The sequence below is a fragment of the Prionailurus viverrinus genome, chromosome C2 (assembly GCF_022837055.1).
Source record: "Prionailurus viverrinus isolate Anna chromosome C2, UM_Priviv_1.0, whole genome shotgun sequence".
Lineage (NCBI taxonomy): Eukaryota > Metazoa > Chordata > Mammalia > Carnivora > Felidae > Prionailurus > Prionailurus viverrinus.
This window is the reverse complement of record NC_062569.1, coordinates 103,912,358-103,984,446: the sequence shown is the minus strand read 5'-3', so window position 1 is coordinate 103,984,446 and position 72,089 is coordinate 103,912,358. Positions and strand designations below refer to the sequence as shown.

The 72,089-nt window shown below is 37.5% G+C and overlaps 1 protein-coding gene and 1 long non-coding RNA gene across 2 annotated transcripts; one reads left to right on the top strand and one right to left on the bottom strand.

Annotated features, from left to right (window-relative positions):
- Positions 1 to 2,071: 2,071 nt before the first annotated feature.
- Positions 2,072 to 22,463, bottom strand: LOC125175477 (uncharacterized). Its single transcript, XR_007155825.1, has 3 exons — positions 22,305 to 22,463; positions 21,409 to 21,627; positions 2,072 to 2,220 (listed from the first exon to the last, which is right to left on the bottom strand). It is a non-coding gene; the product is annotated as an uncharacterized LOC125175477 (long non-coding RNA).
- A 9,571-nt stretch (positions 22,464 to 32,034) lies between these two features.
- On the top strand, positions 32,035 to 71,874 carry LOC125175475 (T-cell receptor-associated transmembrane adapter 1). Its single transcript, XM_047876070.1, has 6 exons — positions 32,035 to 32,355; positions 45,347 to 45,457; positions 53,305 to 53,341; positions 60,852 to 60,913; positions 63,877 to 63,965; positions 69,393 to 71,874. Exons 1-6 carry the CDS (start codon positions 32,349 to 32,351, stop codon positions 69,672 to 69,674), a joined length of 588 nt encoding a protein of 195 aa, XP_047732026.1. The 5' UTR covers positions 32,035 to 32,348; the 3' UTR covers positions 69,675 to 71,874.
- The last annotated feature ends 215 nt before the right edge of the window (positions 71,875 to 72,089 follow it).

The window sequence follows — 72,089 nt, the reverse complement described above, 5'->3', positions numbered from 1 at the left end:
TTACTACATGTTTGATTTGATTTGTGAATTTTTTCCTTTTATAATTTTCTTACTTTTAGTTTGGCCCTTTCTTTGCACTTAAATAATTCACTTTAACTTTTTTTTTTTTTGTAAGGCTCGTTTCATGGTAATAAAATCCTTTAACTTCTGTTTATTTGGAAAACTATCTCTCCTTCAGTTTTGAATGACAACCTTGCTGGATAGAATATCCTGGATTGTAGTTTTTTTTTTTTTTCTTTTCAGTACTTTGAATATACCCTGCCACTCTCTTCTGGCCTGTGAAGTTTTTCCTGAAAAATTAGCTGACAACCTTATGGGATTCCCCTTGCATTTAACTGTTTCCTTTTGATGATTTTAAAACTCTATTATTATTTTTTGCCATTTTGATTATTATGTGTGTTGGTACTGACCTCCTTGGGTTAATCTTGTTAGGAGCTCTCTGTGATTCCTGGGATCTGTGTGTCTGTTTCCTTCTTCAGATTAGGGAAATTTTCAGTATTATTTCTTCAAGTAAGTTTCTTCCTCCTTCTCTCTTTTCTTCTTCTGGGATCCCTATAATGTGAATGTTTTGTGCTTGATGATGTTACAGAGTTCCCTTAACCTATTCTCATTTTTTATTATTCTTTTTTTTTCTTTTTGCTGTTCAGCTTGGTTGCTTTCGATTACCCTGTCTTCCAATTGCTGATCCATTCTTTCACATTTTCTAATCTGTTGATTTGCTCTCCGTATAGTTTTTTCATTTCGCTATTGAATTCTTCAGCTCTGGCTGCTTTTTTTTTTATATTTTCTATGTCTTTGCTGAGGCACTCATTGAGTCTATCTATTCTTTCCTCAAGCTTAGTGAGTATTTTTATGACCATTTGAACCTTTTATCAGCAATATTGCTTATCTCTGTTTCATTTAGCTTTTTTACTGTGATTTTGTTTTGTTCTTTCATTTGGAACATATTCCTCTGTCTCCTCATTTTTTCTAACTCTCTGTGTTTGCTTCTATGTATTAGGCAAGTCAGCTATGTCTCCTGATCTTGAAAATAAATAATGGTCTTATGTAGAAGAAGTCATGTGGTACCCTGTAGTGCAATCCCCCTGGTCACCAGGACCAGGTACTACAGGGTGTTCCCTCTGTGAACTGTGTGTGTCTTCCTGTTGTGGCTGAGCTGTGACTGCTTTGCCTGCTGTGGGCACACTGGGCAGGGTTTTCTTTCTGCATTGTTGAGAAGAGTGGCTGCAGCTAGTTGCAGGTTGGTGGGCAGGGCTAGCAGTCAGCCTTGCTGTCCGAATTAGCCTGTGTGCTATAGTTTTATGTGCATTGAAGGGCAGGGCTTGCTCCCTGCACAGCCAGTTAAGAGGCCCAGCTGTGTGAACTATAGATGCATTGGTGTGTGTGTGTTATCTCCCTTTCACTTGGGGCAGGAGTTACTTTGGAGTGGTGCTGGTCCCAGTCAGGGATGTCTGCCAGATGTAGTGGAACAAGAGCTGCTTTGGTGGGATGCTTGAAGAGGTGGGTGGGTTGGGTGGTGTGGGTACATCATGTGGGGGCAGGGCACATGATGCTAGCAAGATAGGTGGAGATTGTTAGTGCTGGCTCCTGCTAGTGTTTGGCTATCTGGGCTGGGGGAGGGGGAAATGGCACCTGCCAGCACTTTTGCTCCTGGAGAAATCTCCTGCAGATCCCTGCCCCTCCAGCACACATTCTAAGATTAGTCAATAGCTCACTATATACATATATGCCAGGTGCTTTTCAAACTGCTACTTATGTGCTGTGTTGTGGGCTTAGCTATTTGGTATGCCGGCTCTTTAAAGGGCGGGAACTCGGTTTTCTTATCATCCTCCTGCTCTCCCAGAGTTAAGTCCTGCTGAAAGCTCCTGGAGTTAAGCTCTACTGGTTTTCAGAGCCAGGTTTATGGTGACTTGTCTTCCCAGTGCAGGTCCCTAGGTTGGGTGGTATCCAGTGTGGGGTATGATCCCCTCACTCCTCTGTGCTTTCAATGTCCCTTCTGTTTGTGATTAGTCACACCCAGGGTTTGGTTCCCAACAACATCTCCACACCTCCTACCCTTTTCGATGTGGCATTCTCTCTATGACTAGCTGTAGAAGATGTTTTCTGCCAGTCTTCAGGTCATTTTCAGATAAGTTGTACAGGTGTAGCTGTTGCCTTGGTGTGTGCATGGGATGAGGTGAGCTCAGGATCCTCCTACTCCACCATGTTTCTGGTTCCCTCCTTTAATGAAATTATATAAAAGTTTATTTTGAATGCAGAAGTAGAACAGTGAAAATAGCAGACAAACTGCATATCAAAAGGGGAACAACATTGCTTGAGGTGGGAACTAATTAGAAGAATGTTTTATTTGCTGATATACACATTCTTTCTTTGCTATTTCAAGTCTTAGAAAATAAAATAATGAACTATTTATGCTAAATAACTATTGTCTTCCAAATTTCAACCAGGGCAGGTCTTGTGTTGAGATATAGGTACTGAAAAAGAGATGGGGGTTAGAGAACCTACTCTGGAAGCAATAGCCTCAGAAACTACAAGAGATTCCAGATTAGTTTCAAGTGATCTCATATGCTTTCATCTGTGTGAAAGCCTTTTCTGACTGCTTCAAAGGAATTACCATTAGCACAACATTTGAATATAAAGTTCAGTGTCTGTCTCTTCCCCCCCCCCCCCCAAAATATTTTGGAATCTCTTTCCATAACTGGGACATCACCATTTCTGCATCTCTCACTTAGCTGAATATCACACAGTCCCCTTGAGGATTGTTATTAAAACATTTAACAATTTACAAAATCACAGAATTTTGAAAAAAAAGGATATAGGCCAATTTTTCTCTTGATTTAAAATTATTCACAAATAGAGTTTTTGGATCAGCTGGAGCTCCCCCAGCACTCAGTCACATTTACCACTATGTTTGTACTACAAGTCAACTTGTTCTAGAAGATCTTGGTTTGGTCACATCACTCTTTATAAACATAGAAAGCCTCTCTAGCTCTCACCACAAAGATGATTTATTATTACTTATGATAAACACGTAATATTTGCATACTGTGAAGTATTTAAATAAATCACATTAAGATAGGTGGACAGCATTCTCAGAAGATAATTGTAACATATTTAAACAAATAGAACATGTAATTCTTGCACTGTTCCTGTAAAAAAAATCATTTCTTCATCCAAAACTAGGTTTGGTTACTAACTGTCTGTGATGATGGAAATATTCTGTAATACCTGTACTGTTTAATACACAATACATAAATTCAGAGAAAAGTGAGCCAGCCTTGAATGCTTCATTCATTCATTCATTCATTCATTCATTCATTAGCTGAGAGTCTTGTTTGGCTCAGGCACTGGACACACAATGTCAGGCAAGACACTGCCCCTACCCATAAGTTACATGAGTTGATAACTCATCAGACAAGTGGGATACTATACAATGAGTTGGTTGCAGGGTACTGAAAAAGGGCACAGAGAGACAGACATTTAACCCAGATGAGTAAAGGGGGTTGGTGATTTACAATTTGGAGCATGTTATGCACTTCAATTAATTTTTCATAGTAGATAGGCCTCATTCTCATTTTTTAAATGAGGGAACTTAGTTTCAAAAAGCTCTGTGATTTACACCCCCCCTCATGAAATCTATCCAACCAGATTTTGTTGCAAAATTCATATGCTTTCTATTATCCAAAAATGCTAATCAGCAGCTCTTCAAAGAAGATTTTCAAAACCACCTAATTTCTATACTTTTTACTACAAAAATAAAGAAGGGATTTTTGAGTAAGATTAAGGGTGAGGCAACTACTACAGTATTCTATATTAAATTAAATCCAAAAATGATTAATGGTATATGCATAAGTATATCATTTATAATTGATTAAATTTTATGTTTGTGGTTATTCTATCAAAAAATAGTGGACATTATACATTATGAATGTGGTTAGGAGGCAGTAATTCAACTTAAATAATTTCTACTCATAGAATATTTCTTGGGAAGTTTAAGGAACCAAGTTTTTTCATATGTCTTCATGAGAACACTTCAGTATAGTCTTTTTGTATTTCCTCATGAAAGCACTTGCTTTGACGTTACACCTTAGTCTCTGGTGTCATTCCCTAAATCAGTTGTTCTTTTTTTTTTTTTTCAATTTTTCCATCTGCTGTTTAAACCTCACCCTACATTTGGGAAACTGCACATAACTTGTTCATCACATAACTCACTAAATGAGACTGAACACTGCCCAGATGATTTTTTTAAGAAGTGGGTAAAATGTTCAATTTATCAATATATTTCATTTTTGTCAGGGAAGCATCCTTCTCATCAAATTAGGCTTGTGTGTTGCTCATTATAAAATGTCACCAGAAATTGTGTGAATGGACTGAATCTTTACCAAGGATTCAGCCATGATTGATTGTGGATTGACCGGGAGTCTAAGGCAAAATGGAAAATACCCTTTACGATATTTGCTGAATGAAAAATTTTAATCTCCATCCCACTTTTCTCAGTTATTTTTTTTTTCAGTAAAACCAATGCTGACATGCAACAATTGCTTATATATATTGAAAATTTTGAATTTTACAATTTCTCAATTGTAAGGCTTCTCTAAATTCTTGATATTCAGGACATAAAATATGAGGACAGATTCACTCAGATTTTAGCTAAGTATTCTCCCTTTATACTTATACTACTGAAAAGTGAGTTTGTGGGGCTCAATTCTCGAGTTTTGCAAAGCTACATGATGGAAGAGTTTCTTAAAACAAACATCTTTCTTCAATGAATTCTTAGAAACAGGGAAATTAAGCAAGAATCTAAAGGTAAGTAGAAACCACAGATAGTTAAAACAATCTTTGAATGGCAGAAATCAAGTTTCTAAGAAAGGAAGGTGGGAGGAAAGGGATAGATAAAGAACAAACATTTTTATTTTTGGCACCTCTATGCTCAGAAAAGGAAGAAAAAAGCAGATTAAATTTGTGACAGTTTCATTGTCTGTTGGGCCACAAAGTCAGTACTAGGCCTACCAGAGAATACAAGCTACCTTTATTATCATCTTTCATGGCTCAATATGCTGTATGGGTTCAGCTACATGGCTCTCATTTGGGGTTGCTCATGCAATTGCAGCCAGATGTTGGCATCAAAGATTGAACTGGGCTAGGTTCTCAATAGGGCTTGCTTGCATTGCTGGCCATTGACTAGGAGCTTAGATGGAGCTGTTAACTGCAACACTGCATGTTCTTCTTCATGAGCTTGCCCTTTTCTCAGCATGGTGGCTGGATTTAGAAATAGAGTTTCACAGGAGAAAGTATTCTAAGAGGCTCAGGAGGAAGCTGCAAGGCTTCCTATGACTAGTCTTGAACATGCATAAGATCACTTCCACCACTTCCTATTATAATCAAACAAGTCACTGAGGTCAAACCAGATTCAAGAAGGTGGAAACTTATGGTAAATGGCAAGGTCACAACACAGAAGAACATGCTGATTAAACAGAGCAAAGAAGAAGTGGATAGTAGGAAGACAGATTTTATTATATCCATCTTTGGAAAATACAATTTGTCACAGTCTTCTATCTCGACACAATTCACATCATTCTCACAGGCAAAATATAATTACTCCCATGTCCCATCAGCTCCCAATCCAGATCTCGTCATGATATCAAATTCAAGGGAGGATAAGACTCCTCAGCTCTGGATACAGCTCTTCAAGCACAGTTCTTTGGGAATAGTTCTTTTCTATCTTCTGTATCTTCTCCTCTACTTTGGTTCTGCCTGCTAGCAGCTATATACCTAACCACCGCCCCCAGAGTAGAGAGAAAGGAGAAGGGGTACAGCCCCCAGGTAGAGAGAAAGGAGAAGGGGTACAGAATGTTGACATCTAGAACTGCCCTAAGAAAGCTTTGTCCTCCTTGGGCCTGGCAGATGCTTAACACTGCCTCTTTCTCTGTGTGCACTTTGTGGAGTCTTCAGTCTCTTATTTTGGGCCCCTTCAAGTACCACTCTTGTGTCTGGGCTGTCCACTCCTCATACACTCAGTCTGTCAGTATCTTATTGTCTTTCTCACCAGTCCTTTTGGGCAGGAGTGAAAATGAGTGGCTTCTGATGTAGCTGAATTAAATAATGCTTCTTCTTAGCCCATGTGATTTAACCAAAAATGATAAGGAGGCATATTTATTTAAGAACAAAGATAAAGTGTAACCAACCACCTTCTCTTCCATTTTCCCACCTCTGGTCTCATGGTAGAATGGTTTCACTGAAGGAACATTATTTCCTTTGGGAGAACATACAGCTCACCGGGCATTCAGGAAGTGTTAATGGTTTATCCTTGCCCACAGCTCAACTCTACAGGGCCTGATATCTCCTAGCTTTTGGAGAGGTAGAGAAGTGGGTTTGGGTTTCAAAGAAGCATGAAAGAGAAGTGAATGTCATTAATTGTATTGGCTCTGGTATATATCCAGGACTCAGGACTTTTACAGGTTTCCCCATCTTCTATTTCCCTAGTTCCTAATCAACAAAACCACGTCTTCACTGAACAACACTCTCAAGGATCAGATCAAAGATTGGGCTCACTTCTCATCACATTATTCCTCAAAGCCCAGGCAGAAGACTAGGATCCAATTATTAAATATTCAATTACTTCATTTAATGAAAGTAATTTAATAAATTAGACAAAGTGGAATTTTAATCCGAAAATGCTGAACCAAAGATGGCTAATTTAAGTTATATTCATAAAAATGCAATCCATCAAGAAGATAAAATAGTGATGAAAGTTTTACATAGTGATTAACCTAGCATAAAAATATACCATGTTTTTTAAATGTTTATTTGTTTTTGAGAGACAGACAGATTGTGAGCAGGGGGAGGGCCAGAGAGAGAGGGAGATGCAGAATTTGAGGTAGGCTCCAGGCTCTGAGCTTTTAGCACAGAGCCCGATGTGGGGTTCCAACTCATGAACTGTGAGATCATGACCTGAGCCGAAGTTGGAGGCTTAACTGACTGAGCCACCCAGGTGCCCCTCATTTTTTGATTTTTTAGAAGTTTCTTAATTTTTCTTTATTCTGAGAAAGAGAGAGTGCACACAAGTGGGGGAGGGGCAGAGAGAGAGGGAGAGAGACAGAATTCCAAGCAGACACTGCACTCAGTGCAGAGCCCAATAAATCAGAGCCCCATGTGAGGCTTGAACTCATGAACCATGAGATTGTGCCCAGAGCAAAAATCAAGGGTTGGATGCTTAACCAACTGAGCTACCCAGGTGCCCCTCCATCAACTCATTTTTAAGTCCTTCTTCAAATACTAGTTTCTCAGTCGGATCTTCTTGTCACAAGGATTAAGCACAACATCTTACATATACCTTTGTCCTGGGCTTATTTCATTGTGCTTTCGGGTACAACTGATTATTTCCACATCTGCTTTCTGATAGATTATAAAGGCAGCAGCAATCTCATCTTTGTATTCCCAGTATTTACCCCAATTCAGGGTGGCTATGGGTGCTCAGAGAACAACTGTTGAAGAATAGTATGGCAATGAAGGTAGAACCCCCTTTATCAGTGTAGAGCAGGGACAACAATAAGAACATTCTCTCATCTGTGAAGATTCATTAACACAGCTGAGGCACAACTGGGGAGAAGACGGTCTTCTCAGTGGCTAGCTCTTTGATCCCACAGCAGAACCATTTTATGGAGATGATTTAATTGCTCTTAAAATATACTTGGGAGTGCCTGGCTGGCTCAGTCAGTAGAGCATGCAACTATTGCTCGGGGTTGTAAGTTCAAGCCCCATGTTGGGTGTAAAGATTACTTAAAAAAAAAAAAAGTACACTTACCTGAAGTGCTCTATCACTTCCCATCTGTGAAGGAAATGGTATCAGAGAATAAAGTTAAAAGCAACTGAGTGGAGAACATAGGGGGTTCAAGACATTTCAAGAGTGAGGTTGACAAGGAGAGGGTAAATACAGGCCCAGCCACAAAACATAGTGTTATTCCCCTACTGACTAAAATACAGCTTCCAGACAACCACTCAGGTGCGTGGGCGCAGACAGCCTCCACCTCATGTGCCTGTGTGGTTTGAGGTGCTCCCACCCACACTCGCTTTCTGGGAGCTGTCCTGTGCAGCTGAGAGTCAGCTGACCCAACAGCATTGCTGCCCCCTGAGACAATGGAGCAGAGAGTGGTCTGTCTGTCTAGGTGCTAGGCTTAGATCCTTCCTGTCACCCGGTCACTATGAAACTGGAATAGGGGTGGGGGAATGTCTCCAGAAGACTTACTAGCCACATTCAGCACACTGGTTTTGGAAAGGCCTCTGAGAAGCAACTTGTCACTGTGAGCAGGCAATATACTTGTTTACATAATCTGCTCCATGTCTCACTCAGCCCCCAGGTATGAGCACCCTCTTTACCTACGCACCTCCCGCTTCTACAATGGTGGTGACAGATGGGAATTCTCATGAAAAATTCTACCAAGAAACTCCTATAATACAAAAAGAAAATGAACAGGGGAGCGTGAGAGCAAAAGGCAAATGTGTATAAATTTAAATTAATTGATTCATCTAAGAAGTATTTGGAGGGCCTACAGGTGATGAATTCTTCCTAACTTGCTCTGGGAAGGCTTTTCAGAAACAAAGTCTAATGGAACCACCTCATGCAATGGTAAGGGGTTGGTAGTTTGATGTAGTCAAAGGGAAACAAGCTGGTGAAGAACCAGCCATAGCCAAATCATATCCTTGGGAAGAGTTTGTTCCTTGTCATTTTCCATTCTTGTATGGAAAAAGCCCTAAGAAATAATAGCATGAAGTGGTCCCTTCTGAGGTGATATTTAAAAATCAATCCAGTATAAATCGATCCAATCCTGAAGCCCACATTGTCTGTCTTTGACAGCTAAAAGGTAATTTAAAAGATTTAATAATTTAATCAGTCTCTCAGTGGACCATGCAAGAGGGAAAGACTATTTTACTTTATTTTATTTTTTTAAAGGCCATTTTTTAAGTTTAGTTATTTATTTTGAGAGACAGAGACAGTGTGAGTTGGTGAGGGGCAGAAAGCATCCCAAGCAGGCTCCACACTTGTCAGCACAGAGCCCACCTCAGGGTTTGATCTCACAAACCTCAAGATCATGACCTGAGCCAAAATCAAGAGCCAGTCACTCAACTGACTGAACCACTGAGGCACCCTTTAGAAAAGTCTATTTTAAAGCAAAGCAAGCATCTTTAAAAATCTTTCACTGTCACTCTCTCCTCTACATCTTTAACCCAAAGTATCTCCTCCCTTCAGGTCTCTCTCTTTCTGCATTCAATCCTCTCAAACTCCTCCCTTCCCCAACTCTTGATACTTCCCCTAAATGAACACAACTGTAGTCCCATTTAATGTCCCTCTATCAATACCATTAATATCATCCATTTATTTAGAGCCAAGGAGTACTTAGGAGGTAATTCAAAACACAAAATCCTTAGAATCCTTAAGAAAGGATTAATATGTGAAAGCTCATGAATTAATCATTTGTTCATTACTAAAATACCTACATTTTGAAACTAAAAAGAAAACAAGAAACCTTGATGAGGAGTCATACCGTAAAATGCACAAACAAGAGAATAAAATTGCCTGACATTTTCCCTTAACATCAGTTTTGGGATTACTTTGCAAGGTGGACCTTGTATAAGAGTATAAATCTGATAAGGCACTGTGCTATAGATACGGCTGGATTCAAACAAGTAGCTGAGAGATAAAGTTTAACTTGAGCCTTCACCATTCAGCTGGATGACAATACAGACAGTAATGATATGGTCACTGTATTGTTTTTGTTCACTACGTTTACACCAGTAACATCTGAAGTCAGGTTAGTTTATAACATACTTGATAAAATAATGGATGAAAATTTCAGCAGGAGTTTCATTGAGCTTGCTGTTGGGTGGAACATACTTGCAGATGTGAGGAAAGTTGGAGTTAAATATATAAGGGGCAAAACTCCCCAAGTGGATGTTCACATGGCTACTGAGAATCCTGAATGTGGAAGCAACATACTTTGCCTCAAAGTCTGCCTTTCTATGTTCTACAGAGGTATAAAAATCATAAATTTAAAAGACTTACATATGAATTTTTTAAAGTATTTTTTCACAAAGATATATGTTTTCTTGGCCAGGAAAAGTTGATGATTGGAGTTTTTAAACTGAAGGATGAATTGGTATTTTTTCCTTCATTAATGAACTAAAAAGTCACCATGGCAAAGGGTAAAACTAGGAAAGGTACATGAATTTATTTCTCACTTTAGGGATAAGTAGTCACTCACAAATTTAGCTTATTCAGCAGATGATTTTTCAAAGCCGAACCTTCAATACATAACTTCAGTGCACTGCGAAGGTATAGGGGCATAAGACAAAACAAATTCAAACCGGAAAACATTGAACAGTTACATAAGAGTTTTGACAATAGAGAAAATGGATTATCTGGAACTCTTACTTCATTTACAGGGTTGGATTTAAAAATGGTACTATCATTAGTCATCCTTCTTGGCTGAAAAATACTTCTTTGAAGGATTAAAAGAGAATGATTGATGGATAAAAAATGAGCAACTCCGTTAGCCCATCATATGACACAGGAAATTGACTTCTCCATAAAAATGTACACATCCAAATTTCTGTTACCAGTTGCCTGAAATCCTTGTTCTTCAGAATCCTGGTCATCACCCCACGGTGATTTTCCTGACCTTGTTTACAAGCACTGAAGTGAACACTGTCATGTACCAGTGTCTAGGGCTTCTGAAACAACGTGTCAGTCTGGGGGGCTTAAACAACAGAAATTTATTTCATCACATTTTTGGAGCTAGAGGTCAAGGTGTTGGCACAGCTGATTTCTTCTGAACCCCCCCACCCCTTAGTTTGCAAACGGCTGTCTTCTTCCTGTCTTTACATAGTGTCCCTTCAGTATGTCTCTGTCCTAACCTCTTCTCATAAAGACACCAGTCATATTGGATTAGGGGCCATTCATACGACCTCATTTTCCTCAATTCCTCATTTTACTTAATTACCTCTCTAAAAGGCCAATTCATTCTATTTATCAGCATATTAAAAGAAAAAGGCATCATGACCAAGTATGACTTATCTCCAGAATACAAGCATCACTCAATATTAAGGAATTTGTTAATTTACCATATTAATAGATCAGAGGGAAAAATCATTTCACTATCTCCAAACATATTGAAAGATCTTTGGAAAAAAAAAAGATGGACATCCATTGCTGATAAAAACTCTCAACAAAATAATAAAAATGATGAAAAGCATATACTTTGGTACTTATAGTAATAATTTTATTTAATGGAGAAACTCTAGAGGCTTTCCCAGTAAAGTTAGGAACAAGGCAAGTTATGAACAAGTAATAGAACACTATTTCTACTGCTATTTAGCAATATATTGGAAGCTTTAAACTAGCAACATTATATTTCTTAATGTGGGTCACTACAAGGGTAATGATTTTATAATCATTCTCTAAATTGTACATGTGTGCTTTGTACACTCTTTTGAATATGCATTATACAATAAAAGGTAAAGAATATAACATTAGAAAACCATATACACATACATTTAAAAAAGCTATCTGATATAATTTATGTCCATTTGTACATTTAAGATTTGTGGCTGAAGGACATAAAACCAGGCATTTTCAGCAAATGAAAGGAAGCCCTGTAGATGTAAAACATACAGCATGAGATGTAAAATGGTACTGTGGCCTTTTTATTGCTGGTGATAAAAATCTAAATCAATGGCCGTTGATGTATTGTCAAGAAAAACAGCACAAATATTTTAAGATTTAAGTATGAAACTTTCATCTGCCAAAGACAGCCAGTGAAAGTTAAATTCAGGTTTCAGCTTCAACATTTAAAGAGCTTGGAGGTCATTACTCCAAGCTGCCAAGAAAATCAACACCTTTTCTTGGAGCCATCGGTGAACTGAGTTTACAGTACAAAACACTGCCCTGAAATCTGGAGAGGGGTAAATCCAGCGTCACGGTAAAATTTGCTTACCTAGAGTAGAGGCCACTAATGGCATAAAGTGATAGAAATATTTAAATGGTAGTTTTAATGGATTGCTAGAAGTTGACTATGGATTAATATGAGAGCGAGTAACTCCTGATGGTCTAAGTTTTAGTGGGTACTCCTAAACACACTTTTGTGTACTTTACATCCAGGGACCCCAACATGTTCTTATAGTAAAGATCGGAGAAAGATAACCCTTTTGGCTTTGGCAAGGAGAGTAGAAGAATAATTTGCGTGAAATACACCTGTCTAGAATCTTCCTCCTAACAAAAGTCTACTTTTCATGGGGACAAAACCAAAAAACAAAACAAAACAAAAACCTTTAGCAGAACCGGTTCCAGAACTCTGGCAGAAAGACATTCCTCTCACTCCAGTCCCATCTAGCCCCCCTGCCTCACCTAAGGAAGGTGGCAGGGGCTTGGGTGGGGAGAGCTATACAAGAAGAATCACTTGTGAAAGTCACAAGCCAGAGATGCAGCTCACTGAAAGGCTGAGACTTAATTGGAGGGTTATAGAATGCCCCTCCACCAACACCTTACCACCACACCAACAGGGCTCCAAAAGAACGGCAGTAGATTACAGCTGAAAAACCTAGAAGACACAGATTCCATTGGAAGTGGAGTACTTAGGGAAGCTGGAGTCAACATGGGAGACAGAAAGTGGGGACACTAGAGAAATCAGATGCTTTGTCAGCTACAGAAAACATTAAATAACACCCAACTCCTAGTCGAGTTCACATAAATCCTCACATTGAAGGCTTATTTAGCTGAGTTTCTATTTCCCAATACAATACATCTGGCTTTCAAAAAGACATGACAAAAGCCAAGGGAAAAAAAAAATACAGCCTAAAAAAACAAATCATCAGAACCAGATTCAAATATGACAAAGATGTTGGAATTATTAGAAAATTATAAAATAATTATGGTGAATACGTTAAAGGTTTTAATGGAAAATGTAGACAACATGCAAGAACAGATGGATGGATAATTTAAGCAGAGGATGGAAATTCTAAGAATCAACAGAAAATGCTAGAAAAACTTGACATAGCTGAATAAACAATCAGTGTGCCTGAAGACAGGTTACTAGAAAATTCCCAAGATGAAATGTATGTAAAGAGAATATGGAAGAAAATGAAACAAAATGTTAAAGAACTGTAAGACAAGAAGAAAGAGAAGGAGGAATCGAATATTTGAAATAATGTTATGGAGAATTTTCCAAAATTAATGACAGATGCCAAGTCACAAATTCAGGAAGCCCAGAGAACACAAAGCATGATAAATATCAAGAACTACACCTAGCTATATGGTAGTCAGACTGCAGAGAACCAAAGACAACTTGAAAATCTTTTTTTTTAAATTTTTTTAACGTTTATTTGAGACAGAGAGAGACAGAGCATGAGTGGAGGAGGGGCAGAGAGAGAGGGAGACACAGAATCCGAAGCAGGCTCCAGGCTCTGAGCTGTCAGCACAGAGCCCAATGTGGGGCTCGAACTCACAAACCGTGAGATCATGACCTGAGCTGAAGTCGGTCACTCAACCAACTGACCACCCAGGCACCCCCAACTTGAAAATCTTAAAAGGAGCCGGGAGGAAGAAAGCAAACAAAAACCCACCTTACCTATGGAAGAACAAAGATGAGAATAACAGTAGACTTGTCAGAAAACAGGCAAGCCAGAGGAAAATATAATGAAATACTGAAAGTGTTGGAAAAAAAGCCTTCAACCTGGAATTCTATATGTGGTGAAATTATACTTTAAAAGTGAAGGAGAAATGAAGACTTTCTCAGACAAATAAATATGTGGTAAACTCATCACCAGCAGACCTACTGTGCAAGGAATATGAAGAGACTTTTTTCCAGGCAGAAGGAAAACCATATGGATCAGAAACTTAGATTTACATAAAGAAAGGAAGAGTTTTAGAGAAGGAATAAAAAACATTTCCTGGCTGCCCAGTGAGTTGTATGTTCTCCTAAAGGAAACAATGAAACCATTCTACCATGAGAGGAGAGGTGGGAAAATGGGAGGGAAGGTAGTTGGTTATACTGTATCTTTACTCTCAAATAAATATGTCTCCTTATCATTTTTGGTTGAATCATGTGGGCTGAGAAAAAGTGTTATTTAATTCACCTACATCAGAAGCCACTCATTTTTACTCCTGCTCAAAAAGACTGGTAAGGAGGACAATAAGTGTATGTGAGTGTGTGAAGAGTGGACAGCCCAGACACAAGAGTGGTAGTCCAAGGTAAAAATACAGTATATTTTTATTCTTTTTTTCAATGTTTATTTATTTTGAGAGAGAGAGGGGCAAAGAGAGAAAGAGAGAGAATCCCAAGTAGGCTCCATGTTGTTGTCAGTACAGAGCCTGATATGGGGCTCTATTCTACAAACTGTGAGACCATGACTTGAGCTGTTAAATCAAGAGTTGGATGCTTGACTTACTGAGCCACCCAGTGCCCAAAATATTTTTTATTCTTAATTGATCTAAAACATAAGTATTTAGAACAATGATAGTAATAATGTATTGGGTATTTATAACACTATGGGGAAATAAATGGATGACAGTAATGTCACAAGGGGTGAGAAAGGGGAACTGGGAACATTCTTGTTCTAAGTTTCCTGCACTACACATGAAGTGGAATAGTTCTTTTAAAGGCAGATTTAAACTGAGAACAAACTGAGGATTGATGGGGGTGGGAGGGAGGGGAGGGTGGGTGATGGGTATTGAGGAGGGCACCTTTTGGGATGAGCATTGGGTGTTGTATGGAAACCAATTTGACAATAAATTTCATATATTGAAAAAAAATAAAGGCAGATTTAGTTAAAAATGTATATTACAAACTCCAGGGTAAACAATACTTTTATTTTTAAAAAGTATAACTGGCATGCTAAGAGAGGAGTGAAATTGAAAATACTTACAAAACATTCAGTTTGAAGCACTGAAGGCAGAAACAGAAATCTCTGGCAATCAATAGGAAACAGCTACAAAATTGGCTGATATTAATCCGTATATCTCAATAATCACTTTAAAAGTGAATGGTTTAAAGGCACTCACAAAAAGAGACTGTCAGGGTAGACTAAGAAGCAATACCCAACTATATGTGGTCTAGGAGAAATCATTTTAAATATAAAGACACCAATAGATCAGGGTAAGAGTTGGAGAAAGATACACCATGAAGGCACTTATAATTGTGACAAAGGTACCAATGTAGGACTATAGGGGAATCTGGGTGTGAGGCATGTGAAAAGTCTCTGTGCTATTTTTGTCATACTTCCATAAATCTAAAAGTCTTCAAAAGTTAAATTTACAAAAAATAGGCATATAATAAATTATTTGAGTGAGAAATACAGCAAAAGAGTTAAATGAAAAATTAAAGTTAAAAATAAAATACTCTTGAATTAAAAAAAAAAAAGGAGTTGCTCTAAAACGTGCATCTTAAAGATCACAGCATCTCAGGGCGCCTAGGTGGCTAAGTTGGTTGACTTCGGCTCAGGTCATGATCTTACAGCTCTATGTCAGGCTCTGTGCTGACAGCTCAGAGCCTGGAGTCAGCTTCCTCTGTCTCTCTCTGCCCCTCTCTGCTCATGCTCGCTCGCTCGTGCTCTCTCTCTCTCTCTCTAAAAAATAAACATTAGAGAAAATATTTTCAAAAAAGATCACAGCATCTCTTTAGCTTGTTGTGCTAAATATATATATATAATTCAAAAACCAGTCTTCCATAAAATCTGCTCATTGTTCACCAAGAACTGATACTAATTTACCCATTTCTATACATCTGAATTTCAGGAAAGATAAAATTCAAAAGTATGTAACAAAATGAAGTCCATTATAACATTTAAATGTGAGACAATAAGTCACTGTATAATTTAGGATTGTCTCGGTTTAGTACTTTGATTTAGCACTAAATCCATTCTGTTAGCAAATGAACACTGGGCAGCTCCCATGTCAATGCAACTGTTTCAGGCATTATGGAGAACCACAAAAATACAAGAGAAATAGTCTCTGCCCTGAGAAGTTTACACAATACAATTTAAAGGCCTTTATATACCACTTCTATAATATTTATCCTTTCCTACAAATCCAGGTTCTTTTTATACTAATAGAGTCACTAAATAAGTTGGAGACTTTGCCTCACAGGGTTTTGTTAGACAATGAGTTTGTGCGTTCACCTGTAAGGGAGAAACAGTATTGATTTCCTCTAACCACGTGATAGCTCAGCTGACAATGAGTTATTAATACAGCTGTTTAATTTTAAAAAGTTTATCTACATTTGCTTACCTAAAACTATTTTCTCATTTTTCTTTTGGACATAATTAATTCAGTGTTGTTCAAATACGTGGAAAATACGTTCTAAAACAGCTGTGAAATGCCAATATTTACCCTTAGCCACAATTCTCCAAATGATTTGTTAGCCTTTTATATTGTCTGGATGGTTCTAAGTGCTTCAATCTGGCAAGTTTTTGATATCAAATGAGGACATGGATTATGAGCAAAGTGATATCCCTATGCCGTGATCTCTTTCACGCAAATAGTTTTGCTTTTATTAATAATGGGGCAATATTGAGCTTATTGTAGAATTATTGATTGCTAGCAATTTGTTTTGATATTTCTAATAAAAGTCTTCACTGACAGAAGAATGATGACAAACAGGAACAACGTGTGTGAATATTTACTAGAACAATTAGCAAGGGGTGGCTCTCAAGTATTTAAATGAAAATAGGCAAAAGAGCCTTTTTAAAAATTTAAGTCTTTCTATAGTGAGAACAGGCTAAAGTGGAAAGAGTTTGTACCAATGTATGCAAAGCACTTCAATAAGACTCAATGAATAGTAACTGTACACATAACACTTATATGCTCCTTCCTTCTCTCCTCTTTTTGTCTAGAAATGTAGATGCTTAAAAATCATCATCATTAGTGTTGTTGTTTGCTCACTCTGTAGAGCTTTCTTGGAAATGATGCCAGTTAAGACTCAGTGGTGGCAAGAGGAGGGTGAGGGGCAGAGTGGTGGTTTCCCACAGGAAATCCATCTTGCAGCTTGTAGTAAAACTGATTTCAAGGGCAGGTTAATGAGATTACAGCTTGCTAATCATCCTGAAACCCATCCTTTGCCATTTCCAAACAAGATGGCAATTATCAGGCAGCTTTATCTCATAACACCAAAAGACCTGAGGCCTATCTTTCAATACTGCTGTTGCAAGTGTACTTACACATACACTTCACAAAGAGTTTCAGAAACTGAATGGGTCTGGTAGGATGGAACACCAACCCCACTCGAGTGAAAACCATGCAAGCTCTTTTGGAGTATTCACTGTAGATGAAATCATAGGGAAAATCCCTTCTCTCAAAGTATACTTGCTATTCAATGTAGCAAATATGTAAGAGAATAGTGTGAAATCTTTGAGCTGGGCACTTTGAGGGATACAAAGATAAATAAGTAAGACCTGCAAGCTGTTGGCCATAGCTAAAGAGAAGAGATTAAATGATTGGCAGTGGGAGATGGAACAATTGTTATAATGTAGAAAAATGAAGCTTTTGCTTTTTTTCCCACCCCTATCCTTAGCTATCAGATGACATTTTGTCTAGCTCCACAAATACCCAGGTGACTACACTGCCCACAGCTCTCTACTACAGAGCCACATCCAAACCCAACATCACCTGTCTCCAGAAAAGCCTTCCATCTCAAACTGCTCCTCCCTCTCCATAGCTAACCAGGCACATAAACACTAAAGGAAACACCAGTTACTTTATCCCAGCTTACAGAATTATTCAGCCACATCTATGCATCCATGCTGAGTTCTACAGAGCAGTTTCCACTGGGACTTGTAAGACCAAAACTGACAACTCTCATCCTGGGGTTAACAGCAAAATTCTTGCTGAGTCTTTGAGACAGTGGTTCTGGATGCGTAGGGTAGTGGGTTGGGGAAATCTCAGAATGGTGTTCCTTTGACTTTTGAAATCTCTTAGTCAAATTAAGACAATGAAAATCATACTTGTGCTTAATAGGCAAGCCTGTTAAATCATGTCTTGCCCCACACTTCCCACAGATGGCAATCTATATTTGTTGAATGAATAAATGCATGAATGAATGAATACAAAGAGCAACTGGACTACCAGTAGGAACAGCAATCATAATATTTGTTGTTATCCTCTCCTGCATTCTAGGCTGTTTTGAAGTGAAAGGAAAAGCATGTATTTCCTGTGGGAAATTTATACCGGATATCCAACTAAATGACGGAATGTCATTCAGGACTGCTGGTTATAATGGTTACTTTTTAAAATCAACACGTATTTGCAGAGCACTTCCTATGTGCAATCACTCTCTAGATACTGGGGAAGCAGCGCTGAAGAAGAGGGACATGGGGCCCGACTTCCTGGAGCCTAGAGACTGGTGGAGGAAAGTAGACCATAAACAAAAACATAAGCAAAATAATTTCCATTCTAATGTGTTACACAGGAAATAGGATATAATAGAGTAGAGTGTACCTGGGGAGATGAGTGTCCTACTTCAGCTAGAGTTCTAAAGGAAGGCTGTTCTGAATATTTAAATTTGAGCTGAGCCACTGAGGAGGAGATAAAAGAAGCTTTATAAGGAAACATTTTACCCTCTCCAAGCAGTGCAAAGGCTGGGGGTAATAAGGAGCTTATCTTGATCAAGGGGGTAAAAAAAAAAAACAGGCTAGTGAGGCTCTAGAGAAGGGTTGGCACATTTTTTTCTCTCATGGGTCTATCAGTGACTATTTTTGGCTTTTCAGACCATGTGTTCTCTGTGGAAAGTACTCAACTCTGCTTTGCAACACAAAAGCAGCCATAGATGTCTATAAACAAGGTAGTATGGCTGTGTGCTAACAAAACTTTATTTGGAAAAACAGGTGATGGGGAGATTGCCCTGTGGGTTGTAATTTGCTCTGCTCTATAGAGCAAGAGGAAAAGTGTTACGTTGAACTTGGAACTCTGTGCACAGTCCAGACAATTGGGGCTTGAGGGCATAGTAAGGATTTGCAATTTTATTCAGAGGGCAATATAAAGCCATTGAGAGCTCCCATGAAGCAGGGAGTGACTTGGTCTAATTCAATTTTTTAAATGTTATTCTGGATGATGTATGGGCAATAGATCATAAGAGTCATCAGTGTAGAAGTGGAGAGGCAGCGGTCTAGGCAAGAGATCATGATGCTCCATCTACAGGGGGCAGCAGAAAGATGAATTAATAATTAATTAATGAATTAATAATTCTTCTCAAGTCAGGATATGAAAATAGATTGGATGTGAGGGTAAGAGACATGCCAAGGTCTGCCAAGGATGAATTCTAGGTTTCCGGGTGATGAAAGCGCTGTTATCAAAATGTGGCAGGTGGAGAAGGAATCAAAAGTTCAGTTTCAGGAACATTTAGTTTGACGTGTCTGTGAGACAGAAGAAGGATGACTGAATCACTACAAGAAAAGATGTACCATTTAGGTCAAAGAGAAGCAAGGCCAGTTCCCAGTCATTCCCACTAGAGTGACTCTGGAGGGAGTGTCCCACAGCCCCTTCTAGAGGGGCCGGGGTGAGAAGCTGCATGAGCAAATGTAACTCAGGACATTTGTTGAAGTGGCCACCACCATTACTTCCTGTGCCAAAATAGACGACGACCTCCTTCTTCAGCATAAGTTGAGTGTCTCCACATCATGTCTGTTTCTGCAACAAGCAAGCCTACTGGGGAGTGAAAGGGGACTGATTGCAGGCAGATAAAAATAGTGTACAAAGACACAGGATGTTAATTGTGACCAGCAAACAAAGTTTGCAGGCTAGTTGTGACCTATAAATGTGCTGCTACACGTGTTTCTCTGCTAAGCTTTGACCACATCCTAAAACACAGTTCAACGTGTCAATATTTCAGAGCTAGTCTGTTTGCTCGATTAATCCAGTCATAGGCATAAGGGGGAAAAAAAAGTAACCATGTTTTACTGCTTTTGCTCAATTCAATTTGAACTGGGTGCTCCTAGGAATACTACTGCAGAAAATAAGCACAGAAATAGGGAACAGGGTAATGAACCATGGGGTCAGAACACGTGCTACATGTCTCCTAATCCAATCCACAGTAGTAGGTGAAGTTTTAATGGGTGTTTTTTGGTCAAATATGTCTAAGAAGCATAAACTTTGAAATATATTTATGGCAGAATAACTTTTTTAATATTAATGTTTATTTATTTATTTATTTTTGAGAGAGAGAGTGAGCACAAGCAGGGGAGGGGCAGAGAGAGAAACACATAGAATCGGAAGCAGGCTCCGGGCCCTGAGCTGTCAGCACAGAGCCCAACACGGGGCTGGAGCTCACGAACCGTGAGATCATGACCTGAGCTGAAGTCTGACGCTGAACCGACTGAGCCACCCAGGCACCCCTGTGGCAGAACATCTTAAGGCTAATAATATCTTTCATGCTAATATTCAGTATGAAATCCCAGAAGGAAAATACTGTATTTGGTGTCTTCAAACTTGTTGAAAACATACCATGATGTGGTAAACACACACACATACATACTTTAGATATATCAATTATATATTTTCAATAGAGTCATCATCTTATCTTATAACTCAGTTTAGATTACGCTGTGTTACCAATGACAGAATACCATTGTAGCTACTTAAACAATGAGGGGTTATTTTCCTTAAAGAGCAAGAAACCCAGAAGTAGGTTTGTGGCTTTATTCAGTGGCTCACAAATGTCAGAACAAACTCATAAAAATTCTCTTGACCTTTTTCTCTCAGGTGCAAGCTAACTTCTGCTGCTACAAGTACCACAGCTGCGTACAAGAAAAGAAAGAGGGAATCGGGAGGTAGTAAGGGGATATCAGCTTCATCCTTGCCTTTTAACAAGGAAAAAAACCAAATTTTTCAGAATTCTTATAGCAGACACTGCCTTGAGTCTCATTATCTTATTAACATCAAGCTATTTGACCACACGTAACTGTTGCAGAGCGTGGGAGAGCAGGTGGAAGCTCTACGAAAGCAGCGAACAGGATTCTTAGAATTGGTTTAGACATGCGTGTTATTTCACCTGGCCTTGGCACATCATTGCTTCAAACAAATGAGACCGCAAGGGGGAAGTTGGATCTTGGCTAGGCAACTAATAAGGTCTGCTATATAGACTGTGTTACAAAACACACTTGGTGTAACTCATTCATCATTTACAAACTGTAATGCACACTCTAATATACTGCCCACATTCCCCTTCAGGAATAAAGCACTGCTCACCCGCTGCTAGGAAGACTGCTAGAAAACAGGACTCAAGCTACCAACCCCCTTTAGGTATCGCTCCGACTGAAGACAGTCACCTCACCACGGACTCAACCCCTTCCCTGGGGCCATCATCATGAGACTATAGAGGCCCTACTGACTCCTCTGCCCCTTCATGCCCCCCCACCCCGTTCTCTTACCTCTTTCCCTCTCTCCCCTCGGTTCTTCCCAGACTCAGAACACCACTGGAAGGTCTTCTTTTCTTCGGAGCTAGAGGCCAGCTAAAGCTTCAGTGGAGATCACATTGCAACTTGACCTTTCCCTCTTCCCGAGCCAGCTTTCCCCTCTTATCTTCTGCTAGTAAACCTCCTCCATGCTAATGTCCGTCTCAGAGCCTCCTTCCTGGAGAACCCAACGTGCTTCAAAAACAAAATAGGAAATTAAATGTACTCAAAACATGTACTTATTTTAGTTTTAAAGTTTATTTGGAATTTTTAAAAGACATAATTTTTTTTTAAAAATCAGAGTTACTAAAGTGAAAATGCAATTTTTAAGACTGCCACATGTCAATGAAATTCTTTGTCATTTCAACAATGGCAAATATGAAAATATTTACCATTTGCACCAACTGTTCATGTCCCTAATTGAAAGACATATGGTTTTGTTTATACAAATGTATTTTTTGGAAACAGCTTTACTTTTCTGAATATAAAATGAATTACTCTTCATTGTAAAATCACAAAAACAAAAATACATTAAAAAAGAAAATAATTCACTTATAATCTTATCACGTATCTGTTATTTATCTCTGAGTGATATCCGTCCAGACTTTCCAAAGGAGTTAACAGCTGTTTCTTTGACATTCGTTTCCTTTAGTCTCAAGGAAAGTCTGAAGATCTGACCCATGTGCCATCCTCCTTGCAATATTAACTGAAACAATTTTAAGAATTTAACTAGAGCATATCTGTATTAAAAAATAATCTGGCCAAGGAATACGTACAGGACCAAATCATACCGCGCTGTTTTGACCAAGTAATCAGTAATTGGTATTGATGAGACAGAGCTGACGCAGAGAAATGGAGCTGGTAGTACACACCTGAGAGAGCAGGCTGCCTTACCCGGAATAAAAGCTTAAAGGATCCAGAGCGAATGCTTCCCTGAGCTGTGGTAGTGTGCACACTTTGAGCTGCATTTCTTATGGCCATGCGTTTTCTCTAAGCAGCATGTGCGGAACATTGCAAGCCATGCCTGGGAGGTACAAGACCACGGCTTGCTGTATACAAGACCACGGCTTGCTGTTCTGTGTGCTGCACTGCATCCTGTTTGCCTTTTAAAAACTAAATACATTTGGTGCTGGGTCAATGTCCTATGAGTTTGCTTAGGCTGAAATGTACAACGACCTCAGCTAGCAGAAACAGACCTTTTTATTATCACACAAACAATTCAGGACTACCTTCTCATTGTAAAAGATTCAAATAATAGAGAACTTTGTAAGCTCTCCACTTCAATTTCCCTCCTCTCTTGTTTTCAGTCACTAATTTCCTTTTTTTGCATAGGTCTCTTCAGGTTTTCCATTACTTTTCAAGTCAGTTTTGGTAATTTGTGTCGTTCTAGGAATTTATCCATTTCTTCTAAGTGTTAAATTTGTAGGCATATAAAGTTGTTTATGTTTCCTTATAATCCTTTTAATTCCTGTAAGGTGTGTACTTACACGTACCAATTTTATGGGTCTTAACCAAGAACCAGCTTTGGGTTCCACTGATATTTTCTAATGCTTTTCTGTTTCTGTTCCATTGGTTTCTGCTCTGATCTTTATTATTTCCTTCTATCTACTCTAAGTTTGATTTCTGCCTTCTTGCTTGTCAAGGTAGAAGGTACGTTTTGATTTAGATTTTTCATCTTTAACTATGTAAGCATTTTATGACCTATATTTCCTTCTAAGCATTGCTTTAGCTACAACTCCTTCTTTTTGATATATTGTATTGTTATTTTTACTCAGTTTAAAGTATTGTACAATTTCCCTTGGGAGTTCTTCTTTGACCCTCGGTTATTTGGAAGTCTGTGGTTTATTTTCCAAATCTTTGGGGATTTTCAAATACCTTTCTACTTTATTTTTCTAATTTATTTCTGTTATGATAAAAAGCACTTTGTGTTATTTCAAACCTTTTAATGTTTTGAAGACTTGCTTTAGGGAATATCGTATAGTCTATCCTGAATATTGTTCCATGGTGCTTGGAAATAAAGTATTTTGCTGCTGCCATGTGGAGAGTATTCTTTAAATGTCAGATCCCTTCTCTTTTGTACTGCTGGTGGGAATGCAAACTGGTGCAGCCACTCTGGAAAACAGTATGGAGGTTCCTCAAAAAATTAAAAATAGAACTACCCTATGATCCAGCAATTGCACTACTATTTATCCAAGGGATACAGGTGTGCTGTTTTGAAGGGACACATGCACCCCCATGTTTATAGCAGCATTATCAACAATAGTCAAAGTATGGAAAGAGCCCAAATGTCCATCAATGGATGAATGGATAAAGAAGATGTGGTATGTATATACAATGGAGTATTACTCGGCAATCAGAAAGAATGAAATCTTGCCATTTGCAACTCCGTGGATGGAACTAGAGGGTATTATGCTAAGTGAAATTAGTCAGTCAGAGAAAGACAAATACCATGTGACTTCACTCAAATGAGGACTTTAAGAGGATGTAAATTAAAAAAAAAATAAATAAATGTCAGATCCTTTTGGTCAATGGTGTTCTTCAAGGTCTATATCCTTATTCATTTTCTCTCTGCTTTTATCAATTGCTGAGACAGGAGCAACTAAATCTCCAACTATGGCTGTTGTATTTTCTATTTCTCCTTAAATTCTGTCAGTTTTTGCTTCATTTTTGGGCTCTGTTGTTATTAGTATGTATTTATAATGATTATATCTTTCAGATGTATTGACCTTTTATCACTATGAAATGTTATGAACAAAACCATCCCTTGTAATAATCTTCGTATTGAGGCCTATTTCATCTCATGTAAGGCTAGCCACTCCAACTCTATATTGATTACCATAGGCAGGCATTTTTTTCCATCCTTTTATAGTTACGTAATTGTATCTTTGAATTTTAAGTATTTCTTTTGTAGACAGAAAGATCTTGTTTTTAGGGGTTGTTTGTTTGTTTGTTTGTTTTTATCCATTCCACCTCTGCCTTTTGAGTGGAGTGTTCAGCTCATTCCTGTTTAATGTAATTATTGATACAGTTGATTTATACCTACTATTGCGCTATTTGTTTTCTACCTAGCTCATTTCTTTTTTGTTCCTCTATTCTTCCACTATCTTTTGTGTTAAACAAAACTTTTTGGATGCTATTTTAATTCCCAAATATTTTAGATGTATTGAGATTTTTTGTTGTTGTTAGTTGTTCTAGGGGTTAAAATATTCATCTTTAACTTTCACAATTCACTTAAAGCTAACACAGACTTAATTTCAATGAAATATAGCCTACTGGCACAACTCCATTTCATCTCTCCCCACTCCTTTGTGTTGTTGTCACATACATAAACCTTCATGCATATTATAAACCTAATAATACTGTGTTAGAATTATGAGCTTAAATAATGTTCTGATGTTAAAAAAATTGAGGAAGGAAAAAAAATTATACATGCTCATGCATAGTCTTCACTTGCTCACATATTTCTGGTGACCTCCATTCCTTCCTGCAGATCAGAGTTACTATCTGGTGTCATTTCCCTTTGGCTTGAAGGACTTCCCTAGTTTTTCCCTCTAAGTCAGGTCTGCCAGCAGTTTATTCTATCCATTTTTGTTCATCTGAGGCTGTCTTTATTTTGCTTTTGTTCTTTTAATGATAATTTCACTAGGTTATAGAATTCTTGGTTGACTTTTTTTTTCTCAGCACATTAAAAATGTCACTCCTTCTTCTTGTGGCCTCTACTTTTTTTTATAAGAAGTTAACTATTAATCACATTGTTGTCCCCTTCTATACAATGAGTTGTTTTTCTCTTGCTACTTTCAGGATTTTTCTTTTGTTTGGTTTTCAGGAATTTGAATGTAATGTGTATAGTTGCACTTTCTTTTATGTGTGTATCTATTTGGTGTTCACTGAGCTTCTTGAGTCTGGAAATAAATGTTTTTCATCAAAAAGGGAAGTTTTCAGCCATTATATTTTAAAATAATTTTCTCCTTTCTCTCCTCTCTTTGAATGGGTCCTAATAAATATATGCTGGAATTCTTGAAATTGTCCTACAGATCTCTGAGACTATTCCTTTTTTTTCAATCTCTTTTATTTTTGTTCTTTGGATTAGATAATTTCTATTGTGATATATCTTTTAATTAAGGCCTCTACTGTTTCAAATATGCTGTTGAGCTCACCTAGTGAAGTTTTAAATTTCAGTTATTATACTTTCCAACTTTAGAATTTCCATTTGGTTCTTTCATCTTGGTTTCCAAAAGCCAATTTCTACTGACTGCTTTTTTTCCCCCTTGAGTATGGCTTGCACTCTTCTGTTTCTTGTAAATCTTGTAATGGTTATGTGAAAATAAAAATTTTAGATAATATATTATAGCCCTTATGCATTCTGTTTCATTTTTCTAAGGCTCACTGCATTGTGGGGTTTTGTTGTTTCCTTCTTTGTTTTAGTAAATTGCCTGAACTTAAATTGCAGATTCTCTCTTCCTCTGAAGCTGACAATGTGTCTGCTCAGGTTTTTTGTCTTGCTTTGTTTTTATTTCTTAGCATTCCTTCCTTGTACTCCCCCATTCCCCTGTCTGCATAGTTTAGTGGCCCACCATGATTTGGGCAGACAGGTTAATTTTCTAAGGCTTCCTTGTTTGAAGTATGTGTGTGTTGAAGAACACCTTCAAAGTTGTAGGTACCTCTCATATCTACCTTGGCTTTCATTTTTCTCTGGTCCTTCTTAGGTCTCCCCAACACCATGCGTCCATGGTTAAGTGACAGGCAGGGATGAGTGGAGAGTTTCTCTCAGCACTGTTATGGCTTTCACCATTAAATTTTGTCTGGAAGATCATTGTTCTAAACCAGGCCTGCAATCTTGGACTCACAAAGTTGTGGGCTTTCCCCATTCATTCCGCAATGAGGCTCCACTTTTAGACAGCAACGTTGGGGCTTTCACACTCATCCTTCCCCATCCCCTTGCTCTTCTCTTCCCCTCCCCCTCCCCCTAAATCATTCTGCCACCCTGGTTTTAAAGCTGTTGGTTTTTCTGCCACTTTTAGGCCAATAAGCTACAAAGCAACAAAAGATGAAGAAGACAGGGAAAGAGAGCAGCTGAGGCCAGAAGACCATGGACTGCTACCATTCTTACCTGAAACTGTAGTCATTTTCTAGGAACAAGCATTTCTTAATTTTCAGATGGTAGTTTTAGGCATTTTCCCCCTTTATACTTGCTTTTATCCTTAGTTTTATTTTACTTTGGAAGAGCCAACTTAATATTATTTAGGATATCTCAAGTATTATTTTAGGGTCAATAAAATTGTCCTAAAGAATATAGTTAAAAATCTTGAAATTAATTGCTCTTATTTACACTTCTGTACTGTGGAGAATAAACCTACTTATAAAATTATAAAGTCCATGTCTGACAGGACAGATAATACCTATCTAAAATTAAGTTCATTCTCAGCACCCCTTATTCACATATTTATCCCTCCAGATCCATGCTCTTGTTCTCCACTCCTCTTTGACCCATGGGAGGTCGACTTTTATGGACTACTTCATGAGGGCTGCCTTTCTCTCTGACATCATTGGGTTTGACTAATGAGGAAAATGGGTGGGAGATTGGAGGGCAGAGAAGAAAAAAATGAGCATGTTTTTCCACAACTCCCTTCTTGCTTGGTCATAACCAGCAATGGATGTGTGTTTTGTTTTGTTTTGTTTTTAATTTTTTTTAACGTTTATTTATTTTTGAGACAGAGAGAGACAGAGCATGAACGGGGGAGGGGCAGAGAGAGAGGGAGACACAGAATTGGAAGCAGGCTCCAGGCTCCGAGCTGTCAGCCCAGAGCCCGATCATGACCTGAGCTGAAGTCGGACGCTTAACTGACTGAGCCACCCAGCGCCCCTGTTTTGTTGTTTTGTTTTGTTTTGACTGAAAGCCATACTTTTGTCAGGCAACCCTTTCTTACAGCTATTTACTTCACTAGGTTGCAGTAGTGGGTATTTCTCTAATACCTTCAAGCCTAGGAGTTGTCATGGCTTTCTCTGTTGTTAACCTGGATGTGTTTCGCCATCCCTTGTTCTTCTCATTAGGCCAGGTTGCACCTCTGCCAACAATTCCTTCATTAAACTCATTCAATTAACCCTTTTGGTGGTTGCATCTGTTTCCAGCCAGGACACGGACCGGTGCACCACTTCTTGGTGTTCTTGCTCCCATTCTATGTTTCTAGCTCTTAGGGTCCTCCAACTAGAGCTTACCTTCTAGAAATGTCTTCATCTCAAATCTCTTCTTTTGATCAAAATTTAGCCTACCATATGTCTTATTTGGTGGAAGATCCACTAGAACTAGTCCTACCGGGAAGGTTATTCCGAGGATGCTAACTGTGTTATCTGTCCTGGGACATCTGAATTTTAAGGGCTTAGCCCTTTATAATTTCAGGCAAAACATTTCTAGACATGTAAATTCATATATAGGTGGTAAAGTTGATATTATCTGTGGTGTCCCTCAAGTAAGCCAGGCTCTGAAAGTGGGAGGAGGTCAGAAGAGCCAGTCAAACAAGAAGAAAAGTTGCTTGATCCAGTGTTTCCTAAAATACATACCTCAGAGCAATAGTCTTGCAAAAGGCTTTGAAAAAATAATAAAATAAAAGGATGTTTCTCTCATGAAATAATTTTTTGAAATACTGAGTATATCCTCCTCTTGAGAAGAGAAATTGTATATTAGCTCACTAAAGCTCTAAAAGTTGTATTGGGTAAATGAACTGGATTTACTTTGAGCCGGTTGTGTTTCAAGTAAGAACAAAATTTTTCGGAATGCTCTGACTTTACTAATAGCCCTCTCTCCAGGGCATTACATAGAAATTTTTGTAATGGGGCACATTGTTTTCTTCTAGAAAATTTGAATACTTAAGCCTTTCACATGTAGGAAGATGGACTGTATCTCCTATTAGCCATTACTGGTTGTTCCTGAATTTTATTTACTCTTTTATTTTAGCCTTTGATTTTCCAAGAATTCTGGTCCTATGGGGTTATGATAAGTATAATAAAAAGAGCTGAGAATCTTATGCCAAATCCACGCATTGTTCTACTGTTTTTTAACTTGTTTTAACTTTTCACTGGAATAATTGTTTTCTGGAGGATCTTACAGTGTAAAGTCAATGAAAATATGAATCATCAGTATAGTCTAATCAGATGCAATTGTAACACCATAATTAATTTGGAATAATTTCATAATTTACAACAGCATAATTGGGAGGACAAGGGTCCCTCCCCTTTTTTCATAAAGTGGTTTGCATACCAGCTTCAGTCGTGCTAAAGAACGATTTACCAGAATAAGGAAAAATCACACAGAGAGATAAGTTCTATTTGCATAAAACAAAGGTATTCCAAAGAGCCTTCAAAATAAGGAGGCATCTTTTATTCCAACTATTTTATTTAGTGCATGTTACTGTAAACAATTTCAACGGTAGACAAATTTATAAAGTGTAAAGTGTAAGTCCCAGGTAATCCCCTGCTAGTAGCTACTGTTAATGGTTTGAAACCCCTTGAACTTTAAAATACATATTCATGTATGTGTGTGTATATAATATATATTTGTGTGTATATATACAGATATAAATAAATATACTGAAGTGATAAAGATTAAAATAAAATATAGATGATCATCCAAAAAGAGATTTGAAAACTGGGCTTCTTTCTATACTCTATGACCCATTTTTCTGAGTGTGTAAGCTCTGAATGGCAGCTGTCATTCTGACGTACTTTTCATTTTCTTTTGGCAACAAGACCTCAATTTTGTTGGCCTTAAAATTCTCCCTTCTTGACAGGTGCCCGTCAGAACTACATACCTTCCCCTCACATTTCCTACATTTTTAACTGCTTCAAGCTTGTCAGGACAGATCTGCTTAGTCCAGCTATCTGCTAAACTTCATTTTGATAACCCAACTCATTAAAAAGTACTACTGAAGCCTCATATTTATTTATTATTTGAACATGACTCATGAAGGCATCATTCAAATATCTGATTGTACTCACTAATGTATTTCATAACACACATAAATCCATACCTAGGCTTTTTTATGTTCTCATAATGTCTCCATGTGCTCAGCCACCTATATTTAATGAAAAGCTATCTTCCCACCCCCCTGGCAAATTTCAAACATATGTGGAGCTATCTAATGCACAGGCACAGACTTTCTGTGTGACCTTGGACAATCTTGCTCTATCTCCTGATTTTATAAATCTATAGAATGGGGAACCTTGTCATGCAGATTGCTTTTCAAAAATATTACAATAATTAGAAATAGTGCAGTGATTTGGATTTATCAACCTAAGTTGTACTATTTTAGAGATGCCAATCATGCATCATGTTCATGAACTCTGTTAAGCCATTAAGGAATCACTCAGCATGTATCACAGGCTGCCTTATTGACCTCAAGGAGTAGGATATACTCTTTCCTGGTCTCTGCCTGTCTCCTCTGCTCTTGACTTCCCCAGATCTCTGCAGACTGGTATATGGAAGGTCACAGACTTGGGGCAGGGAAGCCCTTAGCCAGCTTTGGGTACTGTCACAACTGATTCACTTGGTTTGAATCTATCTCCCTGTTGGACTATCCTGAGACATACACCTCCTGGGCTAACCATAGGATTCCTGCATTTGTACCTGAATTATTTTTACTAAAGCTGACCTTCTTCATATCCAAAGCCAATTACTGAATGCACTTGTTTCTGGATTTGTGCTTTATGGTCAATCAGGGCTTCCTTGCTGCTTTTCTCTCCATCCTCCGCACTGTTTTTGCTCTAACAGGGGGTGCCTGCACATAAATCTCCAGTGCTGAGATCCCTTCTCTCTCTCTTTCTCTGGAGGCCCCAGCTAATACAAATGGGCATCTACTTTGCCCATGGTTCCATGTTCCTGCTTAGGTGATCTACACAGTTCCCTTTTGAGCCTGGGGTTTCTATCCTCCTGACCAGTTATCCCATCTTAAGTCCAAAGCTCAACCCCTCAAAACTGCCACACAGCTGGGCTCTCTTCTTTTGAATAAATCTCCAGTCCTGTGTCCCACCTAATTCTTGAATGAATCCTTCTAATTCTTTGTTGTCCTCTCTTCCCTACATGAACTTGAGACTTCTACTCCCTTGAGCTCTCAGTCTGTGGGTATCCACGCCTGCTTCCTACAACCTGTTACCCTGCTAATGGGCAGTGCTGAACCAAAAGTTCTCTGGCCAAATAGCTTTAGAAAAAGCTCTGTTAAAATGGTTACTCAAGCTCACTTTTTGTAGGACTTACCTAAGCCTTTAATATACTAATATGAATCCATGAAGGTGAAAATAATAGTTCTTCTAAATATACCTGTTGAAGGAGCATTTTTTCTCCAAATTTTCTTAAAGGCCTGGTGTTTTATGAAACACATTTTGAAAATGCTTTTTTAGATTAGACTATGGTCCCTTTCAGTTTTACAGATTCTGATTCAATAATGGTTCACAAGAAATACTTGGGGGAAAGTGATTGAAGTGGAAAAATCTGTGTTTAGCCAACCCCATTCAAAGAATAAAGAAGCACTGTATTTTGATTACTTGGAGGTTGTTTTCTATAATAGAGCAAGGAGAAAGCAGAAGATTAACATTATTTTATTTATTCCATCCTTGTGAGAATATTTATTGAGACTTAACAGCATGCCAGACATTACTGTCGATGCTGGGGTTTTCATGATGGATTAGATCAGTACTCTCCCTGCCCCCAAGAATCTTAGAGAAATCAACAAGAGTAAGATATCCTGCATGTCATTTAATATTTTGTGCTGAGTCTGTGCGTCAGAGGTCTCATTTTTAAGTTTTCCTTCAAGTTCTTAAAGTTTGTGTACATCCCCTTTTGTAGTAAACTGGATTCAGGCTCGTCATTCTTTTATAATTAAAGAAAACTGGGGGAATCCATGAGCAAATATGCATAGGCACACAATATGCAGCAAATATATGTACACCAAAACACATACAAACCATACTCACAGATCCTGCCGAGATCATCTTTATCTGAGTAAAGGTAAAAATAAAACACACCATTGACATATACATGCTATTTTTAGAGCACTGTCCAGAACACCTATATTTTAAAGTAGCCAGGGGAACTTGTGAAAATGCAGATTCCTGGGCTCTGCTCCAAATATTCTGATTCAGTAGGGCTCAGGAATATGCATGCTAAAGTAGTGCCACTTAACATACTTATACACAACAACATTTAGGAACTTCAGATTACTGGTTGTGCACTGAGAGTGGGAGCTTGTTGCCAAGCGGCCCTAGATTGGACAGAGGGACTTACCTCACCCTGGTTGCAGTGAGTGTTGTCAGGATAGAAGGCAGGCACCGGGTCTCCCAGTGCGACCAGGTAAAGAAGGCGCCTGCAACATAGCAATGTTCAAAAAGCACCAATCCCTTTTCCTCCATGGTGCCTCAAAGAAAACACAGCTAACAGCTGTGCACACCTGGGCTTCTCACTGTTTCCTCCCTAGTGTCAGATGTTTTACTTTGTTTCCATGTGAACTCACTTGTGAGGAGATCCCTGGATTCTCTCCAAAGAGAAGGGAGATCCACCCCCAGGCTTTGCTTTCACTATTATTTTTAAATTAGATTCAGGTATTGATAGAAATCCAAATACCAGAATGCAGAGGCTTGTGAGATTGGTCTTGTCATGTAACACAAAAATTCAAGAGCGTACTGGTTTCAGATCAAAACTCTAGAAGCCTCCATCACCACATTTCCTGTTTGTAACTGAACAAAGTACACACGAAAGATTTCAAGACACAGAAGAGAGAGAAAACTGAGGTATAGTTAAAGACAAGTTTTACTGGCACACTACTTCTAAAGCGACAGAGCAACATTACTGAGGAAAAAAGTTTGTGGGAGCATTTTTAATCCATATATTTGCCTTATGGTTACATAAGGATTTCTCTGAGAAAAGAAGCATGCCAGGTAAGCGGTATTTTTAATTCTTTTGTTTTATTCCTATGCCTATAAATTCACTAAATAATTTCCATGTCCCCATCCAAAAAACACTTAACATTTGGGAAGTAAATCAGTTACATGTTATTTTTAAAGTGTGAGATAGCCTTTAGTATAATTAGAAAATACTTTGAAATATTTTACTGAATATAAGTTGATTATTTTCTCTTAAAAGAAAAAAATGGGAGGTTTTATAATATAAAGCTAGTTGTAGCTTTCACTGGTGTTCACTGATAACTATGCCATTTAAAGTATCTGTTATTTTTAAAGAAACTTGTTGATCATGCGTATCCCTCTTTAGTTTAGTTATAAAGCTGGTTAGTACTAACCACATTCTAATTCCTTTGAGTTTAGGGATTTTATTACCTTCCCAGACATTAATCCAATTGTCAATATCAGAGAGCTGACCATTCTGCAAAGGCCAGTGAAAATTCGATTGCTTGCAGCATGGATTACAAGGGTTGAATCCCCATCGATTAGCTGGATGTCTGTTCCATGTTGATAGTTCATTCCTCTTTCATTGTTTTACATACTTTTTATTTCTTTAATAAAAATCTTTTTGTTGTAAAAGAAACCACACATATAAAGTGGGAGAACTATGAAATATACATGAAAAAGAAAAAAATTTCCACAGCTCCCATCACCTTAAAAATTATAAGATATTATGTTGTATTTCCTTCCTACTTTTATTTCTATACATTCTATATGGTTTGCTTTTCCTACATGAAATAATAATGAACATAAAATCATATGTCTAGATCTTTTGCTAACATTAGAACGTAACTACTTCCCTTTTTATGAAAACTTCTGCCTAATCATTTTAGATGAATGTAGACTATGACATTCATTGGGTTAATAACAGCTTCCTTAGTTGTTTTTTTATTGTTTGACATCTGTGTTGTATCCAGTTGTATTATATTTTAAATGACAGAAAGTTGAAAATCTCTATAGCTTTTTCTATATTAAAGGTTATTTCCTTGGAAATTCTAGAGTTGGAATTACTGAGCAAGAGGTTATGAACACTTTAAGTCTCATTACTACCAAAATACTTTTCTAAGACTGCTACCAAGTAACTTTCATCCTAGCGTGTGTCTCCTGAACAGTTTGGTATCATCTAAAAAAAAAAAATCTTTACTGAAAAAGTGTAATATGCTAGCCTATTGATAATACTTACTTTGATTATAATAAGGTTGAACACTTTCACATGGGTTTTTAAACTATAATCATACAATTTGTGCATTGTCTGATTACATCTTTTGCTTAATTATTGTGCTTTATCATACTTTTAAGATCAATTTGTATGAGCCACTTATATATAATGTATATATAAGATATAGCCACTTACATCTTTATCTTATATAAAGATATTATATATAATCTGTGAATTTGCTTTCCAATATTTGGTTTGCCAAATTTTAAAAACAATTAATTGGATTAATCACACAGCTGATTAATCGCATGATACCTACGTAGGATACATACGATTTTCGCACCTGTCTTCACTTTTTTCCAGGTTCATAGATTAGCAAAGAACAAAATCAATTGTTGCAGTTTTGCTATGCCCTGGAAAAAACAGACATGGCAGTACTATTAACAGTGGCCATGAGCTGATGGTGTTGGGGAACTCAGGAAGTGTGGGAAGGCCAAAGGCAGTGAATATGGCATTCAACTATTTCCAGGATTACTTAATTCTAATTTTATGATAGATGTGATAAAATTTCTTTCATACCATTTCCAAGTTTAGATTTTCCCTTTAGAGGTAACATAGGAGTTCCTCCATTGTCGGTTGAGAGCTTCTGCAATTCCACAGAAGAGATAAAAATACCAAATGTTTGCTATTAAAGACTCAGATCTTAAAAGGAGAGGGGGAGAACAATGTGAAAGAAGAGAGTCAGATGATGTTTTACATTTAAACAGGTGAGGTTAAAAAAGAAAATAAGTGTGAAAAAGTGAAATTATTCCTGGTTAAGTAAAACGAGGTATGAAAAGAAAAAATGCAAATCTTTCCTTTTCTTCTACCTACATGCTTTATATTCGCTGCATCAATCAATGGGCCAGTATCATAATTCCTACTGTGTTTCTGCATGCTCATAAAATCAGTATTAGCTGAATCAAATGGCAAAAACAATTCCTGTGGGCTACGCTTAGTTTAAAGAGTGTGCCACGATTTAGTTACACATTGCTGTTTTTCAAAAAAAGAATTTTCATTGTTTTTACTCGGTTTTCTTTTCCCTTGAGCCTCAATCTCCTTTTTTGAGGACAGTAAGCCTTTCCTTTAGAGACTAGGTAGGACTAATTTATGAATCATCTTTTAAACTGAGATGTTCTTTAAATTAAAGATGGGTCAAAGACAATGTGTTTCATCATTTAATTTAGTTAATGTTTGCAGTGATTTTAAGGAAAGTCAATTCGGGAAAGATTGTCACTTACTAATCATAACTCTGAGAAATAAATGTGCACAAATTGCTAGTTAATAATAAATATCATTACCCTCAATCCAAGGGTTTGTAAAATTAAAAAACAAAATAATCATCATCATTGTCATTATCACCAGCATCATTACTGGTCACATTTCTAGGCATTTTAAATTTCATCGAATTTTCTCAGTATTCCCAAACTAGAAAGAAGAGATAAAAAATTAACAGGCCTTCTTAAAACATTAAAGTAACATAGTAGTTAAAATTTTGTTGGATGAAAATTCCCAACAACCAGGGCATCTTCCGAGGATATCACCAAGGTGCTTCTCCAACAGAAAACAGTAAGTACAGAAATAAAATGAAGGAGTAAATATAGGAAAAGAAAGACTCATCAACAGCAGGGATTTTGGCAACACTTCAATCTTAATAGGATTTCTCAAGTTGACCAATCCTAATTAGAGTTTAATTATAAAAGTGCCAAGTAGCCCAGTATTGGAGGAATTACACTGTCTTAAAATCTGCCCCCACCTCACTCTACATGTATGCTCTCTAACAAATTCAGTAAGTGTTGCTGAAGAGCAACCATGATGTACTAGAAAGAGGGACCTTGATGTCACACAGATGGGGATCGGACCTCCAACTTTACAATTGGTTTAGTGAGGTTCAGTGATATGTAAGAAGTCACACAGCTCATAAGTGACTACACTCATTCTTTCTCTGCACTTCAAAGCAGACATTCCAATGCCCTATATTGCTGTCGTCCGTCTCTCCATCATAGTCCTTCCTCAACATACACCACCCACTTTTCAAATAACCCTCTGGTCACAAAAGACACGTATTGAAGGTTGACAGATTTCAAATTTGCCATTAAAAACAATACTTTATTTACTCAAAAGCCTGGGAGTAGATTTGAGAATCCCTTCCAGTGCTTCTATCTATGACTCTAATGCCTTTTATTGATGGGGTGATTGTGATGTAAGTGGTGGGGGAGGGGGGTGGGATTTGTGGATACTGACAATGTGTCACAGAGTCATCAAGAATGCATCTAGTTCCACACCAAACTATCATCACGGTAAGAAAATTGCTGTATAGGTAGAATCCATGGGGATTGTTATATCAGAACTTTTTCTTTGAACTTTCTGGGGCGTCTAAAGTAGATATACACATTCATGGGGTGCAAAAAGGAGAAGGTCACTGCTCTGACAGAGTTTGCAAGCCAAGAAAGAGAAACCGTCATGAAAAGCCATATCTTATATACTATAAACGTATGCACTTGTCTCAGTTACAGACTCCCTGAAGGAGAAACAATTAAGGCATTATATGTATTGCTTTTCTGTTGTTAATTGTTTAAATAAAGGCTTCTGTAGGAGTCATATCTGTCAGCAGAAAGACAATACATTTGCTTTAGCTAGGCTTCCCTCCAGAGTACATGCAAGTGTGAATTCTAAATACAGTGCCTGCCAAGTACTCTTGGCTTTAAGGGAGTCAGAGGTCTTATAATTAAAGCTACTACTATTAACCCTTGGCAGTTGAATGCTATATAGAAACTTAAATTATGGTTTTCCTAGCTGTCATTGCCTCACTAATAACTTCTTGAGGCCTTTGGCTTTTTAACAGTGTAATAGCTAAATTCAAATTGTGTGGGAGTTCTTTTTAAATTGATAAAAGCTTTTTAAATGAAAGTAACTATAATTATGGAATAATAATAGTAAAGATTGCATTTGTTGGGCAAGGATTTTTGAGCACTTTGTGAATCCAGCATTGTAAGAAGCATTATCTGTACTGAACAGATATCCACATGCATCTGGAGATATACTGAATATGGATAAAGGGAGGTACGAAAGTGCGTGTGCATGTGTATTCGCATCTATATGGATCTGCCATTCAAGTTGAAAATCTCCACCATGTAGCTACTCAATACCTTCTCATCTGTGTATGTTTTTTGTTTTTTCAAAATGGGGGCATTTGTTGACAATCAAAAAATTATGAAAGCTGGGATGCCTGGCTGGCTCAGTCATTATAGCATGTGACTCTTGATCTCAGGGTTGTAAGTTTGAGCCCCACATTGGGTATAGAGATTACTTAAAATTAAAATATAAAAAAAAACTATTAAAGCTATCAAGAATGTCATGAAATAACAAAGCTTCTAAATGAAAGCTTCCTGTTTAAAACTCAGATCACATTACACAAGGAAAAAAATCTTGGAAAACAGAAGTCTAGATAGGGAATTGCAGACCCCCCAAATCAATAGGAAAACCAGAAACTATGCTAAGTATACCCTACCCTTCAGAATTTGGCCTGTGTTTTGGCCTTACTGTTCCTGACACATTTTATGAAAATTACCAGGACTTTCCTTAAACCCTTTATGTAAAATGTAGACACATGACATTGATTTGGTTGTTTCTATGTAGTTGAGAACAAATTATCTTCTTGTCCCAATTAATGGACTGATAGAACTTTTTCAGTGCTCCTTTTAATTACAAAGAATAAAGGGAAACTTCTAATTGAAATACAATTTTGTGCAAATGATAGGATATTTTACAGCTAGAATCAGTGTAATTATAAAAATAAGATTAAGGGTTTTGCCTTGAAGTATACCTTTTTACACTGTGCTCTACTTTATTTACCCAAACCATAACCATTTATTGAACCTATACTAAATACTAGACGCTATGAGAACTAGAAAGAAAAAAAACACTAAATAGAAGGTAAATTGTTAGTTCTCTCAAGGATAAGTTCTAGAGATCTATTGTTCTTTTTATTTATTTATTTGCTTTCTCGCCTCTCCCCTAGAAAGAGAGGTAATAGACGTATATGGCACAGTATAAAGGGTAACCAAATAGATCAAGACAAAGGAAAACAAGGAGCAAGGGATACGATTAAGTCACAAAAAATAAGTATATCATATTATCCAAGAGATTTTCTTAAGATAGATTGTGTATCAAATGATACATATAGATAGATGGCCAATAGCAATTTTCACATGAACTAGAAGAGCAAAAATGTGACAGTCCTTGAGGAGATCCTCAGCTCTTCTACCTGAGATACTGAATGACATATTAAATAATATCTTCTAGTCCATAAAATTCTTATAATTAATTAATTCAGTAGCAAGTTTTATACAGCTGGTTCTTTTTCTTAAAACAAGATTTATTTTGCCCTGATAACGTAGACAGAAAATGTACAAAATGTAAGAGAACAAACAGAGTGACAGTGTTTAAATTTTTATTTTCTGACTATAACCTGAAGTTCAGTATTCTGTTGCCATTTTAGGGCAGATTGTCAGCTGAGAGGGAAACCACTTTGATATTCTCTTAAAACATTTTGGGAACATAACTGGGACATGTTCCCAGAATAGAAAGCCATCAAAGCCCATTCTGCTTTCATTCAGAGGTAGATCCAGGGACAACCTATAGGCAGGGTCAAAATTTCCTTCCAAAATCAGTTTTGCATCCTTTCAGCATGTGCATGATTGAATGATCAAGGTTCCAAAGTGTATGTCATAGGATTTGATGCAATAATTCTAGACTGGACTATTTCTTCTTCTTCTTCTTTTTTTAATTACAAATTTTCTAAAGTAAATGTTCTTTAAAGTTTTTACTTAAATTCAAGTTAGTTAACATACACTGTAATATTAGTTTCAGGTATAGAATTTAGTGAGTCATCACTTACATACAACACCCAGTGCTCATCACAAGTGCTCTGCTTTATACTCATCACCCATTTTGCCCATCCCCCCACCCATCTCCCCTCCAGCAACCCCCAGTTTGTTCTCTGTAGTTAAGAGTCTTTTATGGCTTGCCTCCCTCTTCCCCCCACCCCATCTTCATCTGTTTATTTCTTAAATTTCACATATACATGAAATAATATGGTATTTGTCTTTCTCTGACTTATTTCGCTTAGCATAAGACTTTCTAGCTACATCCACATCGCTGCAAATGGCAAGATTTCATTCTTTTTTTGATGGCTGAGTACACACACACACACACACACACACACACACACACACCCCAAATCTTCTTTATATCCATTTATCAGTTGATGGACATTTGGGCTCTTTCCATAATTTGGCTATTGATGCTGCTATAAACATTGGGGTGCATGTGTCCCTTCCAATTAGTATTTTTGTGTCCTTTGGGTAAATACCTCTAAATACCTAGTAGTGCAATTGCTGGGTCATAGGGTAGTTCTATTTTTAACTTTTTGAGGAACTTCCATACTGTTTTCCAGAGTGGCTGCACCAGTTTGCATTTCTACCAACAGTGTAAGAGGGATCCCCTGTCTCTGTATCCTTACCAACATCTGTTGTTTCCTGCGTTGTTCATTTTAGCCACTCTGACAGGTGTGAGGTGGTATCTCATTATGGTTTTGATTTGTATTTCCCTGATGATGAGTGATGTTGAGCATCTTTTCAGTGTCTGCTGGCCATCTGTATTTCTTTTCTGGAAAAATTAGACTGGATGATTTCTTTTTTTTTTTAAGTTTATTTATTTATTTTGAGAGAGAGAGCACACACATATGAGCAGGGGAGGAGCAGAAAGAGAGGGAGAGAGAATCCCAAGTAGGCTCCATGCTGTCAGCACAGAGCCCGATGCATGGCTTGATCTCAAACTGTGAGATCATGACCTGAGCTGAAATCAAGAGTCAGCCACTTACCCAACTCAGCCACTCAGGATCCCCTGGACTATTTCTAACACAAGACTACAAGTCACCCAATTTAGCCAAAGGTAAATTGTTAATACATCTATCAAATGCTTCATTTAAAACAATGCAACTTTCAGGTCAACTTTAAAATAAACTAGCTGTGATATGTGTTCTTAGGTAAACTGTGCTATATTGTGGCATATAACTAGTAGGCTGAAAAAAATAATAACAAATATTTGCCTAAAACAATAATTATAAATAGTTATACTTTGCCCATTCTTTTGCTAACAATAACCAGACAAAACAACTATTTCATGAGGCCATTCTTGATTTATGAAGGTATAACCATGTTTTCAGCATATAAGAAAACCCTTATTTTTCTCTTCTCATAGTAGGACAGTGTACATTTTTAATAAGTAAAAGTAAAGATATTGATGGGTCTTCAAGACAAAAGTTGAGGAATGAAAGCATATCCCACTTCATGCTTCTGAAAGTTATTGTGTGTTCTGTGAGGAGATTATTTCTATTCACCCTGACTCTTAAGTCATTAACATCCCAGTTTTATGCAGGCATATATTTCCTAGGGTTGTAGCTGGCTCATACAGCTTACCTCAACTAGTGGTATTGTTTAAATTCCTTTCCCAGAGAATTCACTGACACTAACCAAACTCCCCAAAGACTGATTTTTAAACAAGAAAATAAAATTTTATGTTTATAGTGGTGGACACCCCATAAATTTAATTAGATACCTAGCTGTTAGCACCAACTTCCTTGTATCAAGTTTCTTAGAAAAAATATAAGAATCTGTAGGTTTTTTGGTAAATGTAGGTTCAGGGCAGAGAGAATTAGGATGTTGTTCATGAGTACTTTCACCAAGATTACAGCGGCCTAATGTGTTACTCTTCTTTTCACAAGGATCTATCTCATAGCTGCTGGGAGGTAGGTCTTTTCTCAACAGCACTAGAGACAAATGTACTATGATCTTCAACTTGTCTTTCCTAGACTGTGAGTGTGCCTAGACCTCATATTTGATCAGAACTTTTCTGTTGGCCCTAGTCATTACATTGTCTGTCTTTATTCCACTTGTCTTTTATTTAGTCGACACATGTTTAGTGAGAACCTACTTTCTGCTGAATAGGTTACAGAAATAATAACAGGAGTCTCACTAGTAGTGAGATGAGAATAAGAATAACGATAGTTTCCAGTTACGAATTGACTAAGTCATGGGAATAAAAGGTACAACATAGATAATATGGTCAATGGTATTGTTTTTTTTTTTTTAATTTTTTTTTCAACGTTTATTTATTTTTGGGACAGAGAGAGAGCATGAACGGGGGAGGGGCAGGCAGAGAGGGAGACACAGAATCGGAAACAGGCTCCAGGCTCTGAGCCATCAGCCCAGAGCCTGACGCGGGGCTCAAACTCCCGGACCGCGAGATTGTGACCTGGCTGAGGTCGGACGCTTAACCGACTGTGCCACCCAGGCGCCCCAATGGTATTGTAATAGTGTTGTGTGGGGACAGATGGTAGATACACTTGTGGTGACCGTATAATGTATAGAAACGTACATCTGAAACTAATGTAACCTTGTGTGTCAACTACACTAAAAATTTTTGAAAACAATACAATAGCTAACATTTATGGAGCATCTTACTGGGGAGGAACACTCTTCTACAAATCTCCTTACATGTCTTAACTCACTGAATCCCCACAAAAATAGGTAAAATGAGGAAATTGAGGCATGAAGACCAAGATTAATATGGCATTCTTTCTGTCCTTTGGGAAGTTCACAGTCAAGTAGGAAGAGATTTTTACACATAGATGATTATCTCAATATTTGTTGAAACGTAGGGGGGTGTAAAAGATGTCACTTGGTGGGGGACAGGCAGCATAGAGCAAATGCTTCAAAGAAAAGGTAGTCTTGAAGGATGACTATGAATCTGTCAAACAGCTGAGGAAAAAGGCATTTCAGGCAAAGGAGCAAATATACAGAGACATAAGGACATGAAATGGTAAGTATGGTATCTATTGAGAATCATGAGTGCTTCAGAATGATTGGAGCAGGGTATATTATTGGGAAAGTATAGCAGATAAGTCCTAAAATTAGAAAACCTAAAGCAACATTTTGTGGAAACAGTTCATGGTAAGGAAAGAAAAGTGTGATGTTCTCTATGCTTAGGGCAGAGATAAGAGTAGGCGCCTTCTCATGAAGTACCCATGTCACAGGCTCCAGAGAAAAGACAAAGGGACAACTTCCTCCACAAACCACGAAGGAGGAGACTACATGAGACAGTGTGTGGGAAGATAGTAGCTATCAGGATGGGGGTTGATGTAGTGTGGCTGAACCAAAAGAGACATAAACATAAAGTCAGGGCCAATTAACTAATAGGATCAGAGGCCAGACCAGCCTGAGAAGGGTCTTCTTAATACTGTGTTTAAAAAATTTTTTTTAATTTTTTTAATGTTTATTTCTTTTTCAGAGAGAGAGAGAAAGAGAGAGAGAGAGAGAGAGCGCGCGCCCTGCAGGGGAGGGGCAGAGAGAGAGGGAGACAGAGAATCTGAAGCAGGCTCCAGGCTCTGAGCTGTCAGCACAGAGCCCGATGCGGGGCTTGAACTGACGAATCGTGAAATCATGACCTGAGCCCAAGTCTGCTGGTTAACTGAATGAGCCACGCAGATGCCCCTTAAAAATTTTGTTTTAATGCTTATTTTTGAGAGAGAGAGACAGAGCAAAAGCAGGGGAGGGGCAAAGAGAGAGGGACATAGAATCCGAAGCAGGCTCCAGGCTCTGAGCTGCCAGCGCGGAGTCCAACAGGGGGCTCAAACCCACCAACAGCAAGATCATGACCTGAGCCCAGCTCAGATGCTTAACTGATTGAGCCACCCAGGCACCCCTTAATATCGTGTTTTAAAACCTGGGCCATCAACGGGGCATCTGGGTGGCTTAGTTGGTTGAATGTCTGACTTCAGCTCAGGTCATGATCTCAGGGTTCATGAGTTTGGGCCCCTTGTCGGGCTCTGTGCTGACAGCTCAGAGCCTGGAGCCTGCTTCAGATTCAGTGTCTCCTTCTCTCTGCTCCTCTCCCACTCACACTCTGTCTCTCTTTCAAAAAATAAGTAATAAAATAAACATAAAAAAAATTAAAACCTGGGCCATCAAGATATCAAAATCCTTTCAGATGTGTATATCTTTTGACCTCACAAATCAAGAATTTTTACCTGAGGGGTGCCTGGGTGGCTCAGTTGGTTAAGTGTTTGACTCTTAGTTTTGACTCAGGTCATGATCTCATGGTTTGAGAGTTTGAGCCCCACATTGGGCTCCATGCTGACAGCATGGAGCCTGCTTGACATTCTCTCTCTCCCTCTCTATCTGACCCTCCCCCGCTCACCCTCTCTGTCTCTCAAAAATAAATAAATTAAAAAAAAAGAATTTTTACCTGAAATAAAAAATTAAGGTTGGATATATAGTTTTAGCTACAGATATTCATCACAACACTGCTTATATAACTAAAAATCACAAGCAACTTACATGTCTAATGATAAGGGATTGTTTAAATAAATTATAGAAAATTCATTCAGTGGAATATAAGGCCGCTAAAAGAAATGAAAGCATATTTTATTTATAGGAAAATAAGCACACTATAAATTATTGGGGTGAAAGGAGATAACAGTATATTCAGTATAATTGAATCTTATGTCTCTGTCCATAATCATTTCTATACAGAGAAAAATAATTCGAAGTATATGAACCAAGGTATTCACAGTGATTGTCTCTTGATAATAGGATTATGGTTGATTCTTAGCTTTCTTTTTTTGCTTGTCTAAGTTCACTAATAGTTTTTAATATTGAACATGGATGATATATATAAGTCTGGCCTCTGGGTAGCAACTAAAGTTCATTTGTTTGTCACCAAATACAGTGACTGTAAAGGGTGAGTGATTAGAATGTACTAGACTGAATAACCTGAAATGATAATTGTGAGCTATCTTGATAGAAAACATAGTGTGTGCCCTCAAATTACCTTAAAATGTGAAAGAATCTAGAACTAGGACTTTTTCTTTACTAGAAGAAAAGAAGTCTTTAATAACAGAATTCATGTATATAACCATTAATTTGATAACAAAGCAGAAATTAATACCTCTGTGTTGTGATATAGCAAAGAAGGAAACTGAGACCCATCTGGGAACTAAGACGGCTTATTGGCCTCATTCTTCATAATTCTGGTTACATTAACCACCTGAAAAGGACTATTATCAATGGGAGGTAGAGAACAATCTTTCTTTGAAAGCATGCCTTAAAAATTCCCTTTAACCCAGCAATTGTATTCCCAGGAGCCTCTTTCTACAGATAAGCTCACATATGTGTTAAATGCCTGTCCAATGAAGCTTGTTGCATTATTGTTTGTAAGAGAAAAACGTTTTCAAAAATCAGAATATCCATCTTAGAAAAATGGGTAGATGAATTATATTAAAACAGCACTGTGTTATTCCATGCCGCCACTACAGATAACATAATGACATGGTAAAAATCCTCCAGACGCACTGGTTAAGTTTTTTTAAAAGGCTAATTAGTATAATATTAGTGACCCATTTATGCTCTAGTGGAGAACCTTATATGTTATTCTATATTTTGCTATTGCTAGAATTGTTAAAATTTAGACTTAGTATGAACTTGTGTTTTTTTCATAAACAGTTAAACACAAAAACCAAATAAACAATTCTAGGAATGTAGGCAGTATTGTGCGATACCTAGAATTAGTAGTATATTTTAAATAGTTAATGATTACTGTGTTGTAGAATTCTCATAAATATTTATGGGATTATATTCATAATGAATAAATAAGGCCTTTCCAAACCATAGTGTTTTTAACCAAATTAATTTGTAGGTTTATTGGAGGATAAAAGACTATTCAAGTCTTCTCAATTTTCTAAGACTCTATGAAACATAAAAATTCCCTTAAAGAAAATAAACCACCCATTTCACCACCACCATCAGTTAGCTTTTCCCATTTACTAATTAATTATTTTAAAATGTTTGTGAATTATGTACATTATATATGATACTACAGAGCAGAAGACAGAAAAGGTCCTATTCTCTGTGGAGTTTATGGTATTCTGGATATTTAAATAACATGGTGCAAAATTAGAAAGGAGGTAGCAGACATTAGTGAATAGATTTGCTGGTGTTTAAAGAGCCACAGACTAGTCAAACAAAAGCAAAGTCTATATAAATAAACAATATGCAAATCATATGCATATATGTATATGTACATCTATATCATAAATGCATATATATTTTATATATTTAATTATATATATGCATATGTTCATTTAAAAATAAATATGGAAAGAAAGAAAGAAAGAAAAAGAAAGAAAGAAAGAAAGAAAGAAAGAAAGAAAGAAAGAAAAAAGGAAAGAAAAAAGAAAAGGAAAGAAAAAGAAAAGAAAGCAAGGAAGAAAGAAAATGAAAGATCTATTAAAAATGAAGGACCACTGAGGGCAGTTCAACAACCACTACAAGGCCAACAAGTACTCAAAGAAAACAATTATAATTCCATTTGGATTGAACCTGGATGTTCTTGATTTTGAACCAAAGTTTTTATAATCAGTCACCAGTTGTCAAATTTTAGCAGCAACACTAAAAATGTCTTTCATCAACACTAAGAATGTGGGAAACTTGCTTCCTTTTCTTCATGCTGAATGCAGGGACTTACCATCAATACCCATTTGAAATGTATAAGAAACCTTTGTCTTTCAATGGTAATTAATTTCTTGGCAGAGGATTTGTTCTTCATTATGAATAAATACTATGGTTTCAATTGTGGGAATACCCAATTCAAAACAAATTGGTAAGCAGCTAATATATTATAGGTATGTTTGTTTGTTTGTTTGTTTTCCAGAAAACCCTGGATGCCACTATTATGTCTGGGTAATTCTAGCCTTTTTGGGATTAGCTCTGATTGTATCACTGATCTTCAATATTTCCCACTATGTGGAAAAGCAGCGACAAGGTAAGACATTTTGAGAAATAGCCACACATCTACTCCCACATGAGTGGAGACTGAGTCACTGGAAAACCTACAGAAGAAGATAATTTTATGAAATGAGATGCAATAGGATATTTTTATCTGTAGAAAATCTAATACTTTTTTTCCACTCTAGGGTTTTCTTTTTACTTTAAAAATACAATCATATTAGAATATGAACAGACTCCCAATCTTCGCTTTATCTCTGCCCTGAGATACAGAGTAAGAAAGAATTGTCCTGGTAAAATGTAGTTTTTCTTCTCCAATTCAACAGTAGTTGAGAAATTGTAATTTATTCTGTAGCAGCCATAAAGATTCTCACTGATATGTGATGGGAAGAGTGAAGACTAACTTTTCAAGCTTCTCCTCATGCCTACTCAAACCCCTCAGCATCAAGTCAGAGCCTCTAATGTGCAGTAGGACTGTATTGGGATCAGGAGAGAACTAGAAAAGCAACAGGCTGACCCACAGGCATTATCTAACACTCTCAGGGTCAGCTTTTCCTTTCGACAGCTGGTCAGCAGTTTTAACCATGTGGTTTTCATCCTCATGGGCATGACTGAAATAGTGTAGTGTGCAGCAATTGGCACAATCTTTGCACACTATTGGCATTCAACACAAGCGTGTTGGGTGGATGGATGGATGGATGGATGGATGGATGGATGGATGGATAGATGGATGGTTATGCAAGTTTACCTATTTCTGGGAAAGGTCTTAATATGCTAGAGCCAAAATTCTATTGGGGGCAGGACATTTCTGTGGTAATAATGAATAGAAAACAAAATGTCAATGCTTTTTAACAGATGAAAATAAGATGAAGTTAATAAAATTGCATTAGAAACATGTGACCCAGAAAAACTGCAGGGCGCTAATTTAGAACAACAGTCAGATTCTGGGGAGAGGCCTTGATCCTCTTATGAGTGTCTTCAGTGTTGCTAACACAAATATAAAATATAAAGAAGAAGACATTATTGTCACGCCTCTCAAAAAAGATAAGAAGCACTAGAAAGTGAAGTGGCATAGTTGAGGTCACACATCTACTCAATAGCAAAGCCAAGGATCAGGGCCCAGTCTGTCTAATTCTCTGTCCAAATTGGTTTCCACGAGCACATTCTGTTTTTACACTGTTGATCAAATGTCCTTGGCCAGAAAGCCAACACTCTTTTAGGATCTCTATTTATCATTTCTATGCCTGAAACTCCAGGCAGGCAATGCTTTTTCATTAGCAATGATTTCAGCAATTAATTTTTTTATCAAATATTTTTTCAAATACCTTTTATAAGTCAGATACATCAATGACCCACCATCCAACATCTTCGAAAAAAGTTTTCTTCATAAAAAAATGAGCTAACATTAGAATTCTTCTTTTTATAATAGCTTAATATGACTATAATTTCTTCACTAAAATGTTTTACGAATGTAGATAATATTGTCATTTGAGTTAGAAAAAGGTGAACGTAGAGCCATAGAGGTGAAATGTTTGCAGGTGGAAGCCAGGGCAAGAATAACCATCATGAACTGGTATTTTACTCTTCCACTGATTCCAGTGACAATCATCCAGAGATCTGTGTGGGACCAGGGAACAAGTGGGCTTTTTAGTTCTCAGTTTTGATGGTTTGTCCATTGGAATTTATTTATCCATGTTCATACCATTTGCCATCATATGAACTCCTTTTGAGAATTGTTTTCTTATAATGGTTAGTTGACCACTGCTAAAAGACTGTAGACTAATTTTTTAGAAAGAAAAGAAAAGAAAAGAAAAGAGAAGAAAAGAGAAGAAAAGAAAAGACTTTTTTCTTAAAAAAAAACAGACTTATTTTATTTTTTTTTTCTTTTCAATTGTACAAACCCTTACTGCCTCAGGCATGCCATAAATTACTTTGTCTAAAAGCAGTATGGTAGGAAATAACAGTTTTTTAAAAGCAGGAAATAGTAAATTACACTTATTGTTGTATTTTTAAAATCAATTTCAGTTCTCTCAATTTGTTTTTAGCATCATGGCTTTTGAAGTCAATCTGTCATGAATTAGAACCCTGCTTTCAATATTTACCTGGGAGATCTCTTATACAAGAAGCATAACTTCTCATAGTCTCAGTTCCCTTGTCTACAAAATGTGGAGAATATCATCTATACCATAGGGCTCTTGCCAGAATTATACAGATACCTCGGCACAGTGCTGGGGGCTGAGGAGGTCATTCCTGCATGGCGTATAGCCCACATCACCACTATTGGTTGCCCTGGTGCTTCCTTCCCTCCTTCCACAAATATTTGTTATGACTATGCTATGACTATGTATTATCCCATTTAACTTTAGTGTTGGTTATTTCAGGGAATGTTAGTTCCTCTGGCTTCTCACCGCTCCCACCAACTCTATATTCTCTAGGTCCTCTCCAGCTCCTGTGTCACTTCCTGCCCCACCTCTATATTATCTAACACGTCTATGCAATAACCTCTATTGCTGTGTTCTTTTAAGTCACATACAGGCTCATTTTAGAGAGTTTTCCACAGGCTCTCATGGAATCAGTTCTAACCATTAGCCTACTGCAAATTACTTTATTTGAGCCAAACCTGCCCTTTGTAGGTAAGCACACAACCCTGGGTCTTGCATTTTATTAGCGTACAAACCTCAAATTAGCTTTGCACAGTGCTCACTGATGCCAAAATGCCTTTCATTCTCATCCCACCTCCCTTTTTCTGTTTGCAGCCCTCTCCCGAACATCTCTGCTTCTCCTGACGGTTTCCCCCAAGCATCAGTAGTAACTGCCACCCTTGCTAGTCCACATGAGCAAATAGCGCTTTCTCACACAGGGGTTCCAGCAGACTCTGGGATTAGTTCTGCCAACTGACTTCCTCCCAGTCCTGCTAAAGACTCCTCCGGCTTTGTTTCTCCTAGCCAGACAGACCAGAGGAGATTCAATTATGTTTGCCAGCTTTTCTGCCACGTGGTCTGGGAATACAGTGCCTCTGTATCCGTGTCCCCATGGAACTTTTTATTTTTGCATCTTTGTGCTATTCTTTGTGGCTAAGAAACTTGCAAGATATGACTCCACCTAAGGCGAAGAGTCAGTGAATGAGTTTTGCTGGTGTATTAAATAGCTTACAAAAGAAAATCTCCACCCCAGCAACAATACAGTATCTACACATTCAATCAGGTAGACATGATAAGCCTCTCCTTGATGTTTTCTGTAGCAGTGCTAGGTAGAGGCTTTGTAATGGAGTTATCCCTTCCTCCCAAAATAAACCCTACATTTTATGTGATTCTTTGGGAATCCTCTTTGGGAGGATTATATTTATTTCTTTTTCTGCTAAGAATGTATTAGCTTTGTCTTCCTTTAAAACCAAAAAATATCCTTTATCCAACCTTTCTTCTCTGTTTTGAGAAGAAGGATAAATAAGTTCATAGTTTGCTCATACATCAAAGTCCTATCAGTATATTTCCTATACGCTTGAAAATTATGGCACATTTTTCACATTTTCACATGAAGAATGTATCCAAAAATGCTATTATGGAGTTTAAGTCATGTGCTGTTTTTTCTTGTTATGTATTGCATATGGAAGAGTAAACACTATAAAGGGGAAAACATAAAAGCAAATGTTTGCTTACATCCTCTCAACCATGAACCTGACCGCAAGTTGTCTATATCTGAATCATAGAAAGGATTATGAAAACTCACCCAGTTCTTCTCACACAGAATCTTGCAAATGCAGCTGCTTCATAGCAACATAAAAACTGCTTTTTATTTGACTAAATATCACTGAGATAATTGGGTAGCTTTTAAATCATGTCATTTATTTTTATTAAAAAAATTTTTTTAAGTTTATTTTGAGAGAGAGAGAGAGGCAGAAGGGACAGAAAGAGAGGGAGGGGAGAGAGAGAGGGAGAGAGGGAGAGAGGGAGAGAGGGAGAGAGGGAGAGAGGGAGAGAGGGAGAGAGAGAGAGAGAGAGAGAGAGAGAGAGAGAATGAATCCCAAGCAGGCTCCACACTGTCAGCAACAGAGCCAGATGTGGGGCTCAGACTCATGAACTGTGAGACCATGACCTGAGCCAAAATCAAGAGTTGGTCACTTAACTGACTGAGCCACCCAGGCACCCCTATTTTTAACTAAACTTATAAGCCTTCATGACGGAGCAAACTCTATTCAGGAACCTGAGCTTGCTGACCTTTCTCCTTAGCTCCAACCTCTAAACTTTTGATTACCACTCCCCTATTTATTTTTTTTAATGTTTATTCATTTTTGAGAGAGAGAGAGAGAGACTGTGTGAGGAGGGGAGGGGCAGAGAGAGAGGGAGACACAGGATCTGAAGCAGGCCCCAGGCTCTGAGCTGTCAGCACAGAGCCCAACTTGGGGCTTGAACTCACACAACGTGAGATCATGACCTGAGCCGAAGTCAGATGCTTAACCAACTGACCACCCAGGTGCCCCTACCACTCCCCTATTTAAAGAAATCATATACTACCATACTTCTTACAGTAAGGATGTAAAACTAAAACCACACAAGTACAGATCTCCAGCTCAGGATTACACATTTAAATTCTAAGAGGAGTGGAGAAGGTGGTGTCCTTGACCTTTTTAAGGACCATTTCTGGGTGCTTCTTCAATATGATTGGTCTTGATGTATCATGTCCTTTACCCACTACTTACTTTTTTCCCCACATTGTTTTAATTTCCTTTCCTTCCATGTAAGGATCACATCGTTATATTGTATCCTTCATATAGTGGCTTCTGTTTTCTTTTTCCCACAAATCTTTTTGGTCCAAACCTAGTTTTTCTTTTCTCTACTGATAATCCATCCAACATTTTCTTTCCATAGAGCTATCCTTTCACACATCACGTTGGTATAGTTTCCAGGTACCAACATTCATACTCCAAGCACCTCCAACTGGAAAATCCACATTATCTTTTAAAAAATATTAGTCTGGGAGCTCCTGGGTGGCTCAGTCAGTTAAGCATCTGACTTCAGCTGGGTCATGACCTCAGGAGTTGTGAGTTTGAGCCCTACGTTGGGCTCTCTGCTGTCAGCTTGGATCTTCTGTCTCCCTCTCTCTGTCCCTCCTCTCCTCTCTCTCTCTCTCTCTCTCTCAAAAATAAAAATAAAAAATAAAAAACATTTAAAACTATTAGTCTGTGTGGGGTAACCTTTGACCCCATGCCTATGTTTTCTTATTCTATTTAAGTAATGTCACTCTTTATTTTTGCCTTCAAATTCTTTGTTTATTTTTAATTTTTTCATTCAATTTAACACTTACTTGATGACAATCCTCTTGCCAGAAGTGAGATTCGGTCATTTCACTACAAATCAAGCTTTACTTGCAATTAAAATTGCATTTTAATTATACCAAGTTGTTTTCAGCTAATCCATTTAATGAAGAGATTGAATTCAAATCAGCACAGTCAAGTTGTGGCTTATTATATGATTGGATTTAGAATGTATAATATTGAAAATCAACTGTCATTTTCTAAAATGTTTTTAACAAAAATTATTTCATTTATCTTCATCTACTCACATGCTGTTGGCATTATTATCTCTATGGATAAAGAGAATCACAGGTATTTTGTTGTTTGTTTTTTTTTTTTAATGAAGAGTGATTTGGTTTTTTTTTTTTTTTAATTTATTTATTTTGAGAGAGAGAATGACAGAGCATGAGTGGGGTAGGGGCAGAGAGAGAGGGAGAGAGAATTCCAAACAGGATTTGTGATGACACAACACAAAGCCTGACATGGAGCTTGAACTCATGAACTGTGAGATGATGACCTGAGATGAGATCAAGAGTCGGATGTTCAACCGACTGAGCCACGCAGGTGCCCTGAGAATCAGAGTTTTAAAAGTGATTTGCATGTTGGCACATGGCAAATGCACTGAAGAACTGCTACCCATATCCACTCTTCTGATTTCTCACCTTGAATTTTTCTATGTTACATCAGGCTACCATTTGACTAAATTCTTGTATATGCATTTTAATTCCAGGCAAATATGAACAATAATTAACGACCTGGGTATAAACATTTCTGTCATTTAAAAAGAACTCAACACATACTTTGTATTTTCCAGTTTTCAATATTCTCGTCTATACTAGCTAATTTTTCTTATGTTTATTGGTATTATTTATGTTTCTGAAGCTTTCTGATCTTGTGTTTCCATTAACTTGTGGCTCTGTGCAACAGTAGACTTCTCTAGCCTCCCTCAACATCCGTCTGTGTTCATGTTCACAAGACTAATCTGAAGGTAGTCGAAATGACTGCATCTTTTATATGCAGGTCATGTTAGGGCATTGCCTGTGGGCTAGAAGAGGAGCCTTTCAGATATATCCTAAGTGGATCACACTAATCATTTTTGGCCCCATAGATGCTACGTATACATGCTCTGCAAAACTTCCTACATTTGGTCCTTCACAGAATTCTTCCAAACACACTGACATGTGACAGGTCCATTTCATCCCCCAACGTGATGATTTTAATAATTTGTCCCAATGTTTCTCTAACAGTTAATGACCTCTCTGAAGAATAACTTAGCTTTGTCACACATAAATCTAACTAAAAATAATCTACCTCGTTGTTTGGTGACTTACTCAGTCATTTGAAAATATTTTTGCCAGTTCCCTACCAATACGGTGGGGTTTTTTTGTATGTTAAAACTGAAAGATCACCCTTTGGTCACTATTTTCTCCGTGATATTGCCAGACACTCAGATAATGATGGGCTTCATTTTTATAGAAATAGCTTTCACAAGATTTTTCTATTTAATGCCAGGTTGAATAACATACAGTCAAAATATACCACGTATCATAGTATTTGCTATATCCATTCAATTAAACATCTAAGAACATTTACTGATGAACAGATAATACAGACTTCTTCATAATATTAATCTTAATTATTAAAACTGTGTCCTAATTTTCCCTTAATGTCTCTCAATAATTCTTTATGAGTCTATTGCTTTTCACCAAAAAAATTCTTAAAACTATTTTTTTCCAGTTTAAACATACATATTTAATTTGAAGTAAGAATACTTCCTTTTTTTGCATTTGAGCCACCATCTTCAAGGTTTAACAGTGGGTTCCTTTTGGAAACTTGGCACATAATTTTTTCATGGTTTTTATAAGCCTACATCAGATCTCTGGTCAGTATTGTCACTGCAGACCAGTATACTGTTTTTCTTAAAAACCCACTCTACTGTTTTGGTTACTTTTAGACTGTGTTCCCAACTTTTTACAGTTCTCTTCTCCTTAGAATCTTCATCTGCCCTTACTTGCATTTGCCCATGTGGATGAGATAGAATCACATCCAGAGCAACTTCCTGAACATAATTTTTATGTTCCTGTTTATGTGACAAGAAGTGTTAACAGACACTTCAGAAATAAATACATAAGTCTTCTAGGATTTGTTTTGTTTCATATTTTTTTGTTTTTGGTAGGGAAGAAAAGCTTATTCAAATCACCAAGGGCAAAGAGGGAAATATGACAGAAGGAGGCAGAGCTGTTTCATGGAATGTGAAGACAGAAGGGACAGTGTGCCCCACCTACTTTGGATTGCCCACCGGAAAGGCAGGGGTAGAGGTCCCCATGTTCATCACTTGGTGTTCCCCTGCATAAAATGGCCACACATGAAGGCTCTATATCACTTCCAGACTGTGTTGTGTTTCCACCTCAAATTTCCAAGGGAGAAGAATGGCCCAAATGAGATAAGATCATTATATCTGGTAGTGGTGGCCAACTGTCTTGATTTAAGATATTAACTGATACTGAGGACAATGAGGCTAAGCTCCCCTCACAATATTCTCAAGATTTAACAAATGTATGTCAACTTCTTTGTCTATTTTTAATATCTTTTAGGTAAAATGTACAGATGCACTGAAGACTACATTCCCAGGTATGTAGAAAATAAGTTCCATATTATGATTCCCAACTAATAAGGGGAAGTAATAAATGCTATATTGCTTTTAGGTTTGGCTTGGGGTTGTCACATTTGGGTAAAAATAAAATGAAAAGTGAGTTTTAATTATTTTTACTCCTATCTGAAGATGAAGAACTATACTGTTATTATTTTCCCTAGTTACTCATCCTGAGTCAATAACAGAGCTGGTTAAGGGACGAAGTGAGATTCTAACCTGGTATCTACAGAATTCTTGTCAATTTCAAAAGGCTATATCCTAGATTATGATTCAAATCAGATTGTAAGAATTCAGTCTGATTATATATAGAATTGTGTGGCCCTTAAGAAACCAGGGTGGAAAAGGAATCTAGCAATACCTAATAAAATTTAAGATATACAGGGGTGCCTCAATGGTTCAGTTTAAGCATCCCACTTTGGCTCAGGTCATGATCTCATGGTCCATGAGTTTGAGCCCTGCATCAGACTCTGGGCTGACAGCTCAGATTCTTTGCCTCCCTCTCTCTGCCCCTCACCCGCTCTCACTCTGTCTCTTTCTCTCAAAAATGAATAAATGTTTTAAAAAATTAAAAAAAGATACACATATATACACAAATACATGAAGATGCTTCGTGGTGTGCTCCTTTTAAAAGTAATGTCAATCAATAGGGAACTGTGATAAATCAACCCTAAAATTATATATGGTTATAGATATAACTTATTCTCTTTAACACCTGTTGAATTAGTTGCAGGGAAATTTGTATGATTTTTCCTTATAAAAAAAGGTTTATGGTATAAACAATAGTAAAGAATTTTCATTTTCTTGCACAGTATATTCTGGCCCAACTGTGTTATTAGATTGGAAATTTCTCCTTTAGGTTAAAAAAAAACATCTAAATATAGAGAATTTCCTAGAGGACTCTTCAAGACCTTTCTGAAATAGTAGACTGAAAGGCAGAAAGGTCTTTCACAAACACAGAGCTTTCTCACTGGGTAGGATAAGATTATAAGCTTTTTGTTAGCCTTTAAAAAGACCTTTTTAAAATTTTTCTCCATGTGGAAATATCTCTGGCAGATTCAGGATCTAAGCTGCAGGCAGATTCACACAAAGAAGAAAATCTTTATTTTTACAGTTTAACATTGGTTCTATAACATGAGATAATTTTCAATTCATTATCTCATATCAAGATTGATTTGCTGATTTGGTTACAACAAACAACATGACAAAGAAAATCCTATATAACCATGTAGAAGTTAATCTCTTAGAAGATTTATATGATAATTATCATTTGAGAGGTAATTAAGATGCAATGTGATAGAACATCTAGCGATTTGATCATTCTGCTAAAGACTGGGTAGGTACTCTTGGATCAGGACGCTAAGAGTCAGAAGGGAAAATTGGTAAAATACCCATCTCAAAGTAAGTAGGCCCTTACCTATAGGGCAAATGTGAAAAAGAGGCTGGTTCTTTTATAACACTTATTCATACATTGAACAAATATTGGTTCAACAAATAGGAATTGTGGTAGACAAGAGATGCAAAGATGCAAAGATGTAGATCCTTCCCTCATGGATTTAATCTGTTATCTATTGTAACAAGTCTCAATTTAAGCATAATTTGAATATGTGATGCAGATTTTATCTATGAAAAGTGGGTGGCATGTTAATTCACAAGTTTATGTCTGTACTTCACAGCTTGTCTATTTCTGATTATGTAGTCTGGGAGCCAAAATCACCACTGTAGGAAGGGCATGGAGGCTCCAGGAAAAACAAAATATGTGGAATTATCTCTAGCCATTAAAACTTCAGCATGAAAACAGCAAGTGGAAATAAAAGCTATCTTTCTTAGGTAGAAGTGAAATTAGTGACGCCTCCTCAGTTCTTAGACGGTTTGAGGCTAGGGCTCCCCCACTGCACCCTCTTTCCACCCCTACCCAACAGTGGTTTGGGTGGGAAGCCATGCTAGAAGGGAAAGAACTTTGCTTCTCTGATCTTGTCTTCCTGCTTCCCCAAATCCCTGCCCTTCCTGCACTAGTAGGTCAAAAATGTGATCACTTTAAAGACAATGTAGCATCTATATTTAACAGAAAGTCATATACACACATCCTGGCAGTTACCTCTGGGCCACTTTATTTTTCCTTTAAAATAGAATTCTACACAATTCTGGTCTTTTGATCTGTGTTAGAAGTATTATACAGTGGGTATATCATGGATTTGAGATCTAGACAATTCTGGATTTGAATCAAACTCTTGTAATTACTAGGTTTGTAGTCTTAGGAAAATGAGCATTGGTGAACTTCAGCTGTATCATCTGAAAAATACAGATTATAATATAATGCTTTCCATACAAAGCAGAGTTGATTTAAAAACAAAGGTACTGCTTTATCAGATGAAAATTAAGGTCTGAGAAAATTCCTGCCCGTTTACGGTATATTTACCCTCTAATTTCAGAAATCAGTTCAGGTTTATGACTACTTTAAACACATCATGACTCCTTAGTTTCAGAGTCTGTTGCAAAAAACTTAGGACAGATTCTCAGCAGCTTTTTGCACGGTCTGCTTCTGGGTGACACTGAAACATGATTTTATGACAAAACAGGTCTCATCTTAGCCATTCTTCCATCTTAAGATGACTTCTTGGATTTCTGGGGCTCTCTGCAGGCTCCATTCACTTCCCCTCTTTACTAAATACACTAACCTAGTGCCCGGGACCAGACTTCTGGTTTTAGCTGTCCTCATCCATTCTCAAGAGGGAGGATCCTTGTGACAAGAGAACTTCTGAGTAGCCTTCCCAGACATCAAAGTTGGGAAAGGGAGTTCCCAAGGATAGGGAGTTGAGGCCCTCACTGTGATCACTGCCACACTTGTAACCAAAATAGCTCCACATTTTCCAGCCTTCTGTTTATTAGTTTTAATGTACAAATAACTGTAAGCCATGCTCTAACCCTTCTTAAGAATTTCTTCCTAAGAATTCTTGAGGGGCGCCTGGGTGGCTCAGTCCATTAAGCACCCAACTCTTGGGTTCAGCTCAGTTCCTGATCTCACAATTTCGTGAGTTTGAGCCCCACATTGGGCTCTGCACTGACAGCAGGAAGCCTGCTTGGGATTCTCTCTCTCCCTCTCTCTTTGCCCCTCCCCTACTCATGCTGTCTCTATCTCTCTTTCCAAAGAAATAAAAAAACTTAATAAAAATAATCCTTGAGAAGTACAGATAGGTTTCAAAAGTCATTCTTTTTTTTCTTAATTTTTAAAATATTTTTATTTACTTTTGAGAGAGAGAGACAGAGACAGAGTGTGACCAGGGGAGGGGCAGAGAGAGAGAGGGAGAGAGGGAGACACAGAATCTGATGCAGGCTCCAGGCTCTGAACTGTCAGCACAGAGCCCGATGTGGGGCTCGAACTCACAAGGCTTGAGATCATGACCTGAGCGGAAGTCGGACGCTCAACCAACTGAGCCACCCAGCTCCCCCCCACCCCCGCAATCAAATCTTATTCTTGATTGTCCTTTTGTCACACTTAGCTCTGTGTCACTGCTCTAGGTGTCTTTCCCCATATCTTTAGAATTCTTCATGCTGGCAGATCTTTCTATTGTCCATTCCCCAAAAACGTGGTGAAAGATCCTTCTTTTCAAGTGCTCCAAAGCACTGGCAATACAAGTGCCTTATCTTTAATAGGCTACAAAGAATGGATATTTTAGAAGAAAATTGGAACACTGAGCAGGAGAATAAAAATTTAGTATTAGATATCACTGCTCTGAGAATCCATTGACCATCCCCTTCACAGGGAATACCACTGGATTCACTTCTTAGTCTCTAACTGTACAAAACCACTGCTAAGGTTTATACTCTTCCCCAGGACCAGGGGTCTATGCTTGATCCTCTCACCCCAAGTTCAAGATAGCTACAGCCATGGCACAGTCCCTGGCAAAGAAAGTAAAAATTCAGTAAGCATGTACTCAGGACCCATCCCTTCAGCAACTTTCCCTTTTTCCTCCTGTATCATTGCTTCTTCTTTTTGTATTATTCCCTCCAATATATAAAGAGTATTGTCTCATTCAAAAAAAAAAAAAAAGGAAAGAAAAGAAAACAAGAAGAGCTTCCTTGATACTTGATACTAGATACTTGATACTAGATTGCTACATCCTCATTGCTCTGCACCTTTTACGGCAAAACATGAAAGTTCCATCTATGTTCTGTCTGCATTTTCTGGCTTCTCCTCCTCTTCTCTTCTTTCCTGAACCTACTCTATTCAATTTTCAGCCCTCAGTAATCTACCAACTCAGCTCTTGTCAAGGTCACCAGTGAAATCCACATGGCCAAATGTTAGTGTCATTGTATGCAGTCCATCTGTAGCATTTGATACATCGATGCTCTCTACTTCTTGAGACACTTACTTCTCTAGGCTCTGGGTGCCCCCCCCCCCTCCATCTTTGATTTTCCTTCTTACCAGCGGCTCCTTCTCCTCTGCTGATTCCTGAACCTTTGACATCAGAGTGTTCAGGGCTAATCTCATGAAACTCTTTATCTATACTCATTCCATAAAGTAGTTTTACCTCCTCTTATGGCTTTAAAAAACGTTACACACTATTGGAGCCTAACATATATATCTGACAATTTGAAGAAATGCCTACTAAGCAAATCAAGGTAACACTTACCAAAATTCCTGATAGACCCCTAAGCTTGCTCTTTTTGCAACCTTACAACTTTCTGGCCCCTTAAAATAGCTTTATTTAGTTTTATAGAAGTATCTTCCATTTTTATTTGGATGTTGGAACCCTACATTCATATCATAGAATTTCAGAGCTGAAAGAAAAATAGTGATTAAATAGTTTAATAAACTTGTTTTATAAATAAGGAAATTGAGGGGCACCTGGGTGGCGCAGTCGGTTAAGCGTCCGACTTCAGCCAGGTCACGATCTCGCGGTCCGTGAGTTCGAGCCCCGCGTCAGGCTCTGGGCTGATGGCTCGGAGCCTGGAGCCTGTTTCCGATTCTGTGTCTCCCTCTCTCTCTGCCCCTCCCCCGTTCATGCTCTGTCTCTCTCTGTCCCAAAAATAAATAAATGTTGAAAAAAAAATAAGGAAATTGAAACTTAGAGAATTTATGTCCAAAGTCACTCAGATGGAAGTACTGATTTTTTTAAAAACTGAATTTACTTATTTAATCTACTTAGATAATAAAGTATTCAACCACTTTTCTAAAAGGACTTCTTCACAATAAAATAATGATGAAATTAAAACTTTAAAAATAGGGAATATAGAAAATATATGCTAAAGTAGAAATTTGGCCCCCAGTAAAAGATATAATTAACATTATTTTAGACGTTGGAGTGTCAGTAAATGTGCTTATTGGTCAGAGGACCATTTCAGACATGTTCAGAACAATGGACTAGCCTCTAGGATATGACTTTATTTATTAATCTATTTTTAATAGTAGTTGATCTTCTACATAAAACACTGCCAAATATTTGTGCTTAGAGTTTATTAGATATTTTCAATATGCTGGAGCTATTTGGCATTGCCAAGTAAAAATATATTTTTTAATTTGTTGGTTAGGCAACTGTTCCTTTGTAATAGTTTATTTCGGATGATTAATCATTTGAGACCTGCCTGTAGACATAGGGCACTGCATTATAAATCACATCTTATTTTCATTCATAGGGAATGAAATGATATTCATTTTTTGGACATGATTTATCATTTGCAGGTTGTATCTGCTATCTATGTAAGCTAGGAAAATGGATGGATTGTCTTATTAAAAATTCTTCACCTTTTGCTATTATATTCTCTGCATAGCCAGAGAAAAACCATGAACAGGGACTACTCCATATCCCAATATTAAGCTGTATTGAATTACTGATAGAAAGAAAGGTTACAGATGAGTTCCTTTGTTATCAGATAAGAGAAAAACATGCCAGCATCTGGACTTTTCAAACCATTTCATACAGGTATCATTTGATTTTTTGACACCTACTTACTATTTACATATACTGTGCCTTCTTTCAGAAGCATAGGGAGTAATATAGGTGTTATGCCTTGAGATCAGTGAAGTATTCTTTTTTTCTTTTCATGCAGTTCCCTCCAGCTCATGATGATATGTAATCTCAAAGTTAAAGCAGTTGCTACTATTTTATGAAATGCCACTCTCACTGCCTGATATGTTCCTCTGTTGCCAGCCTGCCATTGTGAAAGGTGGTCACCAGGGCCACTGTCACTGTCTGGTGACAATGGTAAGATGTCTACTCTAATCCTAAAAGGATTACGCAGATGAAGCTGTAAGGAAATTTAATCAAACATCAAGAGCAAATAATATTTAGGGCTTTTGGACCAGACTTGCATTACAATCCTAGCACTGCGAGTTACTATCCTTGTCTTTGGCCACTTTAGCTCTAGGAGTTGCAAATTCCTTGTATGCACAGTGGGGATTTAAAAAGAAAAAGCATCTCAGAATTGTTCTGAGGGTTGAATGAGCACTGGCATAAAGAAAAGCTTTCAGAATTGGTACTTATTGCTGGCATTACACATAAGGCTAGGGAAAATAATGTTAATCTAGCTGATTCTCAGACTTCCCGTTTGTAAAGTGGGAAATAATATTTCTGCAGAATTTCCCTACAACTTTGGTATAATGTATATAAAACATTTAGCACAACATCTGGATAGAATAGGTGAATCAATCATTTTGCTATACCTTCCAACCTGACTCTACAATATTTCTTCGGCCTTTTATTTCCTAAGCATCACTGTCAATTAGTATTTAGTAAACACAGTTTCAGCAGATGATTCAGAGTAATAGTCTGGGGACGTAAACAGGCAGTACAATGTATAATTAAGACCATAGATAACCTAGGTTCTAGTCACAGCTCTGACACTGACTAGTCTTCTCACCTTCACATTATAGGACTTCTTTGTGCCTCAAGCTCCTTATCTATTTTTTAATTTTTAAAAAAAAAAATTTTTTTTTCAACGTTTATTTATTTTTAGGACAGAGAGAGACAGAGCATGAACGGGGGAGGGGCAGAGAGAGAGGGAGACACAGAATCGGAAACAGGCTCCAGGCTCTGAGCCATCAGCCCAGAGCCCGACACGGGGCTCGAACTCACGGACCGCAAGATCGTGACCTGGCTGAAGTCGGACGCTTAACCGACTGTGCCACCCAGGCGCCCCTCAAGCTTCTTATCTATTAAATGGGAATGCTATAGTGCCTATCTGGTCAGATTGTTTTGAGAATGGAATAAATGAATAAATGAACTTGCAGCTCCAGTAACATTTGACAACCATTAAGTGCTAAATAAGTATTTGCTGTTATTATCTGAACAGTCCAAACAAACCCTGTTCAAATGAACACACACACAGGCACGCAGGCACACATGTGCTCTTGCATCATAAATATATCTACCTTGGTTGGCTGAGGTTAAACAAGAACATATAATCATATATTGAATTTAGCTGAGAAACCAGTTAAGAACTGTGTATAAAGTGGATTCTAATAAGATAAATTATTTTTCATTATTATAGGGAGGATGAGTATTATATTGAAGACACACCAATTTATGGTAACTTAGATGATGTGGTCCCAGGTAAGTTTTATGTTTCCAGAAATTATATTTATCTACAAATTAATATCCCTCCCCTTACTCCCACAGCATTTTGAGGTGGCTTATTTTTGGTTGCAATTACATTTAAACTTCCCAAATGGCAACCATAAATTCAACAATATTTAGCATTTTATTTAGTATATATTTCCAAAGCTACATATTGTAAATTGTGTTGAAATACTCGGTGTAAGTCAACATCCTGTTTTTCTATATTCTTCTAGAGTAAAACAAAGAGAAATGTGAATACAGGAAGACCCTGTTACTATGAATTTTGACACACACAATTCTATGAAATAAAGCTATTTCTAGAACAGAAAATAGCTCAGGGAAACAGTGCTTGGCACTGTCTACAAAAGCAAATCTACGCTGAATAATCTGGAACAATGAACACGTACTCTGGTTTCCTGTATTTTATCTGCTCAGGTTAAGTAGAGAATCTTGGGCTACGTTGAGGGCAAATGGGGAAAGAAAAGAGCTACATCGCCACTGAGTGGGTTATATTTTTTTGTTCTTAGGTAACAAGTACTTTTCAATTCCCAGCTTCCCGTATTCCTTGAAACATCCCAACCACTCCAAAACAAAATGCCAATAAACTCCTTAAAACAGATAACAATGATCTGATCCCAGAGCTCTGATTAGAGAAGCCATAAGGGTAAATGCTAGTATTTAACACCATCCTGGCCCTACAAGTCCTTCACTTAATTCATGATAGGAAAGTTAGGGGTTAACAGAGATTTCCAGGAATGGACTAAACTCTCTGAATCTCTGTGTATCAAAACACCATGCAATTCTCCTAAAGTTAGGAATGTGAGACTATTAAAGGCTTCAAAATATTATTTAATCTTTGTCTTTCCCTTCTTTGTAAAGTGTCTTCTAGTCTCTATACTCTGAGAAATCAAAACTACTTTTTAGGACTATCCTATAATTTGCCCTCCTGTTTCACCTTGCAGAATCGTGGTACCCACCTATAATATCTGAGGTTTCAATTCTTATGTACTCTGGTGGTGCAAAGCCCACCATATCTGCAATTTCTGTATCTAAGGGAACACAGGTGCCACCCCACAGGCTCTGATTTAGTAGGGCCAGAATATGGTTTAGGAATTTGCTAGTTGACAAATCTCCAGGTGATTGTCATGCATGTTTTCCATGGACCATTCTTTGAGAAACATCACTCCTCTGTGTTGCTTTTCAGAAATGGTTGAATGATTAGAAGATAACTTGCATTATATTAGTAAATGTATCTTTCTTTCCGTGGGATCAAAGTGGTGCAATCCACATTTCTGTCAGGTGACAGGCCATCCTACAAGTCACTCTTTCTCTCTTTCTTTTCCCTTTCATATAGGCCTATCTGGGGAAGAAGAAAGGGATGGATAATTTATTATGCATGTCCCTACAGGATGAAATGAGCACAGGTCTGCTGGCTGTTGCACAAAAACTCTAAGTACTTAGGACCAGCATTTCATAGTTCCATACCCTCAAAACAGCCTGGCTGAACTGTCACGGATATATGGGACAAAAGTCATAATCTAAACATTCTTTTTCAAAAATAGGACATAGATTTCAAAGGGGCACATGCACCCCAAAGTTTATAGCAGCACTATCAACAATAGCCAAAGTAAGGAAAGAGCCCAAATGTTCATCAATGGATGAATGGATAAAGACGTGGTGTATGTATATATACAGTGGAGTATTACTCGGCAATCAAAAAGAATGAAATCTTGCCGTTTGCAACTACGTGGATGGAACTGGAGGGTATTATGCTAAGTGAAATTAGTCAGAGAAAGACAAATATCATATGATTGCACTCATATGAAGACTTTAAGATACAAAACAGATGAGCATAAGGGAAGCAAGAATAATATAAAAACATGGAGAGGGACAAAAACATAAGAGACTCTTAAATATGGAGAACAAACGGGGTTACTAGAGGGGTTGTGGGAGGGGGGATGGGCTAAGGGGCATTAAGGAATCTACTCCTGAAATCATTGTTGCACTAGATGCTAACTAACTTGGATATAAATTAAAAAAATAAAGTAAAGGGGTGCCTGGGTGGCTCAGTTGGTTAAGCGTCCAACTCTTGGTTTCGGCTCAGGTCATGAGCTCATGGTTCATGGGTTCAAGCCCCACATCAGGCTCTGTGCTGACAGCATGGAGCCTGCCTGGGATTCTGTCTCCCTCTCTCTCTGCCCCTCCCCTGCTTGCTCTCTCTCTCAAAAAATAAACATTTTTTAAAAAGTTGAAAAAAATAAATTAAATAAGAATTTAAAAAAACATAAAAAAATAGGACATAGGTTTTAAAATGATTCTGAGTATGGGGTGCCTGGGTGGCTCAGTCCATTAAGCATCCGACTTTGACTCAGGTCATAATTTCACAGCTCCTGAGTTTGAGCCTCGCATCATGCCCTGCACTGACAGTGTAGTGCCTGCTTGAGATTCTCTCTCTCCCTTCCTCTCTGCCCCACCACTCCAAAATAAATAAACTTAAAAAAATAAAAAATAAATAAAATGCCTTTAAGTAAAACTTCTCACTTATGGAAAGAATTGCCAAATTTCAATCATCAGTGCATGTGTACTATACTGTGCCACCACCATGCACCATTTGCAATCATGGCTAAATAGAACACATGGGATCTCTAACATCTAAATGGTAGTTTAATGTGAGCCTGTCATGTCCTGAAATGGCATAAATTAATATGATCTAGTCTTTATCCCAAGTGACCTTCTTTTGTCTTATTGGTAATGCTGCAGGGCAAAAGACTTCTCCACATTCTGAAGCATAAAATGGTTTGTGCTTCCTTATTTTTTTGCATCTCCAAACAATGACAAATCAAATGACTCTTGGGGGTTTCACATTTACAGCTATATGATGTTTGGGTTGTGTGTTTTTATTGGCACCAGCATTTTTCATTTTTCCACTGTAAATCATGATCTTTTCAACTCATCAGAACCAGTGGATGAAAATTGTTATGAACAAATGAAAGCACGACCTGAGAGATCTGCAAATGAACTGCAAAAAGCCACTGCACCTGCACAGGTAAGCTTTGTTTTCTGTATTATGGATCAAGCTCAGCCTAGATCACAGCACAGCTACATGCTTCAAGAACACAAAAGCAGCACATGCTGATTCACACCTGAAGCAGCCCGAGATTTTACAGGCTGAATCAACGTCAAATTCTGGGACCTGAGCTCTAAAGGGAACCTCAAAGGCAAAGCAAACAGTGCTCAGAAACACACTTGAAAAGTCAGAATTGTGTACCATTACAAAGGCAATAGATTGAAAGGAAAAGTGGTTCTCTTCTTAGTCAATGAAGCTTTTTCTTTCAGATTGAAAAAAAATTATGTGCATCACAAAGATAAATACAAAAGTTGGCACATATATAATGCTCAAAAGACCTAGATGTCAGGAATTTATGGGGGCAAGGGGAGGAGAGGAGGGGATAGGGAGAGAGAGGCGGGAGGACGGAGGGAGAGAGAAAGAGAAAGGGCTTTATTTAAAAGATAAATGAGCTGGATATAAAAGACCATACTTCTATTTTATAAGGCAAATGAGTATAAATTTTAGTGTATTTTCTATGGGCGTGGGCTAATGGCAAGAGATTTTCACATAGCTTGTATAGGGTTAGGCAGGACAAAGTGTAAGCAGGAACATATGAAAACCCAAGAAGAAATGGATAGTTTTTCCCTTTTGTACCACAATCAGTTCAACCTCCTCAGACATAGCACTGACTTCATCAAAAGCCATTCACAATTCTTAGTCTACATGCTGTTGACATGTCATAAATTTCAGTTAAAAGAGTTCTTTTTCCTCCCAGATTTTGTCTCTTCAATTTTGTGCTCTCTTGCTACTCTCTAGAAATTGTCATAGGCCCAGCACTTCCAATGCAGCTATTATGTGTCAGACCTTATCATATGTGCTTTACATGCATTATCTTCTTGGAGTCTTATGAGGGAAGCAGCATTATTTCTCCCATTTGACAGAGGCTTGAGAAGGATGAAAAACATGTTCTAAAGTGCTCAGATACTACATACAAAGAGGATCTAAACTTAGTCCTGTATAACAGAATGTATTCTCCTCCCTAAGATGGGTCATATCTTGTAAACCTCCCATTAATACAGAGTTTTTCTCTTTTTCCTTTTACGAATTAGTTAAGAAATCAGAATTCTTGGAGTTTTTAAGAAACCAAGATGTGGTAAGGTTTAAGCAAAATGTGAAATCATCTTCTGATGCAAAACCTGTTACCTGATGCTAAATTAAGGGTAAATTTTTTTTAATAAAAGGTAGGAAGAAGTGCATATTGGGGTGCCTGGGTGGCTCAATTGGTTAAGCACCTGACTCTTGATTTTGGCTCAGGTCACAATCTCACAGTTGTGAGTTCGAGCCCCAAGTCAGGCGCTACGCTGACGGTGCAGAGTCTGCTTGGGATTCTCTCTCTCCCTCTCTCTCTGCTCCTCCCCAGCTCATGCTTTCTGTCTCACTCAAAATAAATAAACTGAAGAAAAAAAAACTTCATGTTATAATAGGATCTGCTAAATCCATAATAAAAAGAAAATCTCTCAAAGGTTAAAATATAACCCCACCATCATAAATGTAGAGGTTCAAAGCACCATAACTATAAAAGAACTAAAAATTATTATTTTTTTTCAACGTTTATTTATTTTTGGGACAGAGAGAGACAGAGCATGAACGGGGGAGGGGCAGAGAGAGAGGGAGACACAGAATCAGAAACAGGCTCCAGGCTCTGAGCCATCAGCCCAGAGCCTGACGCGGGGCTCGAACTCACAGACCGTGAGATCGTGACCTGGCTGAAGTCGGACGCTTAACCGACTGCGCCACCCAGGCGCCCCTAAAAATTATTTTTTAAGTGTATTTATTTTGGGGGAGAGAAAATGTGTGTGTGCATGAGCAGGGGAGGGGCAGAGAGAGGGATAGGGAGAATGCCAAACAGGCTCCCCTCTGTCAGCATGGAGCCTGATGTGAAGCCTGATCCCATTAAATGGGAGATCATGACCTGAGGCAGGATCAAGAGTCAGCTGCTCAACTGACAGAGCCACCCAGGTGCCCCCAAAGAACAGAAAATTCTTAATAAAAGTTGCTATTTAGTACATATGAATTGTGCCACATCTGGCTTTTACTGAAGTGGAAATTGTGGCAAGTTTAAAATGCCTTTAACAGTCTGCTATTTTGTAAATGATATATTTAAAGACAGTTCTAAAGAGGTTAGCCTTTATTCTATTATGCCCTTCTCATAAATTTGGTTTCACAAATTAAATATAATTTCTTTATATTTGTTCAATTCTATTTTATTAGAATGATCATTATCTTCAAAACCATTACCCAATTTGCTACTACAATACTTACTTTGTTAACTTTGGTCAATTACAAAAGCATAAGGAGCCTATAATATTATGCAGAAAGCATTACGGATAAAGCGTCTGTTGGAAAAAGAAACAAGCTCCTCGCCCTTTAAAATGATGTATACAGTTCAGAAGTTGTAATTTTAATACCCAAGTGTACCATTAACTAGGAAGAGATCATCAGGAAACCTAATAGTAAAAAGAGTCCACACAGTTCCCATATCCTAAAACACATTGAGGACCACAGTGTGAGCTTGCTCCTCTTCTCTTCATGTCACAGTTTCCCACCGATGTTGCCTTTCCCTCCTATGTCAGAAGTATCTACTTTCCTTTCCAAAGCCAATACCTTATTTATGCTCATGACCATTTCTCCTTTCAAGATCTTGCATCTTCAATTATTTAATTTGTCTCCATTTTCCATTTTTTCTTTAAAGGATCATTACTATTTACCTACTAATATGCACAAATCACCCCAATATTTAAAAACAAAACAAACAAACCAACAAAATTTGCCATCAACCTGTGTTTCTCCATAATCCCTAAACTGATTCTTACTCTCCTCTGCTGTGTCTATAGATACACATTCTTTTACTCCTGGCTATATAATTCCCACCCATCCACTCATCTGAAACCACACTCTGGAAGTCAAGTGAATCATTTTTAATTTTTTTAAAGTTTATTTATTTACTTAGAGACAGAGAGCACCAGTGGGGGAGGAACAGAGAAAGAGGGAGACAGAATCCCAAGAAGGCTCCACCTTATCAACACAGAGCCCAATGTGGGGCTCAAACTCACAAACTCATGAACTGCGCTATTATGACCTGAACCAAAATCAAGAGTCAGACGCTTAACCAACTGAGCCAACCAGGCACCCCCAGAAGTGACTCTTCATGTACAATCTGTGATCCTTTCTTGGGACTCCCATTTTCTGAATTCTTTAGCGCTTGATAAAGTTGACCAGCTGTTGACCGGACATACATTATTTGGAATTCTTTCAGTTAAAAGTACAGAAACCAAATTCAAATGACTTTAGCATAAAAGGGAAATTACTGCCTCATGTAACTGGGACATGTAGGGTGTATTTTGTTTTTGAGATGACTGAATATGAGGACTCTCTCCATTTCTCTTCCCTGCTTCTCTTGGTTAATGACTTCCTTCTCTTCTATTACCAGTGGACTCTTCCATGGACTGGGCAAGCCAGATTTTCTTCCTCCCAGTCTCAAGGAAAAAAACACATTTTCTGTTCCTACATCTGTACATAAATCCCAAAGATGCCATATAATTAGCTCTGCTTAAATCACATGTCCATTCTTGGACCAACTTCTGTTGCCAACTTCTGTTCTGTGGTATGATTGGTTCCAGCCTGGGTCACATGCTTAGTCTTGCCCTAGGAGTGGGGTACAGCACTGTAATTGACAGCCTCTCTCGGACCAGACAGAGGAAAAGAGTTTCCCAAAGGACAATGGGGAATTTATCAAAGAAAAATGATAGAACAAAGTGCTGGACAGACAAAAAAGATATCCATCCCTTTGTATCACTGAGTGCCTTCTAGTTATTTTTGAACATCACTGATGTCTCCTTCTCTGTTTGGGCAAAGGCAAAGGAAGTAGAAGTACAAGGTGTGTGCAGAAAGCAGTAAATTGTTCACTTTCCCTGGAATACACTTTTGGGGAGGGGGCAGGTAGTGAGAATCAAAATAAAAAGGTGAAGTACAAACATGGAAGACCTTGAATGTCAGAATATGAAATTCAGATTTTACAGGCTAAAATTTTGGAGACAGAATGGGAAAAATATGAAAGTTGCACCTGAAGAAGACAATCTGAAGATCGCACACAGGCTAACTGGCAAAGGGAAGAGACTAGAACCAGGATACCAGTGAGGCAGTCATTGCAATTTCCCAGGGATTACTATTTTAGGAATAAAAAGTCAAAGATACTATACAGGTTGCAAAGAGAACCATCTCTTCCGCCTGGTAACAAAGATAAAACATGTAATTCTTAGCATGAAAATGGGTGCAACAGGGACATGCTTACCAATACATTCAAAGGTCTGTTAATCTGAGTGTTGCTTCTTTACTCCATGCTCCATGAATTGATATAATTTTGGCCTACTCTTAAAGGTGAATCCTTAAAACAGAAATTTGTGGTTTATTCAATGGCTGTCTTACAGTTTTAGCCTACAACTTCGAATAACTATAATCCCCCAACTTATCTTTGGACAATGATTATAGCTTCCATATATATTATCTCTTCCGAACCCTGTGAGATAGGTACTCTCAATTTATAAGCAAGAAAATTGAGGCTCAAATAGTTTTTTAAAATTGCCCAAAGTCTCATGATCAGTATGTTATAGAGCAGGGATTCAAGCCTAGGCTTTCCAACACCAAATTCAAGGTTTTGCCTTCAGCCTGTTTGTTCCCCCAAGTTTCTGCAGTCTTCTGTCCTTATCCTAGTATTGACCCAGGTCTAGGCCAGAGAGGACCTCTTGGATGCAAATGAATACTCCAAGGACAACTTAAAATGAGCTCAAAGGGAATGTGGGGAAAGGAAGGCAAAGAGGAAATAAAAGGGGGAAGTTGGAAAATGTAATTCTTGCCAGATGCCACTCACATAAATGGATACTCTTATCTTTATACTCCTGAATCTCAAAAGTAGAAAAATTGGGGACTTTTATGGGTACCGTCAAATGACCAGTTATTAAACATGGGTAAAGTACATTTTGAGATTCATTAAATTCCTTCCTATCATGCTTGTTCCCGGTTTAACAAATTAGAATATTGTCACTTGGTAAAAGCAACACAGGACAAGAGCTACATAAGGTAAAGGCAGGGGGAGATGCACATAAAGGTCCATCTAAAATGTTCATGTCTATTTTGTGTCTAAGAAAGAAATAAAAATATGCATACAAAAATCTCATCTCAAAAGTCTTGAGGCTTGAGTTGACTATTGTTTTTTGTTTTCATCCTAACTGCCAAATTTGGCAAAACAAGGTAGCCAGAGCCCAGAAAACAAGCTGCTTGTTTTTCATAGACCTTAGAAATCCCCAGAAGTCATCAAAGTTAAAGAATGAGCTAACGATAAAAAAATTAACATGCCTTTCTTTTTAGACAACCGAGGAAGCACAGGTGTTCTATTCCTTCGTGGATCACAACTCTGAGGGGAAGCGCAGAAAGCCCAAGAAACAGAATACCGATCTGTCACACAAGGACGAAGAAACCCAGTTATGTGCTGCAGATGCCATCCTTTCTAACACCACTTCAGTAGACAACTTCCCATTTGAGAGCCAGGAAGTAGAGGAAAATGTTCATGATGACCCCATCAGACTATTTGGATTGATTCGTGCAAAGAGAGAACCTATAAACTCGCTGGACTATGATATAGCTCAGTAATCTGGCTCTTACTGGAAATGTTAAAGAAAATAACATGATTTGGGAGGGTGACAATCTAAATCATTTGCTAGTGGGATGGTGGCTTACCTCTTATCCACAGCTTATGTTCATGCACACCAAATGTAGTGCCATGAAAATTAGTTATTTGAATTGGCTTAACAAATGCCTAAGTAGTAAAATGTAAAACAAAATCAAGTTCGCCAACTGAGCCTAATAACAAAGTCACAATTTCACCAACAATGCTTAATACTCAGTGAAACAAAATTTAAAAAAAAATTTTAAGCATAAGTATATTCTAGAACATGTTGAAAGAAAAGTAAAAATCACTTTTTAAAAGGCATTTTTACTGTCTCATCAATATGAAATACCCCTTAATTGAAAGAAATTTCTGATTGAAAGCCATGGGACATCAAATATATTCCTAATAAAAGTAGATGAATCTTCTTAAAAAGTATTTTCCCCAGAGGAACTACCTTTATTACTTTTAAAAATTATTATAAATTTAATGCATGTCCCTTATAACAATAAACAACTATAACAAAGAATTTAGATATTTCACTAGCCAGAGATAATCACTATGAGCAACTTTCTATATCCCCTTCTAGAAATTTTTCTGGACATGCCTATGTGCATACATCCATTGTTTTGTTCTTTCTTTTATACCAAAAAAAGGGAGTGATTATTTTATACATATTATTTAAACTTTTTTCACTTAATATATTGGGGGGTTATTTTTCTTGGTTTTTAAACTATAACTAAATACAGTTACATATTATAATTTTAATGCCTGCATAGCAATTCACTGATGACATTAGAATTTATTTAAATAATTTGAAAGTGTATTCAGCTATTTTCCGAGTTCTGTTTTTCATTTTTACATATAATTATTGTAATGAGAATGCATCTCCACACATGTTTAAGTACTTATCTGACTTCGTCTTGAGGCTACATGCCTAGGAAAGGAATTGCTGCTCTAAAAGGTATGCATAGTGAGTCTCCATAGAACATACTTCTAAAAGGTCAAGAGTTTGTTCAAAGTATGTGTCCAATTTAAATTCCTGTAAGGCCCTCCAAAAAGTTATTTAAAAAACTTTCTGTTATCTTTCTCCATTTGGAATAGGAGTTTAACTGGGTTTCAAGTCATCACTGACCAAGAAAAGTGTACATGTGAGCTGTCAGTCCTGCCCTCTGACCAGAGCTTCATGGATTTTATTCATTCTTTCTTCAATTCTATTGGGCTCCTACTGGTGTATAGGTACCAAGTTAGACATTGGTGTACAATGAGAGAAACAGAGACCCTGCCTCCATGGAACTTACAGATGAGTGGGAAAGATGAGTATCAGCTTAACAAAGTATAGCTACTAGTAAAAAAAAAATATTATTAAGAAAATAGAAGAATGAAAAATAATAATAGAGAGAGAGCATCTCTGAAGAGAACATTTTAATTCTGAGAACTGAACAATGAGGAGCCGCCAATGTAAAGAGAGAGGAAGGAAGAGCATGTTGTATAAGAATTCTATCCATATTTGGAAGTAACAACTTCTGTCAATAACTATTCCTATTATGAACTGGTAAAAAACTAAATGTCAATGCCAAAGTAAAATATTTGAAGTTGTCCATAATGCCATAAAAAATCCAAAAAATATTAGTGTCTAAGGACAAAAGAAAAAGAATCAGGTTTCTGACTTTAGAGAACCACAGAAACATAGGAAATAATAATTAACAATGATATAGTGACTTTAAATTTAATTTTCAAGATAAAATAAAATCTTTGTTATTGTATATGTTTATGTTACATTTCTGTACATAGCATGGTTCAGTAAAAATAAAGTTTGATTGTATTTTGGCAGTTAGTTTTTCCTACATCATTCACCTACATTATTCACTTAACCCCTAAACAGATTTGAATTTTTTGCCTCTAGTTTATATCATTTGAATTCCACTCTATTTTGAGTTTTATGCATCAAATATACTTGATGGCTGATAATTTGGAAGGTTTTTAGCTATGAATTCAAATTCCCTAATAGATAAAAGATTATTCAAGTTTATCTATTTCCTATTGAGTGAATGTGGTAATTTGTGTCTTTTGAGGAATGTGTCCCTCTCATCTAAGTTGTTAAATTTACGGCATAAAGTTGATCAAAATATTCCCATATTATCCTTTTAATATCTTAAATCTAGTGATTTAACCTCTCTTTGATACTAGGAATTTGCTTCTTTTTTTCCTCTTATCTCTCCAGTTAGAGATTTATCAATTTTATTGATTTCCTCAAAGAACCAGTTACTGTTGACATAATTTTTCCATTGTTTTTATATTTTGTGTTTCATTGGTTGGTCCTCTGATCTGTATTATATTATTTCTTCTGTTTATTGGGTTTCATTTGTTCTTTTTTTAGCTTTTCAAGGTGGAAGCTG

Bases quoted from the DNA above. Each gene is read 5' to 3' on its own strand.
- LOC125175475 (XM_047876070.1), top strand. The intron at 53,342-60,851 runs GTATGTAGAAAA...TCATTATTATAG, and splicing joins ACTGAAGACTACATTCCCAG to GGAGGATGAGTATTATATTG. The intron at 60,914-63,876 runs GTAAGTTTTATG...TCAACTCATCAG, and splicing joins CTTAGATGATGTGGTCCCAG to AACCAGTGGATGAAAATTGT.